The sequence below is a fragment of the Lactuca serriola genome, chromosome 2 (assembly GCF_051521515.1).
Source record: "Lactuca serriola cultivar US96UC23 chromosome 2, Lser_US96UC23_V15, whole genome shotgun sequence".
Taxonomy (NCBI): domain Eukaryota; kingdom Viridiplantae; phylum Streptophyta; class Magnoliopsida; order Asterales; family Asteraceae; genus Lactuca; species Lactuca serriola.
This window is the reverse complement of record NC_136409.1, coordinates 24,420,059-24,492,147: the sequence shown is the minus strand read 5'-3', so window position 1 is coordinate 24,492,147 and position 72,089 is coordinate 24,420,059. Positions and strand designations below refer to the sequence as shown.

The 72,089-nt window shown below is 39.3% G+C and overlaps 1 protein-coding gene across 2 annotated transcripts; it reads left to right on the top strand.

Moving 5' to 3' along the window:
- Positions 1 to 33,304: 33,304 nt before the first annotated feature.
- Positions 33,305 to 41,897, top strand: LOC145086071 (ABC transporter B family member 13-like). Of its 2 annotated transcripts, XM_079023799.1 has the most exons (9): positions 33,305 to 33,843; positions 33,936 to 33,990; positions 34,957 to 35,132; positions 35,832 to 36,032; positions 36,837 to 37,096; positions 37,970 to 38,283; positions 39,117 to 40,112; positions 40,238 to 40,479; positions 40,551 to 41,897. In XM_079023799.1, the coding sequence occupies exons 1-9, from the start codon at positions 33,571 to 33,573 to the stop codon at positions 41,760 to 41,762; spliced, it is 3,729 nt and encodes a 1,242-aa protein (XP_078879925.1). In that variant the 5' UTR covers positions 33,305 to 33,570; the 3' UTR covers positions 41,763 to 41,897. The 2 variants fall into 2 exon arrangements, with proteins under 2 accessions (XP_078879925.1, XP_078879926.1); XM_079023800.1 differs by lacking the exons at positions 33,305 to 33,843; positions 33,936 to 33,990 and having other exon boundaries at positions 34,996 to 35,132; positions 35,941 to 36,032.
- Positions 41,898 to 72,089: the final 30,192 nt, after the last annotated feature.

Below are 72,089 nucleotides of genomic sequence, written 5' to 3'. Positions count from 1 at the left end.
TAGGAGTCTAGTGATTTATTTTGGAGAATATTGCTTTGGGCTAAAAATATTTTTGGACCTTGGTTTAAGGCGCATGAAGGGTTTGGGCCCAATTTGGAAAATTAGGCCATAATGGGCTTTGGGTGATTATCTTAGAATTTGGGCTTTTAAACAGTTTGGATTGGGCTTGGACCTGGGCCAATTATATGGAAGGGTAAAAAGGTCTTTTACTCTATTTTGGACTCTTAGGGTGAGTTCGGATCCAATTATAAATTGGATGATTTTTGTGATTATAGCATGGGGATTTTTAGCAGGCCAGCAGCTAGAGATTTATCCATGAGATTCAGCAGTGCGACGTGAGTTTCCTCACCATGTTTAGCGGGTCGAAGGCACCAATGCCGTCCCATGATTTTGTTATGTTAGAATGCTAGATTTCTGCGTGATTCTTCCTTGTGTTATGTACTCATATGCTTACCGGGCAGGGCCCGATGACCATTTTGTACGTTATGTATCTTCATGATTATTGCATTTGTTATGTGTTTATATGTTTATATGTATGTCGGGCGGGGCCCGATGACTAACAGATCTATATACCGAGCGGGGCTCGATGCCGAGCGGGGCCTATTATGTTTTTATTTATGTATGTATGGTATGTGGTATTTTGGGGAACTCACTAAGCTTTATGTTTACGATTTTCAGTTTATGTTTCACGTACTTTTGGTTCCAAAAGGAAGAGCTCATGATGATTGCAGAGCACACACCACACGATTCTGCATTTTGTGATTTGCTCTGATGATAGATGTTGTATTGATACAATTTGTTGCTTTGGCTTTATGACAACGATATGGTTTACAATTTTCTTAATCTAAAATGAAAATTTTCCGGGTTTTATTTTTGCGATGTTATATATGGTTAGCTCTCCCCTACCTGTGGTACGAATTACCACTAATTGACACTTACAGTCGATCAATGCTCCAAACCAGATCAACCAATCTATACCCGCGATTATACATACATATCTCATCGGAATAGGTATAAGGTCTATCGAAAATTCCACACCAAAAATCTCTAGCACATAGTCACAGTAAACATCCAAGGCTAGAACTGTATGGTCATCGGTGATTGCGACCTCTAGAGGTTGATCCAATGATCCAAAGGGAACACAAAAATTCATTCTAAGTGATGATGACACAAAAGATCGACTTGAACTCAAGTCAAACAACACTAACACTTGTAATGAATTCACTAGGAATATACCTATATAAGCATGGACATAAGTGTATAGGAGATCTAATTTGACATAAATATAAATGAATACATACCAGTAAGGACGCCCGATGCCACCCTGGCCTCCTCTGTTGTCAAATAGAAAGCTCGTCCTTGATCCTTTGTGGGCGCGACATTCCCCTAGTGTCGTAAGTAATGCGCAAAGTCGCATGAGTTGGAGTCTATACTGATCTCAAGGAAAACAATGGGCAATCATCCTTCACATGGCCTGTCTAATTGCAGCAGAAGCAAACATGAAAATCCTTTGTAAAATTCTTGACAAGATTTCCCTCATTATAAAATATATAAAAAACCAACCTCCCCCGACAGGTCCCCTCATGACCCTTACCGCACTTGTCGCAAGTGCGAACTCTCTGACCTCTGGATATTGAATATGCGGGTTTGAACTGCTTAATCTCTGGTTACGACTACACTGGAACATGCCTCTTCTGTCTCCTCTAGGTGTCTGGCTCACCTTCTCTTACCTGCGTCTCCAACTCAATCTCCCTCCTCCTAGCATTGGACTAAAGCTCAGCCAATGTACAATAGTAGTAGTTTGTCACAAACTCTTTGATATCTTTCTTGAGCATACTTAACTACCAGGTCATCCGTATCTTCTCCAAGGAAGCTTACTCCGGGAAATTAAAACAAGGAACTCTCATGGATCTTCCTGGTGATCTAAGTCACTAACTCTGTCATCTTCCTGAGAGATAGGTACTCCTGAGCCTCTCTCTCTCTCTCTCCACATGAGAACATACTCATTCCAGAACATCTCATAAAACTAGTCCCATGTCATTGCAACCCACAATTTAGGAGAGTAACCAGTAATCACAAACTTCCACCGGTACTTCACTCCCAAGTGAAGAAGGTTTACCGCAAATCAAACCTTAAGTTCCTCTAGAAACAGGAAGGTATAGAAACATCCCTCACCATCATAAATCCATATCATCGCAAAAATTAGGTTCTTAATCCCATCAAACTCTAGGGGCTTCGTATTGTTGAATTCCTGGTACTATAACGAATCACCCCTATGTTTCCTCACAGCGGCAACAGCTACAGTGGTTGTGGCTGCAGCAGCCTCAGTGACAGCAGTGTAGTGCTCGTCAAACTGATCAATCAACTTGGTCTAAATAGATCAAAATATCTTTGGGATTGCCTCCCTCATCGATGTGGCCACCTCAACAATAATGATCATATGGATCTCATAATCACTGGTACCCAGTCTCTCCGGATCGATAGAGCATGAACCTTGGGTAGTCACCACCATAATGAAACATGGGAGATAAAAGGTCAACAATCATGCCATAACATATGCATACATGATCCACACCCCTACTAGCTCCCAAGTAGTCTCAACACTCTTCATGCATATCATACGGATCATGTGCTTTCTGTAGTATGGGCCCATAATACCTTCTACACATATCCATATTTTACTTAATATTCCTCCTGAGGCTCCAAGTCACCAAGAAACTCTACACTAAGTGCATTAGCACACACATCTATATGATCCAAAGAGCCACATCTAACTCCTAGGTTCTATCTCAACCACCTTCCTGCAACGATTGAAGTCTCCACTAATCTCAATAATTGCTCTACATATACCAATCATACATAATCTCAATCCACTAGATGATCGAATAAATGATTACACCTCAAGTCCATAGCTAAATAAGGATAAATCGGGCATTCTAAGGCTATAAAATCATAATTATGTATAACTATATTGTATACACATATAAATTAATTGTATAAACTTCAACTCCTAGCATAAAATCACAAGCATTCCCCTAGGATACAAGGCATCACAAAATCTAGAAACTCTACCATGCAAATCCTAATGGTATCCTTAGCCTATCAACTAGCATGCATTTCTAACAACTCTTATAACATCAACTCAATTACATCATATAAGAAAAGTATGAATATTTTGGGAAATCACTTTTCAAGCTCCAACTAACGTTACACATCACATCTTCCCCTTCCTTCTTTAATATTCAATCTTTTTCAAGTTTTTATAGAAATTTCTCAGATCCTTAGTTTGAGTTTGGAATCACATGAGTGTTCATCGAAATCCCCCGAACATGGACTCTGAAACCAACTTGTAACTTCCTAAAAATCACGACCAAAATCTTCATTTTTAAATTAAGTACAAAAATTGTTTCTAGGGAAAACCATGTCAAGAACCATAAGTATCAAAATCCATTTATCCTAAAAAGCAGAGTATCACAAAATACGGAATCAAGAAAACTTTTCAGGAGAGTATACAGTCAAACCTTCATCTTCCCATGATCATCTAAAGTACCTGAAACACATTTAAATCCACAATTATAAGCGCAAACCTTAGTGAGTTCCCCAAAATATCACATATAGCACAACATAATAAACATCTATGGGTTATCAGCAACCCTGTGACTATTAGCAGTTATATGGGCTCACATCAGCCTTATGGGTTATCAGCAACCCTATGGACTATCAATAGTTCTAGAGATATCAAAAACTCAATAACACATATAACAGCAATTACCAAATAAGATTCCGCTAGTCTAGCAGCCACCTACAATGACATAGGTAGTATACTGAAAAGACTCACCTTGCATATAGTAGCTTGACACAATAGCTCTCAAATAGTGAAGATCGGCCCTAAGAATCACCTATCAAACAATATAAAATTTCCCTATTAGTCTACACTCTAAAACACCTAGGTTAACCAAAAGGGGGCATGGTTAAAAAGTCAATAGTCAAAGTCAGCCCCAACCAACCACCAAGTTATGGACACCCTTTGGCCACATCATGGCAGCATTACGAAAAAATAGTCACAAAGGTTGTCCATTACCAAGTCGTGGTGATCAATTTGCCACGTCATGGGAACTTCTCTGGACAGCTTAATACATTAAGTTATTAATCCTTCAAGATATACACTTAAACTTTCTAGAAGACTTTCCTCACCCAAACGCATCATAAAAATCATTGCTTTATAGACGTGCATGTCTAATGCATTTCTTGAGCTTAATTTAGGTCAAAATGAAGAAAAATGAGATAAGATCTCATGCATGAACCCAAAACTCAATGACTCTCTAGATCTCGGAGAATAGACCACAAAGGAACCTCAAGGACCCATAAACTTGCCAACTTTATGGACTCCATACACTCAAACCACTCTAAACATGGTAGAAAATGGATAAAAATCTAGATTTAGCATGCTTAACATAAAAAGGTAGGAGCTTGAGGACTTACTAGAGACCTAAAACAGCACAAGATAATGAGGGGGAGGTTTGCTTGTAATATCCAAAAATTTCAACCAATTTAACTTTTCAAAAACAACCCAATTTCATTAAGTTATTACAAAAAGGTTTTCAATACATCTATTATCAGAGTATTTCCCAGAACCACATCATAAAGACATAAAACATGAGGAGTGGTCTGATCACGCCTTTGCCTTGCCGTGGTCTCCTAAAGTACCTGAAAATTAAACCACAACTATAAGCCTGAAAGCTTAGTGAGATACCCCCAAAAAACCAATCACATATACCATACATATAACATATCATAACATAACAGTACAGAACAACCATGCACTTCGGGTCTACTGTGTGACTGGTCCGTCACATAGGGCCTTCAGTCCACCTGGTCCACCCTTCGAGTCTAGCCATATACATCGAGTTTGTAGTGTGGTTGGTCCGCCCGCACCGGGCCTTCAACCCACCTGTTCCACTCTCTGAGTCTACAGTATCTCTGGTCCGCCCGCACCGGGCCTTCAGTCGACCTGGTCCACTCTCCGAGCCTCGGCATGTCTGGCCCGCCCTCGTGGGCCTACAGCCTATCCAGACCGCTCGATGGGCCTTCGGAATATTCGGTATGCCCTGGGTATGTTGGCTTATAGCACAAAGTAGGACCCGCCTCAACCCAACCCCAGTCAACCATCCATGTGCACATAAACATATAATCATATAACAATTGATCACCAATTAACCGATCTAGCAGATTACATACATAGCATACTCTAACCAGGATACCGACCTAACCGGTCGCTAACATAGCATCATCCTATATTCCAGGATTCCGACCTTAACCAGGTCCCTAACATATACCATCCTAACTACCAGGATGCAAACATATAGCAAAGCAATAACATAACAACTACCCGGATTTCCATCCAATAAAGGGCCGGCCTTGGTGCCTTAGACCCTGTCAATATATTGAGGATAACTCACCTCGCAACTGCTGACTGAAAAGATAAGGTCACACTGCTCGCACCTCCGATACGAACTCCACCACTGATCAATACCAAAATACTGAACTCAATAAATACCAATATTTACCAAAATACCCCTGGAAATCAACTGGTCAACTCTTGGTCAAAGTCAAAGTCCTCAGTCAAATTCAAACTTCTTGACGGACTCTACTCGCCAAGTCAGCCCGCTGACTCATCGAGTCCCTATGCTCTGAAAACTCCCATATCGCGCCCCAACTCGCCGAGTCCCACGAACTCTGAGTCCCTTCATGCTCAACTCACCGAGTCATCCTTCGACTCACCAATTCACGACTTAACCAGAAAAGGTTAGGATTCCTTGACCAGACTCGTCGAGTCCAAGAACAGACTCGCCGAACCCAAGGCAACATTCAACAGACTCACCGAGTTGTTCTTCCAACTCGTCGAGTTCCTGCCTATCTTCATCTAACTCGTCGAGTCAACCCATGCGACTCGTCGAGTATCTCCAGCTCTTAACCCATGCAGTGGCTTATTAAGCCATGCTGGGACTCAAATCCATAGATCTATCCTTCTACAAGCTATCCCTCACGTAAAGTTGCAAACTTTACGTGATATCAAGAAGATATAAACTCAAAACACACTAGGGCTTCGGTTTTAGACAAAAGGGGCTTCACCAATCATCCAAGGACTGAAACTTTATGGACTTAGGACTCAAAAGAGGTTCAGATCTGAAGTTTCAGCTTCAGATCTAGCTTCTATAACAATTCCCTTAACCAAGGAAAACCCTAGCCTCCACATATGAATGATTCTAGAAGAAAAGGTCAAGGTAACAGCTTAATACCTCACAAATGTGTCCCAAATTGGAGTGGGTTCTAGATCCACCCGAAATCCTTGATGTTTGCCTCTTGTTCTTCAAGTCTCCTCCACCAAATTCACTTCTCAAAGCTCCAAACACTCTCCAAGCTCTCACTCACGTCTATTAGGGTTTCTGGGACTCAAAGGGAATGTAAAGAGGCTGAAGAGAGGGTATTTTTTTGTTTATATATAGCACAAACTCCGGATTTGAGTTTTTCTCATTCCAGCACCAACTCGCCAAGTCCAGCCTCCGACTCGCCGAGTTGGTCACTTAACGTGTGACCAGAATCTCGACTCGACTCGCCGAGTCGGCCTTCCTTATTTACACTAAGAACCCTGAACTTGCACTTCTGATCTTGGGGTGTTACAATTCTCCCCCACTAAAATTATGCTTCGTCCTCGAAGCCTGCTGCAGCACATAATTCCCGATGATACTCCCACAATGCACCTCCTGGAATCGACCGACTCAGGTTCCTCCGATTGCTGCTATCGAACCTCTATAAAGTCCAACTCTTCTCTCCCATAGTTATGACAACTGATTCGAGCCGGCCACCGGCTTCTTTCTTTGATAACAACCCTCATTAACCAATGATCACCCGATGATACTTTTATCACCCCAAATCACAACAATCACTTGCCCCTTACAAAGCTAGACATCACCTTGAACCACCGGGTCCTGACCCGGTACCAAGCTGCTACCCCTTTACTCAACTGGCATATCCTTTATCGAATTCACTTCTGGGACTTATCCCGCTTTCCTTTCCGAATCCAACTTGTTTCTTTCCAAGCTGACAGGATGGCACATCCTTCAGCTCCTAAGCAACTCTCATGAGCTCTCCCTTGCAATCACATACGCATGTTGAATCTGCTCTAACATCCTCGGGGTGGAAAACCCGAAACACTGACGATACCTCCAGACATCCCTGGAATGAAATACTACTACATACATCACCTCCTGATCATACCCATATAGAAAATCCAAGATATCAAGAAGGAAACATACCCGCAGCTGTATCCAGCTCTGCCCTGACCTCCTCTGGTATAAGCTGAAAAGCACACCCCTGAGCCCTCGGGAGCTCTGCTCCACCCTGACCTCCACCCGTAATCCTCAAAGTGGCCGGTGCTGGAGCCTGCACCGGTCCTACAGTAAGTTGTGGACAGTTGGCCCTCATGTGACCAACCTGATGGCACTAATAACAAATCCTCATATCCTGAACTGGGGCTGACTGACGGCAATCCCTCGCATAGTGCCCATCTCTCCCGCACTTGCGGCACGCACCACCAGACCTACAAACTCCGGTGTGACCCTTCCTGCACTTCCCACAAGTGCGGATGCTCTGATCTCCCAACCTATAATCAATGGTCTTGGACCGTTTCGGCGCCGGCTGCGACTACACCAGGGCCTGCCTCTGCTCTCGCAACTACAACTCAATCTCCAAATCACGCCGCCGAGCGGCCTCCTGCAATTCCAGCAAGGTCTCGCACTTTTGCGTAGACACAAACTGCCTGATATCCCTCTTGAGCATACTCAGATATCGGGACATCTGAGCCTGCTCCAAAGCAAACTCCGAGCAAAACATCGCCCTCTCAGTGAACATCCTAGTGATCTCCGTCACCGACTCTGAATCCTGCTTCAGCTCCAGGAACTCCTGAGCCCACCTCTCTCTCTCAACATGTGGAACATAACGAGTGCTGAACATCTCCCGAAACTGATCCCAAGAAACCGTAGCCCGTTGCGCATCCGAATATGACCCCATAGTCAACCTCCACCAATCGTTCGCCCCGAGCCTCAACAGGTTCAAAGCACACCTCACCCTCTGATCAGCAGGGCATGAACATGTGAAGAAACATCCCTCCACGTCTGACAACCATCTCATAGCAACAATCGGATCCTGAACTCCATCAAAAGTAGGGGGCTTCGTATTATCGAAGTCCCGATACTGAAAACCTCTACTGGCTCCTCCCCCTGCCGCTGCTACAGCCGATGCAGCTGCCGGGGTAGCCGTCTCTATAAGAGCTGCATAGCGCTCATCAAAATACTCGACCATGGCAGTCTTGATCGACCCAAACAGTTCCGGCAACTCGGCCCGGAACATAGCAGCAACCTCATCATGCAGGATCTCACGAATCCTAGCGTCCAACTCATCCGTACTCATATGACCGATGACCTCGGGTGGCACCGATCTACCCTGATCGCCCTCTCCTGCTCCCGATCCTAACCCGGATCCACTCCCAGCATGCCTCGTAACCACCATACTACAAACACACTCAATGTCTCAGACAAATCATATAATGACGGAAGACCAATTACCCTCAATCCCTAGGGGTTATGACTTCCTTGATACGCATATGGGTCTGGTGCTTTCAGTAATATGGGCCACTACTACCTTCCACACCTACCCATATTTGTCTCAAGTATCACCACAACGCCCTAAACTATATTCAACATAATATGCGCTCAACCCTCACTAACAGGGGACATCGCCTAACTAGCAACTAATCCAGCGGTTCCGCACCACTGACATATCCATGAAACTTCCATCATCCCCTGCAGCGCTAGTGTACACTGCTGCACATATCATTGGACCCAATAGACTTTTGAATATTCGATCCTACACTAAGGGCGAATCGGACATTCCCAGGCTATAAGATCTTGACTACACACAGCCGTGATGCATACACTAAACATCTACAGTTATGATGTCAATCCCATATACAAGAAACCCTAGGCTAATTGGTATCATATAATCAGGCCAATCTACCATGCGATTCCTGAAAATCCCTAGCCTAGCACTAGCATGCTGTTCTAACATATCAGAATATCAAATAATTCTATGGTATTTTGGGGCTTACTTACAGGCTCTGGCTGATCGTACCTCCGCGTGCTCCTTTACTTATTTTGAAAAACATTTTAAATTCTCTTTTGAAAACTCTCCTTGATCTGAGACTTGATTCACACGAATGTCCCTCCAATTCACTCAAACCAAGGCTCTGATACCAACTTGTAATATCCAAAATTTTCAACCAATTTAAACTTTTCAAAAACAACCCAATTTCATTAAGTTATTACCAAAAGGTTTTCAATACGTCTATTATCAGAGTATTTCCCAGAACCACATCATAAGACATAAAACATGAGGAGCTGTACGATCATGTCTTTGCCTTGCCACGGTCTCCTGAAGTACCTGAAACATTAAACCACAACTATAAGCCCGAAAGATTAGTGAGATACCCCCAAAATACCAACCACATATACCATACACATAACATATCATAACATAACAGTACAGATCAACCATGCACTTTGGGTCTACTGTGTGACTGGTCCGCCGCACCGGGCCTTCAGTCTACATGGTCCACCTTCCGAGTCTAGCCATATACATCGAGTCTGCAGTGTGGTTGATCTGCCCGCACCGGTCTTTCAACCCACCTGGTCCACTCTCTATGTCTACAGTATGTCTGGTTCACCCGCACCGGGCCTTCAGTCGGCCTGTTCCACTCTCCGAGCCTCGGCACGTCTGGCTCGCCCTCATGTTCCTATAGCCTATCCGGACCACTCGCTGAGCCTTCGGAATATCCGGTCCACCCTGGGTATGTTGGCCTACAGCACAAAGCAGGACCCGCCTCAACCCAACCCCAGTCAACCATCCATGTGCGCATAAACATATAATCATATAACAATTAATCACCAATCAACCGATCTAGCAGATTACATACATAGCATACGTTAACCAGGATACCGACCTAACCGGTCACTAACATAGCATCATCCTATATTCCAGGATTCCGACCTTAACCAGGTCCCTAACATATACCATCCTAACTACCAGGATGCAAACATATAGCAAAACAATAACATAACAACTACCCGGATTTCCATCCGATAAAGGGTCGGCCTTGGTGCCTTAGACCCTGTTGATATAGTGAGGATAACTCACCTCGCAACTGCTGACTAAAAAGATAAGGTCACGCTGCTCCCACCTCTGATACGAACTCCACCACTGATCAATACAAAAACACTGAACTCAATAAATACCAATAATTACCAAAATACCCCTGGAAGTCAATTGGTCAACTCTTGGTCAAAGTCAAAGTCCTTAGTCAAAGTCAAACTTCCTGACGGGCTCTACTCGCCGAGTCAGACCGCTGACTCGTCGAGTCCCTATGCTCTGAAAACTCCCATATCGCGACCCAACTCGCCGAGTCGCCCCAAGACTCGCCGAGTCCCTTCATGCTCAACTCACCGAGACATCCTTCGACTCACCGATTCACGACTTAACCAGAGAAGGTTAGGATTCCTTGACCAGACTCGCCGAGTCCAAGAACAGACTCGCCGAGCCCAAGGTAACATTTAACAGACTCGCCGAGTTGTTCTTACAACTCATCGAGTTCCTGCCTATCTTCATCCAACTCGCCGAGTCAACCCATGCGACTCGCCGAGTATCTCCAGCTTTTAACCCATGCAGTGGCTTATTAAGCCATGTTGGGACTCAAATCCATAGATCTATCCTTCTACAAGCTATCCCTCATGTAAAGTTGCAAACTTTACGTGATATCAAGAAGATATAAACTCAAAACACACTAGGGCTTGGGTTTTAGAAAAAAGGGGCTTCACCAATCATCCAAGGACTAAAACTTTATGGACTTAGGACTCAAAAGAGGTTTAGATCTGAAGTTTCAGCTTCAGATCTAGCTTTTATAACAATTCCCTTAACCAAGGAAAAACCTAGCCTCCACATATGAATGATTCTAGAAGAAAAGGTCAAGGTAACAGCTTAATACCTCACAAATGTGTCCCAAACTGGAGTGGGTTTTGGATCCACCCGAAATCCTTAATAGTTGCCTCTTGTTCTTCAAGTCTCCTCCACCAAATTCACTTCTCAAGGCTCCAAACACTCTCCAAGCTCTCACTCACGGCTATTCGGGTTTCTGGGACTCAAAGGGAATGTAAAGAGGCTAAAGAGATGGTATTATGTTCTTTATATATAGCACAAACTCCGGATTAGGGTTTTTCTCATTCCAGCACCAACTCGCTGAGTTGGTCACTTAACGTGTGACCAGAATCGCGACTCGACTCGCCGAGTCTATCCATCGACTCGCCGAGTCGGTCTTCCTTATTTACACTAAGAACCTTGAACTTGCACTTCTGATCTCGAGGTGTTACATTGCTTGTTGAAAGAATACACCAAGAACATCTTCTTATCCTTCTTCTTCAAGAGGCTAAAATCATCCCAAAATCTCACAAGGTCAAAAATGGAGGTTATGGTTTCTTCTAGGGTGAAAGGGAAGGTGATGGAAGTTGAGGATGTGAAAACCCTGGCTATCAAATTCCTTAAATAAGGGGAAAACCTGGAAAATTAGGGTTTGCACTCTAGTGACTAACACGTCGTGGCCATACATTTGTCTCTTCGTGGTGCAGAAGAATGATGTGTGTCTCATAAGGCTATCGTCATGTCGTGGTGTATCATCCACCACGTCGTGGTCATCAAAAAACACACATTTGACTTCTTTAATTGCAAAAAACATATATGAATCATTTACCTAGAGTAGGTGTTACAAATAATGTATAGCCTTTCTGCATGCATGGGATATATAAGAAAGTCTTATGCATGAAAGTTACTAGCTTTTTTGTCTTCCATTCTCTAAAGAATATGTAGTTTATTCTCCTTCTCTTACACTCTACCTATCACACCCTAAACCGAATTGGCGGAAACATTTGGGGGTAGAGGACGTCATGTACAATATCATAACAATGCACAATAGTAAATCAAGCAACAACATCATCCTTTTCATTAATAATATAGTTTATACATGTGTGTTCTTTGTAAAGAAATATGACACCAAATATATATATATATATATATATATCAAAAATAAAAGACGAGTCTTGATCCTGCTCCGTCTTCTCAAAACCTGTGCATATGTACCAGTCTACTGGTGACCTGAGAATAAAAGTTATTTTGAAAGAGTAGATCATCGTTTAAGTTGGTGAGTTCATAAGTATTTTAGTGTCAAAAGTTTGCATTTGTTTCATGAAAATTTTTGTAAGTGTTTTGATGTAAATGCTTGTATACTTCCTAGAAAATCCTATATTTTCTACTAAAATGAAAAGTAGTCTTCTACCAAGATGTGACAACCCGAAATTTCTATCTTGTACAAACCATTCACTTCAATCTAAGTCAGACTCGTTTCTGCTAACTTTTAGCACTGTTTAGAGTCTATTTGAGCATTCTGGGCCTAGTGCATCAAAGGAATCAGTGTTTGGATGTATCAGTTAATGTTCCAAACCATCTAGCAAACTGTAAACCTCCTCAAAAGGAGATTATGGTCAGGAAGCTTAGAGCTTACGGTCATGCTGACCGTAAACTCCCTATATATACATAATTCATGATCATTTTGATCATTTCTCTCCTTTACAAGCCTAGTAAACCGAATTCTCTCTCAAGTATCATAAGATCTTCATCTTGATCTTCCAAAAATGTAAGAATTCTTTCCTTTGATTTGTTGTTACATCTCTTTATCTAGTGATTATGCATGATTTCATCCATGAAATCTCTTTATTTTGATAGATCTTCAAGTGTTCTTCATTTCACCAAGAACACACACTAGTGTTCTTGGATCCTAATCACCCTTACAAGCTTCTAATAAGTAATTACACTACCCTTAGCTTGATATATGCTTGAATCACTAGTTAATCACCTTGAAAACATCATTTTTAGCCAAGTACAAGGTGTTTACGGTCTAAGTGAATCTCCTTAGACCGTAAACTCTAATGAAAGGTGCATTAGAGACCTTAAACCCTTCCTAAGGCTAAGCATGGTCCCTAGAATATGATGCCTTTGAATGAAGCCCTTGAAAACCATCATTTGTGCAAGATTTGATGAGTTTACGATTGAATCTCCTTAGACCGTCAACTCCATGACCGTAAGGCCATTGGACCGCAAACCATAGGACCGTGAACATATAGGACCGTGAACCATCTTGACCGTAAACACTTATGGTCATGCCATTTGGACCGTAAACTCTATAGGGTGGCCATATACCCTAGTTATGCAATCATATGTTATTGTATCCCTTCAATCTAAGAGTTTTCTACTCTATTAGGGTGTTATCCCTTATAATTAGTTGTTTATACACTAATCGAATACATATACATGTCAATATATGTTTATTAGGATCTTTGTTTGCTCAAGGTTTCACCTAACACTCTACATACTATTTCCAAACATACTTCCGTATCACTCACTACAGGTGAGTTCATACCCCTTAATCTATCTTTTAAATGATTTTAAATGCTTTTATGGGGGGATACAATTTGAAACATTTTAGTTATTATATCAATCACATGTGATTAATAACTATCAAACAAATGGATTTACTATACTTTTAGCTATTTATCAAAGAAACTACTTCAAATGTTTATCAAACTCTTTTTCGTGCTAAACTTCTTATCAAACCTGTTCTTATATGCCAAACTGCTCTTAAATCATGTTATAAATTGACATCAAGTCATCATTATTTATTATTAAACACTTCAAATGTTTTACAAAACTTCTTTTTAAACTTATATATTATCAAATGCATGTCTATATATGTATAGTTATATAAGTAATGTTTAAAGGACTTAGGACTGATAACTCGCTTTATTTCCTTTTCCTTGTTTGGATGTGGCCTTAGGGTACCAGTTATTTGTCTGAATGTCGTCTAAATATTAGTTATATATTATCTATACATATGTAGATATGAAAGTACTATCAATCAGTTCAGTACCTTTGGGTTGCAAAGGCATACCTTCATTCATTCAAACTATAGAAATTACTAGTAAACTATAATAGGTATAGTTTAGGAGAATACTATCATATACAATTACTATAACGAGAAACAATACTTACTATAAAGAGAAACAGATAGAGAATACTATAAGAGAAACAAAACGAACATACTATATGAGAAACAGAACGAACATACTAGTAAACTATAATGTGAACTGTTGTTTCGGGGCATGGCATCACCTTCCATGGCTCGTTTTATATCCAGAGTCTCCTGGAGGGAGAGCGTGAATTTGTGTATAGATCTATACTGGATTGACTATCCTACACCGTGTTGTTCGCTACAGTGGGACTTGCAAGTCTACGGGTGTCAAATGTCATTTCTTTCGACGTCTATCATCATCGTGTTTTTAGTCGATAGTATGGTATAATCATATCACATTATACCTTAAATAACAATTGGTTTAAGGTAGTTAGTACAAAAGTAGTTACTATAATACAACACTACAATACTTTATTATTTCCCCGTTGCATTCACGCTGTAATCTTCTCACATAAACAGTAATGTAAACTATATTTTGGTTAATGATAGTCACACTTGGGAAAATACACACTCTTACAAGAAACAAACATACAGAACATTTGATGCCTTGGTAGAAGGCTATGTTTAGTAGAAAATACAGGATTTTCTAGGAGATACAAACATTTACTACAAACATTTGCAAACATTTACATCAAACACTTACAAACATTTTCATACAAACAATGACACTAAAATGCTTATGAACTCACAAGCTTTAATGTTGATAAACTCTTTCAAAATAACTTGTATTCTCAGGTCACCAATAGACAGGTACAGTCGACCAGGTTTTTGAGAAGACAGAGCATGTTCAAGTCTCGTATTTTATTTTGATTACTTCTTTTGATGTCTTTTTACTATGAAAGAACACTTGTATTAAATTATACTATTAATGCAATGGATGTTGTTGTTGCTTGTTTACTATGTTGCATTGTTATGATACTGTACATGACGTCCTCCACCCCCGAACGTTTCCGCCATTCCGGTTTTGGGGTGTGACACAAGACCTGACTGTTTTGTATGCTTGTTCTCTTGTAAAAATGTATGTTTTTCCAAGTTTATGACCATCTTTACTAGAAAATAGTTTTCATTTCTCAATATGGGAATATCATTGTATGAATGTAATGGAAAAAGAAGATGTATATTGGTGTTGAATAAAATAACTACTGAAGCACTAAGTACCTTAAAACCAATTATTAATTAAGTTAAAAATGTGATTAGGTTATAACCATGCTTGATTGACTAGTATAAAACACGACGTTCTTCAGCCATCGAAAATGGTATGACATTTGTCACCCGTAGACCTGCAGGTCCCATTGTAGCTAGCAGCAAGGTGTAGGATGCTCAATCCCGTATTTATCTATACACAAACTCACTCTCTCCATCCAGGAGACTCTGGTTACAAAACGTGACACAATAGTATATCGGTATGCCATTAAATAGTTTTTCACATTTTAGTTTTTCTGTTCTTGTTATAGTATGTATGTTCCTTTCTATTCTTGTTATAGTATGTTTTATAATGTATAGTAATGATATGAATGTACTGACTCATGAATGTTTCTCTGTTCTAGAAATAGTATGCAGTGATCCTCTAAACTATACCTATTATAGTTTACTAGTATGTTTGTTTGAATTGTTACTGATTTGTAGAAAAGACTCAATTACTCACCATAAGCAACTAAGTTAAGTATGTTCCTTAAAAATGGGTTTAATATTCATATATGTATTTAATAAGTATAACTATGATTTAGCCGACAGTTGGACTAGTGATCCTTCCCTAAGCCCATAATCAAACAAGGAACATGAGTCAAGGTATCTAGCAATAGTCCTAAGTCCGTTAAAGCATACTTATACGTAAATAAATAGACGAATATGATTTGATATAAAAGAAGTTTAAAATAGTTTAACAAGTTTTTGAGCATGAGAAAACCTTTTTATTTGTTGTTTTAACATGTAAATGGTTAAACATTTGTATTGTGTTCTACTTGTATTATCCCACTAAAAGAATTTAAAAACATTTAAAAGTGTAATTGTAGGGGTATGAACTCACCTGCAGTGAGTGATTCGAATGAAAGATCAATATAGGATGCTTGGTATGCCAAGTTAAGTCTCGAACACAAATGGATCATATTTAGCATATAATAACATATATATATATATATATGTGTGTGTGTGTGTGTGTGTGTATGAAATTAGGCCCTATAACATCTAATATGTAAAGGAAACAACCTTAGGAACTAGGAAACACTTATAATGAAGTGTTAGAACCGAAAATGGGAGGCTGAAAGATGATCATGGCCACACAAGAGGAGTTCACGGCCTTTGGAGGGTTCACGGTCCAAGAACACTTGAAATGTTCACGACCATTGTAACATCCTGAATTCAGGTGTGTTTCTTAAACCCTTCTCCTTTTCCCAAGTTGTCAAGTTAAGCCCTTAAACTAATTGTTAAGCTTGTGAGTACGTTGGGCGTACAGAAGAGTACGCTGCGCATACTCGCATGCTTATTTTGGACGCGAACTCGTCGGGGTACGCTGGTCATACCCAGGGTTACGCTGGGCGTAACGAGTCCAGGTGAAAACCCTAATTTGGGGATTGTGCACTATAAAAGGAATGTTATGGCCTGGACCTCAGCCCCAATTCCAGAGAGTGAAACCCTAATAAAGAGTCCTCCATCGTTTCTAGCTAGTGTGTTGGTGTTCTAGCTTCTAACTGTCATTTCAAGGTGGTGGAAGAGAAATAGAGGCCATTTTGGAGACTAGAAGTTGTGAGCAAGAGTATATCTGAGCTTTTCAAAGGTTGGAGCTTCTTCCTGAGGTAAAAAGCTCAAATCTTGGCTTGTCATTTGTGTTGTGTGCTTCTTGGACCAATAATTAGGGTTTTTGGTCCAAGATGGAGACTTTATTAGCAAATAGTCTCAATTGGCCTAGATCTATCATATTTCAGGACTTTAGGGGTTGTATGATCATAAAAATTCAATCTTGGACGTGGATATTGAGCCATGCATGAGATCTAGACCTTTTGAGGAGAAAGGAAAAGTATTAGAGGGTGTAAGGACCTTTACAGCCATGCAAAGGCTTAAAGGTTCTGACTTTATGGGATAAGAGGTCTAGAATGAGTCAAATCTGAAAGTTGAATGAGTGTCTTAACCGTTTAAGACCAAAAATCAAGGAAAGGCTGAAACTGAGACTTACGTTGGACGTAACTCTCAATACGCGTAGCGTAAGGGGTTGAGGCCCCGTTTGTGACTCGTTGGCGTACGCCCCGCGTACAAAGAGGGTACACGCCGCGTACTGCCTTCTGTTGACTTCTGTTGACTTTTAGGGTTTCGGTCAACCTTTGGACTTTCAGGGTCAGGGAAGGGTAAAATGGTCTTTTGCCCTTCTGTGGAATTGTAGAGTGGAACTAATCTAGCCTTTGAGAGCCATTACTTATTTGAGAATGTTGTTATGTGTTTAGGCGGGGGCTTGACTAGTGTGTTCAAGTGCGAGATTATCTGAGATACCTGAGGTGAGTCTTCTCACTATACATTACCTAGAGTGGTACATTTGTGTAGACCGGGGGATCTTGTGTACTATGTGTATGCATGAAAGCTATGACCAGACCAGAGGGTCCCACTGAGACACATCGACCGGAGGGTCGAACTGTAGCCTCGAGAGGCATATGTGTTGTATGTGGTATTTTGGGGAACTCACTAAGCCTTGTGCTTATAGTGTTTTTGTGATGTGTTTCAAGTACCAGTGAGGATCGCGGGAAGGCGCCGGCATGACCAGTACACACTATTGGAGTTTTATATGTTTGATCTTGGGATATGGTTTTATGAAAAATTTATGCGACACTTTGAGAATTGGAATCTTTTTATGAATGAAATTGTGTTATTAAAAAGTGAAAAATTGTTTTGGAATTTCACGTTGTTACAACCCTAGCTTGAATCTATGAAGGGTTCACAACCAATGATGAAGGGTTCATGGCCAGAACCTTTGAAGATCTTGAAGATGATGATGAAAAGTGTTTAATCAATGATAGAATCAAAGGGGTTTCCAAGTATGAACAAGTAAAGGGATAAGGTACTCATGTTTTGGGGTGAAAGAAGACCCTTTTGTAGATGATACTTGAGAGCAAACTTGGATGATCACGACTGGAGGATGAGAAATGAAGAGAAAAATGGATAACACTCATATATATAGGAGGAAAGGTAGTTCACGGCCCAAGGATGGGTTCATATCCGTGAACCACTTTTGAAGGTGTTCCTGGATCGATTGCAACTCACTGATCTCAAGCTAACACTTCCTAACACTCAACCCTTGAGTGTACTAGGCTTAGAAACTCTCAAACAGACTCTTAACACAGTAAAAAAGGTAACAAAAACAATTCTGACTTTTGATTGATTAGATTGACTTACAAGATAAATATTTCGGGTTGTCACACTACCTTCTGATGTTAGTTGTCTAGATTTGGTTCTTCCTTTTATTTCTCCTTTAGCGCTTATTTTGTTAAGCACTTAAAGGATTAAGAAACTCAAGAATACAAGAAGGAACTAGCATTTCAAAATTCCTTATTCTTGGTTGTGGATACTTATAGAGAAGATCATACTCTTTGATCTTGCCATTTACTTCAACACCCTAAAACCAAGTAGGTTCAAAGGCTCCAAAGGTTGTCATTATTAAACATCTTATGATTGTTTTATATAGTATCATTCTAACCTTTATAAAAGGATCCTTGACATTTTTTCTAAATGCTCTTAAATAAACAAGTTATTTTATAAATGTTTCCCTTGCGGTTTTTGTGAAAAACACTCTATTTTATGTATCAAAACCCATCAGCGGTATCAAAGTTATCTTTTATATGTTAGAATGAGTTTTTATGTTTGATGATCTTTGGTGTTTTCTAAAACATGGATAGATTTCTTTTTTTGCTAAAGAAATGTCCATATTTGTTTTCTTTAGCAAATTATAGTTTAAAAGTGTTTATTTTTTATATAACCATTTTCCATGCTTTTTGATTATATAAAAGTTGCCTTAGAAAAAACAAATTGTAGCTTGTTAATATGTTTTATTTTGTGTATAAACAAGCCATTAAGACATTTGTGGTTGTTATTTATTTATTCATATGATGATGTAATAGATAAATATGTATTATTTCATTTGTTCATTTTTATGTGTAATCAATTAATTTAGTCTAGTTTGTTTACTTTTTAAAAAAATATAGCAAGATGAAGCAATGAAGACTTTATTAGGACATTAAGCTTTTAAAGATCTTGAAGTGTCCTAATAAGTCCTTTAGAAAATGACTTAATAAATGTTGTGATGGCTCACAATAATTATTTCTAAAAAATAGCTTTGTTTATACACTTTATAATGCATCCTTGTGGATTTGGGTGACCTTATCTATTTGGATTATAAAATAATGGTCAAGATGTTTTAGATATACTTATAGGAAAGAGTTCACCTAACCATTTGTGAAATGTAGCTCACAATTTTTTTAAATGGATGATTTAATCAAGTATCTTATGTGGTAAAAGTCACTTAAGCATTAGAGAGTAGAGGTATAGATGGGATTAACATGCCATTAAAACAAATAAATATTTTTTGGACCCCACCATTACTAAGAATTACATAAGAGTTGTAATTGGTTATCACACCCTACCGATCAACAAAATCACTTGTGTTGTGGGTCACCGCCTCAAGTTATTTTGGGTGATGTGGCTCTTAGCTTTTCAATCTTAATTTAAAGGGTAACTAATTTTAATAGAAACTATATCAAAGATATTAAAACGAAACTTATTATTTTGTAGATGACTATCCCAACTATAATCACCTCATCACTCACCATCCGATCCATCCTCGTAAAGGAAAAACTAAGCGGATCCAACTTTCTTAATTGGTTCAGAAAACTTAGGATTGTCCTCAAACATGAGAAAAGTATTATATCCTTGATGAACCTATTCTAGAATAGCTCCCAAAAAATGCCACCAAGGCATTGAAAGATGCTCATGAGAAACATGTACAAGATTCAACCGAAGTACCATGCATCATGTTTGCCACAATTAGGGATGTCAACGGGGGCAAACGGGAGGGCGAGTACATTCCCTGCACCCGCCCCCAAATTTTCCCTGCTCCCCTGCCCCCAAAATGTACAACGTTCTTACCCCTACCCCCGCCCCTGAATCCCCCTTATTACCCCCGCCCCCGCCCCCGTTCCCCTGCCCTCGATTGACTTTGGGCTGCGGTTTTTTCGGCTCAAAGAAGTTGTTTTTTGGGCTAGTAGAATCTATTTTTTAGGTAACAAATGTTTATTTGTAGCAAAATTTTACATGTTTCAAAAAAAAACGTTGTAGCAGCTTAAAAACATTATATTAACAACTTAAGAACATGTTTTTTGTTGAATTTTGGAAGCTTAAAATCATGTTATTGTTTATTATTATTATTATTATTATTATTATTATTATTATTATTATTATTATTATTATTGTTATTATTATTATTATTATATATATACATATATATATATACATATATATATATATATATATATATATATATATATATATATATGCATGTAGAATTTATTAACAGGCCCCATGGGGTTTCGGGACGAGACTACCCACACTCGCCCCCACCCCGAAATTAAAAGGGGGTTAATTTTACCCCCGCCCCTGCCCCTACCCCCCCCCCCCGATTTTTCCTAATAAATACCCCAAAACAGGACAGGGACCCCCACGAAAACGGGGTCCCATGGAAGTTTTTGACATCCCTAGCCACAATGAGCCCTGAGCTTCAGAAAACTTTTGAGTTACATGAAGCATTTGACATGATTAAACAATTGAGAATCATGTTTCAAGTTCAAGAACCTCGTTCCATCTCGGATATGGAACTATCTCAATATCATCTTCATCTCGGTTGAAGTGATCTCAGAATCACTTCTTCATCTCTGAATCTCACTTCTAACATTTCATTTCTGAATTAGGCTATCTTTGAATTGCTATGTCATATCTGACTCTCTTTACATCATGGATTGCCTGAGGGGCATTTTCATGTACTAACATGATTCAATTAACTTAAAACTAAATAAACAAAGGTTTAACTACTTTTATTAACTTCAAATTGAACAAAACGAATCTAAAAAACAATTAAAATTAAAATTATTGATTTACCTAGTTCGTTAACTTAAAATCTAACCAACCAGAGGCTAAAACACGAACATTCAAACATGATTATGAGAATCTATAAAACATTTTCAAAGTGTAAGAATCGATTGATACTTGGATGATGATTGACAATGGAGAATGAAGGTTTTCACGAAACGCGATAATTATTGAACGAAATTGAAGACCGATAACCAAAAATTCGAAGATTGAAGTCGAATTTTATAGTTTACAGCAAGATTTGGCGTCAATTACAACATCTTATAAATTTTTTACAGAAAGATGGAAGGAATAAAAAGGAAGAAGTAAGAGGAAAAGAGGAGAATCTCGATGTAAATTAAGTCGGTGTTTAGATGTGAAATTTGACCATAGTACCCTCAAATCCTTTGCCCTTAGGAAGAAAAAGATAAAAAGTTCCAATAAATTGCAAACATATCACCGCCTATGTAACACCGCGGATTCCCAAGTATTATTTTATTCTTTTATATTTGGGTGAGTGTGAGGAGACTCGGCGAGTTGGAGTCCAAACTCGCCGAGTAGGATCGCGGTTTTGTGCGCGGGTTCGCGTCTGGACTCGGCGAGTCCACGCTGTTTAATGAAACCCTAATTTCCAAGGTTTGAGACCTATTTAAAGGGGCTTATGGCCGTCATTTGCGGCCACCAACCCCAGAGAGAAACCCTATTGAGATTTTGAGCGTTTTGGGAGAGAGAAGAGGCCATTGTTGACCTTTGAAGCTTTGTTTGGCAAGGCAAAGGAGATTCTAGCTAAGAGGAGGCAAGGGAGGTGGACATCCTTCGATTTTGGAGCTCAGAGCATGATTTTGGAGGTAATTTTGGCTTCCTTTTCTGTTGTCATGATAAACATGGGGTTAGGGTTTCTTGACCCCTTTGTTGGTTAGATTTGATGTCCATTTCGTCCCTATTTGTGATGAGGCTTGGGATGAGATCCATAGAGGTCCAGAGAAGCTTTATTCCTTAAGCTTTATGAGGATTCATGGGAGTTTTGACCTAGAGTTATGAGATATGGGGCTAAAACATCATCTAGGAGCAAATAGTTGTTGTTTGAGCACCAAGGTTTGGACTTTACGTGATTATCATGCCTGGGGAGGCCAGATCTATGATTGTATGGAACAGATCTGACTTTAGAAGTGAGTTTGAGTTATGCATGGCATGGACTCGCCGAGTCTGAAGAACAGACTCGGCGAGTAGCATGAAGTTTGCCCGTAACCACTCAGCGAGTGGTCTTGTCGAGTTGAGGGGTCGACTCAGTGAGTCAGGGAGAGTCAGGGGGACTGAGTCAAGCCGGAACTCGCCGAGTTGTTCTTGAGACTCGACGAGTTGAGTCGTGGTGGCCCCGCGATTTATGCCAGGTGAAACTCGTCGAGTCAAAGAAACACTCGACGTGTCAAGAGAGGATTCAAGGGAGTCAGTGGATATGTATAGACTCGCCGAGTCGCCCTAGTGCACTCGCCGAGTCCGGTCAAAGTTGACCGTTGACTTTTGTTGACTTTTAGGGTTTGGTCAGCGATGTGGCCTTTGGGCCAAGAGAGGGGTAAAATGGTCTTTTACTCTTAAGAGGGTGCCAAGAGAGGATTGATTCTAGTCTCGAGAGTTATATTCATGAGAGTATCTGCCTTATGTGTTAGGCGGTGGCGAGTTCGAGATTCAAGTGTGGGGATATCTGCTTTCTGCTTGCTAGGTGAGTCTTCTCACTATACTTTACCTTGATTTATGATGTGCATGTTTACAGAGTTAGAACCGGAAGGTTCCCAGAGTTAGAACCGGAAGGTTCACAGAGCTAGAACCAGAGGGTTCATAGAGTAGGGTCCACGGACCCACAGAGTTATAGCCTCGAGTGGCTAATATATGTTATGTGTGGTATTTTGGGGAACTCACTAAGCTTCATGCTTATAGTGTTTTGTGTTATGTGTTTCAGGTTTCTCTCAGGATCACGGGACGGCACCGGCTTGATTTTAACACACCAGAGAAAGAGTCATGTTTCGAGGATCCTGGTTTATTAAGAAAGAGAAAATGGATTTATGTTTTTGTAATTCGATTATGAATGGAATTTTAAGAAAAGTGTTTTTAAGAATTAACGATTATTTTTAAATGAACAATTGTTTTGAAATTTACGGTGTTACAAGTTGGTATCAGAGCCTTGGTTTGAGGGATTCGGATGCACCTTCGGGTAAATCTGGACTCAAACTGAGGATTTAAGAAAAATTTTCAAAAAGAAATGTGAATAAGAGTTTCAAAGAGAAAGCAAAAAGAGTAGTGTGTACAATCAGCCAGAGCCCGAACGGTGATTTCCCAAGACACCCTTATTTTGTGTTATGAGATATTTGTAATATATTTTATGAGATAGTGTGCATGCTAGAGGCAGGCTAGGCAATTCATATTTTAGGACTAGAGTGGCTTGATTTGTGATGCCTTAGCCTAGGGTTGCTGATATATGTGATGTGCTTTAGAGTATGTGCTGAGCGAGAGTGTCCAGCAGGAAATTTTTAGGGGATTTGAGCAGGGAAGTAATATGGAAGAGGTATCTATATGAGCATATGAGGAGCTTGCCGAGAGGGTAGCCAGATGCCCACGTGGGGCGGAGTTGTTAGAGTTCAGTGATATCCATCACGAATGAGGAAGGCAAGTGGATAATAACCTAAGGAGGTGTTTCGTGCTGAAGGGGACGCTTCAATGCCCGAATGCAGCTTGCTTCATGCTTTGTGGAGCTCTCGATGATGGGAGTCAGCTACTAAGTGAATATGACGATATTCAGGAGGTAGATGGCTGGCATCATTAGGAGCTCTTCAGCAGCTGATGACAGGGAAGTGTGGGAATCTAGGAAGAGCCTAGGGAGTAACCTTAGCCAGATGAGTGCGCTGGCAGAGTAGAGAATTCCGCTGGGGAGCGAGCACGCGCAATGGGATTGGTGAAAGAGCAGGTCGAGCAGCTACTTAGGAGCTCCGGGATAGTCCGTGTGGAAAGTATGGGTAGATGTGGCAGGTAGTATGGGCCCGTACTACTGAAAGCAGAGGACCCATACTTGATACAGGGAGTATTCTGGAGGTTCTAAGGAGCGGATTGAGGAGTGATGTTATGGTTCGAGTACCATACATCGGAGCGGATTGAGGAGTGATGTTATGGTTCGAGTACCATACATCGGAGCGGATTGAGGAGTGATGTTATGGTTCAGGTACCATACATCGGAGCGGATTGCGGAGTGATGTTATGGTTCGAGTACCATACATCGGAGCGGATTGAGGAGTGATGTTATGGTTCGGGTACCATACATCGGAGCGGATTGAGGAGTGATGTTATGGTTCGAGTACCATACATCGGAGCGAATTGAGGAGTGATGTTATGGTTCGGGTACCATACATCAAAGCGGATTGCATAGTGATGTTATGGTTCAAGTACCATACATCGGAGCGGATTGAGGAGTGATGTTATGGTTCGGGTACCATACATCGGAGCGGATTGATGAGTGATGTTATGGTTCGAGTACCATACATCGGAGCGGATTGAGGAGTGATGTTATGGTTCGGGTACCATACACCGGAGCATATTGAGAAGAGATGTCATGGAATGAGTACCATGGTTCGTAGTGAATGATGCTTGTGGTTCTCCGGTTATCTGGTCATGATTGAGTTCGAAGAGGCGTCCCTTGAGAGGGAGATCGAGAGCCTCTCAGAGTATTTTAGTAAGGAGTCAGAGAGAGGGGAGAATTTCGGTCTGAGTCGAGCAATCAGTCGATAGAGGAGATGTCACCTTCTATGATCTGGGTGGTACTAATTATGTTCGTGTGCAAAACATGAGAAGCATGATGTTTAAGTTTTGGGTTTGGGGGTAAACCCTGCAGGTTGTCATTGATGATGATTTTCCACTAGAGTATCAGGTAGCATGTGTGCTGCGAGGCAGTGATTTATCATGAACAGATAGTCAGTTGGGACTGAGATAGTCGAGGACCACATTACACCTATTTGAGTATAGTAGGGTCTATTGTAGTGGTATCAGTGGGGAGTTCAGTCGAGTTTAGCAGTGCAGTGGGTTTTCTATCTATGTTGGGTATTGAATATGGGAGTGGGTCCCTGTTCTTGGGATGATCCATGTGTTGGAACGTTGGTTGATGAGTTAAGGTGGGGGAGTATGATGATTTTGTGGTTCAGTCTATGAGCCAGTGATGTTATTGGACAGTTGAGTTGTTTGGTATTGGATTGGTACGAGACTTGGAGCGACTAGAGGCAGTCGTGACGAGAAGTTCTTGAGGATTTCATCTGAGGTTCAGAGTATATGAGGTCGATTGATTTCCTTAAAGGGGATTATCGGGCGTTGTGTAGCACTTTCCAGGGGCAGGTGCGATTTTGCTGGTGAAAATAGTTTGTGGGATGATTGTGTGCCAATTGGTGATGGTTCGAACCCTGAGTGGGGGAGAACCGGGTACCGTATGGAAGAAAGCAAAGATTTGTCAAGAGCGGTTATAAGTAGAGTATAGAGATTTGCGGTAAGAATTCATGAGACCAGAGATATTGGTGATCGAGGAAAGGGGTCAGAGTGAGTTAATGCAGGAAGTACTTGTTTGAGAAGGATGAATGTCTCCACGGCAGGTGGTTAATGGTCAGGAACCTGGTAGTGGTCAGTGTTGTTGCAAGTAGGTAGAGAATGATTGGGCAGCCAACTCCCGGGTCGGTATGCGTATTCTTGCTTGGATTTTGAGCGGTAGGAAAAAGGGTTTCGGAGAATTATCAGCGTATTCCGCAGCGTTAGCGTTTTCTCGTATTCCAATTGAGTAATTGGATACACCGAAGTTGCACTTTGGGAAAAATGAAGATCTAATTATGGGGTTCAGAGGAAATGTATTATTATATCTATATGATGCTTGGGGCAGGAGATCAGTGGTTGTGGCAGGATATTGTGATGTTCTGTTGGGGTGTTCCGAGGTATCCGGGTATGTTATCTTGATTTCAGAGTTATTCGTGAATCTTGAGTTGAGACGACTTATGGTGTATCAAGTATCTATGGTTCTAGTGGGAGCCCTTCGAGTATTGGCATCCAGAGGGATTATTTAAGAGAGTGGATCTCCGCAAGGGTAGGCATTTTGTTATGTCGATTGCCTCCAGAGTCTGTGATGCATATTCGGGTCGAGTATGGGTAGCTACCTATGTTAGTTTGCGGAGCATGAGTTAGTGGAGGTAGAGAGTGTTGTGATACTGCGGGGAGCCATAGTACTTACTAGTCAGAGGGTGTTGTGATACTGCGGGGAGCCGTAGTACTCACGAGTCAGAGGGTGTTGTGATACTGCAGGGAGCCGTAGTACTCACTAGTCAGAAGGTGTTGTGATATTGCGGGGAGCCTTAGTACTCACTAGTCAGAGGATGTTGTGATACTACAGGGAGCCGTAGTACCCACTAGTCAGAGAGTGTTGTGATACTGCGGGGAGCCGTAGTACTCGCTAGTCATTGAGAGGTCATCATGATGTTGCGGGGAGCCATAGTATTGAGTTTTTGGAACCTGGGTGTTGAACCGGGGGCGAGACTGGGGTCTCCGTCTCTGTCGGGAGATTCGGCGAGATGCGCAAGGGATATGCGCAGCAGACACCAGAGATCAGAGTTGAGACGATCCTCGGTTGGATTGTATTTTTCTCGCATAAGGAAAAGAGAATTCCGTGACTTGCGTGTCACTGGGCCGGGATAGTGGTCACGGGGAGGAAGTTAGTGGGATATTTGGATCATGATATAGGTGACCTTTGGAGGCTGATCTGTGGAGTCAAAAGCTGACCTGGTGCTCAGTCTCGAAGAGGGATATGAGAAATGAGCTAGAGCTTATCATGGTGATGTCTGAGGACACTTCAGAGCGAGCGAACGATTCAGACGCTCGAAGACATGCTTCGGGCATGTGTATTAGATTTCGGAGGGAGTTGTGGCACGTATTTACCCTTGGTTGAGTTTTCCCATATCGACAGCCATCATTCGAGCATTGGTATGCCACCCTTTGAGCTGTTGTATGGGAGGAGGTGTCGGACCCCCATTTGCTGGGGAGAGGTCGGGCAGCGTGTTATGGGTAGTACGGAGATTGGGTTGCAGACGACTGCGCAGATTCAACAGGTCAGGCGGAGGTTATTGACCGCTCAGATTCGTCAAAAGAGTTATGCGGATAGGCGCCGGTCCGAGCTCGAGTTCCAGATCGGCGACCTTGTGCTCCTGAAGGTCTCTCCTTGGAAAGGAGTTATTCGATTCAGGAAGACGGGCAAGTTGGGGCCCCGATATATTGGTCCATTCAGGGTGGTCGCGAGGGTAGGCATGGTAGCTTATCATTTGGAGTTGCCAGCAGCGTTGGGTCAGATTCTCGACACTTTCCACGTGTCGCGGTTGCGAAAGTGCGTAGCCGACGAGTCAGCAGTAGTGCCACTAGAGGATATTCAGGTGGATGCGAGCCTGAATTATGCTGAGAGACCTGCGGCGGTCAGAGATCGAAGGACTAAGGTTCTGAGGAATAAAGAGGCGCCACTGGTGCAGATCTAGTGGCAGCATCGGAAAGGGTCAGAGTTAACTTGGGAGTCGGAGCGTGAGATGCGTGAGCAGCATCCGGAGTTATTTTCAGAGCGAGACTTCGAGGGCGAAGTCTAATTCTAGTGGGGGAGGATTGTAACACCCCGAATTCCCAAGGATTATTTTATTCTTTTATTTTTGGGTGAGTATGAGGAGACTCGGCGAGTTGGAGTCCAAACTCGCCGAGTAGGATCGCGGTTTTGTGCGCGGGTTCGCGTCTGGACTCGGCGAGTCCACGCTGTTTAATGAAATCCTAATTTCCAGGGTTTGAGACCTATTTAAAGGGGCTTATGGCCGTCATTTGTGGCCACCAACCCCAGAGAGAAACCCTAAAGAGATTTTGAGCTTTTTTGGGAGAGAGAAGAGGCCATTGTTGACCTTTGAAGCTTTGTTTGGCAAGGCAAAGGAGATTCTAGCTAAGAGGAGGCAAGGGAGGTGGACATCCTTCGATTTTGGAGCTCAGAGCATGATTTTGGAGGTATATTTTGGCTTCCTTTTCTGTTGTCATGATAAACATGGGGTTAGGGTTTCTTGACCCCTTTGTTGGTTAGATTTGATGTCCATTTCGTCCCTATTTGTGATGAGGCTTGGGATGAAATCCATAGAGGTCCAGAGAAGCTTTATTCCTTAAGCTTTATGAGGATTCATGGGAGTTTTGACCTAGAGTTATGAGATATGGGGCTAAAACATCATCTAGGAGCAAATAGTTGTTGTTTGAGCACCAAGGTTTGGACTTTACGTGATTATCATGCCTGGGGAGGCCAGATCTATGATTGTATGGAACAGATCTGACCTCAGAAGTGAGTTTGAGTTATGCATGGCATGGACTCGCCGAGTCTGAAGAAGACTCGGCGAGTAGCATGAAGTTTGCCCATAACCACTCAGCGAGTGGTCTTGTCGAGTTGAGGGGTCGACTCAGTGAGTCAGGGAGAGTCAGGGGGAACTGAGTCAAGCCAGAACTTGCCGAGTTGTTCTTGAGACTCGGCGAGTTGAGTCGTGGTGGCCCCGCGATTTATGCCAGGTGAAACTCGTCGAGTCAGAGAAATACTCGACGTGTCAAGAGAGGATCCAAGGGAGTCAGTGGACACGTATAGACTCACCGAGTCGCCCTAGTGCACTCGCCGAGTCCGGTCAAAGTTGACCGTTGACTTTTGTTGACTTTTAGGGTTTGGTCAGCGATGTGGCCTTTGGGCCAAGAGAGGGGTAAAATGGTCTTTTACCCTTAAGAGGGTGCCAAGAGAGGGTTGATTCTAGTCTCGAGAGTTATATTCATGAGAGTATCTGCCTTATGTGTTAGGCGGTGGCGAGTTCGAGATTCAAGTGTGGGGATATCTGCTTTCTGCTTGCTAGGTGAGTCTTCTCACTATACTTTACCTTGAGTAGGTAACCAGAGTTATGTGACAGAGTATTTGTATGCTATGTATGTTATGTGTTGTACTGCATTATTTTTATGTGATTTATGCTGTGCATGTTTACAGAGTTAGAACCGGAAGGTTCCCAGAGTTAGAACCGGAAGGTTCACAGAGCTAGAACCAAAGGGTATAGAGTAGGGTCCACGGACCCACAGAGTTATAGCCTCGAGTGGCTAATATATGTTATGTGTGGTATTTTGGGGAACTCACTAAGCTTCATGCTTATAGTGTTTTGTGTTATGTGTTTCAGGTTTCTCTCAGGATCACGGGACGGCACCGGCTCGATTGTACACACCAGAGAAAGAGTCATGTTTCGAGGATCCTGGTTTATTAAGCAAGAGAAAATGGAGTTATGTTTTTGTAATTCGATTATGACTGGAATTTTAAGAAAAGTGTTTTTAAGAATTAACGATTATTTTTAAATGAACAATTGTTTTGAAATTTACGGTGTTACAGCCTATTTAATTAAAAAAACAAAAATCCAAAATAATCACAACCACACAATTTTTAAGATTAAAAGTTTGGATTTGTCATTGCAGTCCTCATCGATTCCACCCGTTCCTAATTCTCTATTACAAGATAAAATCTTTGGATTTTTCTAGGGCTTTTTGGTAGAGATAATGTCATAAAAAGACTTAAGTTTGACAGAAAATGTCGGTTTTACCCTCTGACAAATTTTTGGTTTGTTTATGCCGCAAACTTGTCACTGTTTTGTTGGTTATGCCATTTTTTCCTGTAATAGCAGGTTTTCAGGTTACCATAAAATATTATTTGTGAAAAAACCCTTAAGTTTATAAATATTTTGCAAAAAAACCCTTTAGATTATAAACATATAAAATATAATTATATATTCACAATCTGATAAAACTAAATAGTTTAAAAAATTTAAATATCAAAAGTTCATGTCAAACCAATATACTTTTTGATGTACTTATATTACGAAACCAAAACCGAAATATATATTTACCTTTAAATATGATAAATTTTATATTGATTCGATTTAAACTTTTGATATTTAAATTTTAAGAAATTATTTAGTTTTATCCAAGTCTAAATATCTTTGTTAATTAATACTCAAACTTTTCAAAAAAAAAAAAAAAAATTGTTGTTATTTTTAAACATATAAAATATTTATGTTTGTGTTTCAGAAATAATAACTTATACAACTATATTTATTTTTATAAAAAAAAATATGATATATTATTATTTCTGAAATACAAACTTTTTAAACATATAAAATAATTTTTTCCTTTAAAAAATAATTGCATGGAAATAATCTCACTACATAGTGATTATGATCACTTCTAAAACTCTTTTACGAGCCATGAGTATATACTATGAATCCAAAAAACCAAGTAAATCATGGATAGTAATAAGATTAGACAAACATATATTACACCAATGACTTATCTTGAGAAGAATTTGAGATGTTAATTAACACTTGATGATCACATGTCAAATATTTTTTTTGTAGAGTTGATACAAATCGGCTATAAGGAAGAAGAAATGTCAATACCATAAGTAGACAAGTTTGTTTTGGTAGCAAAACTGTCCAAGAGAGCTCCCTATCGAAATATATTAACCTTACTAAGAAGAATTTTATTACATTCGGTCTTTATATTAAGCGATGTCACTTTGAGGTTCCTTAATAACACATTCCATACAATTATTAAAATTTATAATCTTAAGGGTTTCTTTGCCAAATATATGTAAAGGGTTTTCGTAAATAATATCTCATAGTAAGCTGGAAACCTTCTATTACAAGTAAAAATGTCAAAACCGACAAAAAAAAATAGTAAGCTTGCAGCATAAACAAACAAAAAATCCGTAAGAGGGTAAAACCGATATTTTCGGTCAAACTTAAAACTTTTTATAGCATTATCTCTTTTCGGGTAAACTCTTATGCAATAGATAAATAAAAATATTAGAGGGCGCGTACTTGTCTTTGGTCGGTTGGAACACTCTCCATCACGGGTTTGAAGTTACTGAACATATTCGAAAACCCCACCAAAAACCATTTTGAATCAAAGACTTTGGGGGTTCATCAGTGAACAGGTAATTAAGTACTCTCAAATCTCAACACCGTTATATTGAAAAATCAATACTGCTCGTAGTTAATTCCAACTAATTTTACCTACTGATTGACACTATTTTGCTGATTCATTATTACAGTTGTCAAAAATAAATGCCATTGAATGCTCACATGTTCTCCGGTACTAGTTTCAAATCTAATACTTTTCTTCATCTTCTTTGTTCTAATGCTGATAATGAAAATGTAGATTTCATATATTTTTATATTACTTTGTTAGATTTTGAGGGGGGGAGTATTGCTATGTAATTTGATTATTTTGACTTGTAGTTACTCATATTAATTGGAAAACCATTGAAGCAGCTGTCATTCAGTAATTGAAAGTTATGATCCGTACATGCTTTTTCTAACATACATGTAAGGTGATGTAGGTGAGAGTTTATGACACTTTATTTAAAGCTACTTGGATGTGTATATCTTTGGCAGAGTTGATTTTTCTTTTTTTGCACCCAAAACCTTCATTTCTGATTTTGGAAATAAGTTCAAGTTTGTACATTCAAGAAAAGGAAATATCATTGTATTTTAGATAAAAGTGAGTGTTAATTACATCATATATATACTACTTAGATGCAAAGGGAAATTTTGTAGAAAATGAAAGTACGTAATTCCATGAAAGCATGATATATACTACATACCCGAAATGTGGAATCCTTCGTATTGATAAGAAGAATACGTTTCTTCTGCTAGAATCCAAATGATACAAAACATATGTACCTATTTATTACAAAGAAATACTACACCATCGAAGCTGTTTAGTTAAAAAAAGGTATTGTACGATTTGTATGGTAGAGTTTTTGAGTGTCTTGTATTTTACCATGCATGAAAGTTTTTAAATTGATTACCAAATTAGGGTTAGAGCTTAATTATAAGAAGTAGTACTACACTAAAGTATGTTGTTAGCTTCAATATGTTGAAAATTTTCTCTTATAATTGCGTCTTTCTACCTTGTCCTGATCAGAAACTATTTCTTTTATTATGATTGTCATGTGCAAAGCTATTAAAGTCTACCAACAATATATTAAGAGTACTACTAAAGTAGCTATCACATGATCTGGCAACTTACCCCACATAAAGTTTGCATATACTTATACAGGTTACTGAATAGTACTTTCTTGCAAAAGGGTAATCACTAAACACCCCTACAAACCGGTATAAATGCAAAAAAAAAATGCAAAATACTTCATGTTATTTGTGTATTATAGCATCATACTTGTGTTTCTTTCTATTACAACATTATAGTTTTCAAATCTTTTTGTTGTTAAGGCATTGTATTTTGAAAAAAATTCGTTACTATACTTTGAATAATCCACTCAATTGTAGCAGTGAAAATTGTTTTGTATTTAGATGAAATTGCTATTATTCGGTAGAATGTTGAAAATAAAATTGTGTAACTAAAAAAAATGAAAGCGGATTTCTAAAATAAACAAATCAAGGAATGTAAGTTGCAATTTCTTGCATGTAGGTACATTCTTTAGCAACAAAGTTACTCAAAATCCCAATTTATGCCAATTTTCATTTCTTTATAGGTCCAGTAATTTTCCTATGGTAAAAAAAAACATCCTTGCTTTTACGCTGATTGTGACTGATGATCATTTCCTTTTTTACAAGACCCTTCATATGTTCTTTTATGGAATATACTCCATGCATTAATATTTTAGTGGATGTTAACAGTATTACCCCCAAAGCATTGTTGTTATAATTTACAAAACTGGAAAATCAAGAGTTATTAATCCTAATTTGTGTTGGTTATTTGTGCATTCGCTTTCATCAGGTTAAACAGCCGACAAATTTGGTGCATTGGGTTTGTATTATTTTGTGGCCCATGGTTCTATGTGTAGCTATAGTCATAGTAGTTATTAGCTTTAATTAGAAGACGAAATCATAGCTATTGAAGATTCCAGAAAAATGAGGCTATTTGCATAATCTTGATCTTTTTCCTTTATTAAAAGTTATAGTAAAAAAAAGCCGAATTGTTAGTTGCTCAACTATTAACTGCTTCATTTATTGGCGGGAAATTGACATCATCTTGTGCATAATGAAATGATACTTACCACATTTCATTTTTCATTTCTAACACACACACACACTCTCTCTCTCTCTCTCTCTCTCTCTCTCTCTCTCTCTCTCTCTCTCTCTCTCTCTCTCTCTCTCTCTCTCTCTCTCTCTCATACACACACACACACACAAACATTCTCTTTGCAAACTGTCAAAATAGCTTAAAAAATGGGGGAGGTTGAAATTTTGTCAAATCAAGATTATGGTGAAAACCCAACTCCAAAGGTGGAGTTAAAAACGGATTCAAGTTCAAAAGCTTCATTTTCGGGATTATTTTATGCAGCTGATAAATGGGATTTGCTTTTAATGTTGTTTGGGAGCATTGGAGCTTGTGTTCATGGTGCTGCTCTTCCAATTTTCTTTGTTTTGTTTGGTCGAATGATTGATTCTTTGGGCCATTTATCTTCACATCCTCATAGAATGTCTTCAGAGGTTTGTAAGGTAAAAAAATGTGATCATTTTTTAAACTCTATTCATTCATCCACTTAGTTAAATACTCAAAATTTGCATTTTGTGTGTGTGTGTGTGTGCAGAATTCTCTATACTTGGTTTATCTTGGACTCGTTGTTTTTGTGTCATCATGGATAGGTACATTTCTTTTGCTCTTACTCCCTTCATTCCATTATTACTTTTTCTTTAAAAAATTCTTGAAAGTTAAATAACTAGCTTTGACTTGAGGATAATTTAACAGGCATTGCATAAGATTATTTCAAAATTTTGTTTTTGCTTTTTTTTTCTGAAATGTAGCTGTTTTTTCTCCCTTTTTTTCAAACTTATGTAGTTCCCTTTTTCTTGTTTATAAGTTTTCATTTTGCAAACTTATAAAAAATGATAAAGTTCACCATGTGAGTGGATAAACCCGCCCTAGGGCCCATCACATGGAGGTTAATAGTGTTTATAATTCTAATATAAAGTATATAGGTATATAACATGCATTTTTTGTAATCTTTAAATATCAAAAATTTCCGCTTCTTTTGTTCAATATTTCTATCTATAAATTTTAGGAGTAATAATTATAAGTACTCAATTAATAATGTATATTTTATAAAAGGAAAAATAGGACCTAAATTCGGTAGGTCGGGGACTAAGATAACAGGTCAAAACGACTTGAGGTCAAAACATGTAAATATTTATTTTGGGTGAAATTGTAGAGGTTGTGTTGACCCCACCACCTTACTAACTTTTTGTTTTTCTTTTTTAAATTAAATCTTCAATCAATTGTGATATTCTTACAATCCATATAACTCTATTATTTTTTCCATGTATTAAACTCTACAAAATTCAATAGAATATTACAAAAGTTATTTATATTATATATTTAAGATTTAAAAACTTTTTTTTTCCATTGAAGAGTTCAATGGCCTTTGAACACCAAATTCATTGAATGTCAATATGGTATCTCATAATGATAAAGTTTCATCCATTGACACCTAGACTTACCACTTCATTCAAGTCTCTTATTAAATTCACGATTGTTGATGTTCTTATATTTGACGGATAAATAAAATATTTAATATGATTACTAATACTTATATTTAAAATGGTGATTTACAGGTGTTGCATGTTGGATGCAAACAGGAGAAAGACAAACAGGTCGTCTACGTTTCAAATATCTCCAATCTGTTTTGAGAAAAGATATTAAGTTTTTTGACACAATAGCCAAGGATAAAAACATACTTTTCCACATTTCTAGTGACGCGACACTTGTGCAAGATGCAATAGGTGACAAGGTACAAAAAATAATAAATTCATACCTATAAAGAAATCGTTTAACATATGTTTAGATGTAGATTTTTAAAGTGAGTATGCATTAATCTATTTTGGTAAATTGTAGGAAATAGCAACCCATGTACAACCTACTTATGTTTTTTTCCGATAATTACAATATGTAACTCATAAAGCAGCATACTTACATTTTTCTACACATAATAGCAACCTAATTACAATTCATTACTCATGCATAATAGCAATATATGTATACTTTTTTTACCCATAGGAGCAATATGCAACAAGTACAATAAATTGCTCATATATATTGTTATTCACACGTAAGTACATTACTAATGTGTGTGAAAAATAAAATACAAGTACGATGATATTATGGGAAAAATGGAAATTAACTATATATAGCTATTATTGGTAAAAGAAATGTAATTATATATACTGTTGTTGTGGCTATGATAGAATGTGTACATAGCTATTATGTGTAACAAAATTATGTATATTTCCTATAATCGTTAAATAAAAAAAAGTAGAGTATGTTATTCTCCTCAGTTTTCCCTAATATATTCTAGTGTTTGGTGCTATCTTCAACAAAATTGATTAGTAAATGGTGGAGTAAAATTACTGAAGTACCCTTAGTCACTTAGAAGAAAAGCTTAAAATTATTTGAACAATTTTGTTAAGTTTTTTATTGGATGAAAATGCAGATAGGCCATGGTTTAAGATATCTTGCACAATTCTTTGTTGGATTCACAGTGGGATTTACTTCGGTATGGCAACTCACACTTCTGACATTGGCCATTGTCCCACTTATAGCTTTTGCTGGAGGAGCGTATACAGTGATCATGTCTACATTATCTGAAAAAAGTGAGGCTGCTTATGCTGAAGCTGGAAAGGTCGCTGAGGAGGTAAAAAAACACTTGCAAAAAATTTAATTATCATCACTTTATATCAACTTGAAAAAATTATAAAGAAATTAGTTCTTAGGGTGTAGCATAGTTGCTATAAAGAAATTAGTTCTTTGTGAATATGGAATGAATATTTTGCCCCTCGTAGGTTTCTTCACAAAAGTGTTATATGTTTTGCACTCTCTTTTTGGCGTATAGGTACAGAAAAGGTTTTTTTTTTTTTTTGCAATTTTGATCTGCTTTTCAAGATTGCAGAATTTGAAGTGCACAATGAATTACGTGTCCACAATTTTTTTTTTGTGAAAGCCCTTTCATTACATAGCTAGGAAGAATCATAACATAATGTTAATAGTAAGTTGTTAATACAGTAGAATGAATTGTTTTTAGTGTCATTTTTCAAATCAAAGTATGCAAGACAAATTTTAAATGAGAGGGTACAATGAATTTCATCTTTGTCCCATATAAAATGAGTACATTTCCATGTTATGTGTTTGCACTTTTTTTTAGTTCATGACCAAAAAATAATTGTTTTTTTTTCAATTTTGGTACCTACTTGAATGTTTCATAAGTTTTTTTTTTATCTCTGTCCCAAGTAAATGACTATTTTTTCCCTTATCTTATTTTCTCTTACAAAAGTGTTATGGAAACCTGAAAAAAAGTTGTTTTTTGAACCTAAATAAAATAAAAGGTGCAAACTACATAGACCAATTTTGTAATTCAGCCTCTTATTTTAATTATTTCACAACACAAATTTTTTTTTCATGCCTAAGGGAGAATTTTGTTTTGTGTATATGGATTTGTCAGAATATATCACAAGTTCGTACTGTATATTCGTTTGTGGGGGAGAAAAGGGCAATTGAAATGTACTCAATGTCACTTCAAAATGCATTAAAATTTGGGAAAAAAAGTGGGCTTGCAAAGGGAGTTGGAATTGGGTTCACATACGCACTTTTGTTTTGTGCTTGGGCTTTACTTTTATGGTATGCGGGTATACTCGTGCAACACCATCGCACAAATGGTGGTAAAGCATTCACAACAATCATCAATGTCATCTTCAGTGGATTGTAAGTTCGCGTTATTAAATTAAATTTCAGCATAGTTTTTTGAGCAATATATAGATTAGTAGTTGTAATTTCTTTGTTTTTTTATAGATTTTGCCCTTTAACTGTCTTCTATAGTATTTACACCATTGTACCTTTTTTTACTGTTTAAAAAGGTACTTTTCATGTTTATCCGATTTTAAAAAGGGAAAAATACTGAGAAACGCAACTTGTTTTCGTCATATTATTCATTTATCCGCTTAACTGTTTTTTGTAGTAGGTAAACCATTATATTTGTTTAGTATATTCCATTTTTCGACCATGTGCTTATAGAAAAATCATGAATTGAGTCCTCCAAATGAAGTTTTTGGTGATTTAATCCATATGATTTCAATATCTTTCAAATTTCAATAAGATCTCTTGGTTTCATTTTTTGGGGAGTTAGTCTAACAAGACTATTTTAATTTTTACCGGTCAATTATCTTTTTCTATTAATTTCTATTACGTCTCTATAACATTATTATTAACTGAAGTTGGTTTTTGCCAGAGATGGAACTCCATTGAGGAGAGGAAGGGTGGTGTTGCCAACTTCAATTTAATAATAATATAATAATACATAATTTGTTATGTGAATAGAACACGATAAAATGGTGAAATTGGTAACCTGTAAAAATGTTTATAAATGGTTTAATAACTACAGAGAAGGCAAAATTGCAAAAATAGTCGATGTTTTTAACTCAAAATTGCCACTTTTTGGACTAGTGTTGTTATTCTAAAACTTTTTGGACCAAAGTGGTAATTTTGAGTTAAACATAGGGACAATTTTTGCAATTTTGTCTACAGATCTTAATCGGGTTTTCTAATATTTAACGAAAATCAGAACACCCGATTTTGTAGTGCTCTTGGTCAGGCTGCACCAAACCTAGCAGCCATTGCTAAAGGTAAAGCTGCTGCTGCAAACATTGTAAGCATGTTTGAAGAAGACATTGACAGTACAAGAAAGTTGAATTCCGGAATGGCATTCTCAAAAGTGGACGGGAATATCGAATTTCGTGAGGTCTGTTTCGCATACCCGTCTCGACAAAATACGGTTTTTGAAAATTTGAGTTTTTCGATTGGTGTCGGGAAAAAGATTGCAATTGTTGGTCCAAGTGGTTCGGGAAAAAGCACAATCATTTCTATGATCCAACGATTTTATGATCCTGTGTCAGGTATAATTTGTTATTATGATCACGAAACTATACTAGATAAACTATAGTGATGGGTTAAATGCGTATTTGTGGGACAACATTTTTCCTTTTTTTTTAATCAACTTAGGCAACCAAAGGGTTTTTTATATGAAATATGTAAAGATGTCTCGGTCTAGAACCCAAAAGATGAAATATCTTTTACATGTAATTAGATAGGTTATATGATTTGGGCCAGTTGCATAAATTGGTAAAAGAAAAAATATGAAATTTGAAAATAAATTGGTAGAATTGTGAAATACTTTTAATTGGCCGCAGGTCAAAAGATAATGATTTTCGGTTAACAATGTTTCATATATTGGTTATAAAATGAAAAATGGACTCATATTCCTAAGCTGCTTTGTTGTAGATATAATATAAGTTATAATAAAAGGCCAAAAATTGTTGCATAAACGCGCATTTAACTCTTATAGTGACCTAGTTTGTTCTAGTTTGTTTAAAATGATTAAATGCAAGAAATAATAACATAATTTCATTTAATTGTGTATTATATCTATAACATTATATTTTCATTCCTTCATTCACAACATTTTACTTTTAAAATTTTTGCATTTCATCATAAAAATCTACCAATGTATAACATTGTACTTTCAACCTTTGTTTCATTAAAACCTTATATCTTGAAATTTTACCTAGTTATAGAAATGAAAATTGTTTTGTATTTAGATTTACATTATACTTTTTCAAAATACAATGCTTTAATAAGAATAAAAAAAGTAAAATAGTATAATAAATAAATCAATGAAACTATATTGTTATTTCTTATCTCAAACCCTTGTTCCAATTTGAATTTTCAGGAGAGGTATTGTTAGATGGCCATGATATAAAGACTCTCCAGTTAACATGGTTAAGAGGGCTCATGGGGTTAGTCAGTCAAGAACCAGCCTTATTTGCCACAACAATAGCCGAAAACATTCTGTATGGAAAACCCAATGCCGATATGGCCCACATAATCGAAGCCTCCATAGCCGCAAACGCCCATTCTTTCATTCAAAAACTACCGGAAAGTTACCAAACTCACGTCGGCGAAGGCGGAACCCAGCTTTCCGGTGGCCAGAAACAAAGAATCGCAATCGCAAGAGCCACAATTCGAAACCCTAAAATTTTACTTCTCGATGAAGCAACAAGCGCCCTCGATTCCGAATCAGAACACATCGTTCAACAATCGTTAAACACCGTCATGTCAAATCGAACCACCGTTATCGTCGCTCATCGATTATCCACAGTTCGAGATGTCGACACCATTATCGTTCTGAAAAACGGTCAAATCATCGAAAAAGGTAATCATTTGGAGTTGATCTCTAAAGGCGGAGAGTATTCCGGTCTTGTAAGTCTCCAAACCAATTCGGGTCAAACCGGGTCGAACTCAAACCCCCAAAACTCTCCAGATACTAACCGGACCAATTTCGAAGAGTTTGACCCGATAACCACAAATTTAAATACACTCCACCCAAATGAGAAAAACCAATCGGCGTCCAGATCTTCGAGGAATACGCCGTCGATTTGGGACCTTGTGAAGCTAAATCAGCCGGAGTGGCCGTATGCGGTGGCGGGATCGGTGGGTGCGATTTTGGCGGGAATGCAAGCTCCATTATTTGCTCTTGGGATTACTTATATCTTGACGTCGTTTTATTCTCGTGATAATTCGAAAATCAAAGATGACGTGGCTCATGCATCGCTTATATTTGTGGCGGCGGGTGTTGTAACGATTCCTATTTATATGTTGCAGCATTATTTCTATACGTTGATGGGAGAACGCCTCACCACTAGGGTCCGTTTATCCATGTTTTCAGGTTCGTTAACTTTCTTAAAATAGAATAAAAATGTATATTTATTGTTATTGAAAAATTAAATTTGCAATATTTGCATAGAAATACCATTAAAAATGGTAACTGGTTTATTTTTTTATTTTTTTCAGCTATATTAAGCAATGAGATTGGTTGGTTTGATTTTGATGAAAATTCTACGGGATCGCTTTTATCAAAGTTGGCAGCAGATGCAACACTAGTACGAAGTGCATTAGCAGATCGTCTATCAACAATCGTACAAAATATAGCACTCACATTGACTGCGTTTGTGATATCATTTATATTAAGTTGGAGAATTGCATTAGTTGTCATTTCTACGTTTCCCCTTTTAATTGCAGCTTCCTTAACAGAGGTTAGACTTTATATTAATCATTAAGTAAAAAGAAACAACACATGACAATTTGTCTTTTGTTATGTTTGTAGCAACTCTTTCTTAAGGGATTCGGTGGAGACTACACAACCGCGTATTCCCGAGCCACATCCGTGGCTCGTGAAGCGATGACCAACATCCGAACCGTAGCCGCATTCGGAGCCGAAGACCGAGTCTCCACTCAGTTCGCCGCCGAACTCAACCGCCCCGGGAAACAAGCCCGTCTCCGCGGTCACATATCGGGAATCGGATACGGTTTTTCCCAACTCCTCGCATTTTGCTCATACGCGCTTGGCCTTTGGTACGCATCGGTATTAATCCAACACAAAAATTCCAATTTCGGCGACATTATTAAATCCTTCATGGTCCTAATAATCACCGCGTTATCAATAGCTGAAACCCTTGCACTCGCCCCCGACATTGTGAAGGGGACACAAGCACTCGGTTCAGTATTCGAAATACTGAACCGAGTGTCAAGTATAAATCCCGACCATCGGGATTTATTAGTAGTAGATAACATTAAAGGAGATATTGAATTTAGAAACGTGAGCTTCGCGTACCCGACTAGACCGGAAATTAAAGTTTTGAATGGTTTAAATTTGAAATTAATGGCGGGAAATAGTTTGGCGGTAGTTGGACCGAGTGGGTCCGGGAAAAGCACCGTGATCGGTCTCGTAACGAGATTTTACGATCCCGATCTCGGTGTAGTTTTCATTGACAGTTTCGATATCAAGAAATTGAATTTAAAATCGTTAAGGAAACGGATTGGATTGGTTCAACAAGAACCATCGTTATTTTCAACGAATATATACGAAAATATAAAATATGGTAATGAAAACGCGTCCGAAATTGAAGTCATAAACGCCGCAAAACTTGCGAATGCTCATGAATTCATTAGCCGGATGCCGGAGGGTTACAAAACAGACGTGGGGAGCAAAGGGGTGCAGTTGTCCGGAGGACAAAAACAACGGGTGGCGATTGCGAGAGCAGTATTGAAAGATCCATCGATTCTTTTGTTAGATGAAGCAACAAGCGCTCTTGATATAGCCTCTGAGAGACTGGTTCAAGAAGCACTTGATAAGTTGATGGAGGGAAGAACCACCGTTCTGGTGGCCCACCGCCTGTCGACAGTACGTAATGCCGACAGTATCGCGGTGCTCCAGAATGGAACGGTGGTTGAGAGTGGGACACATGACATGCTTGTTGGCATGCCAGGGAGTGTGTATGCACATTTAGTTAGTCTTCAACAAGAGAAAAGCATGTAGTGTAGGGTATATATTTTTGGTAAATACTTAATTGTTGTTAACGTTAGAAGAATGATAAATTAATGGTATATTTGTGTTGCCATATATACCATACTGCAATGAATTTGTACCGTACAAATAGCAACTTTTCATGAATTTCTATCTTGTCACAACATTAGATGTAGTTTTTATCATATTTGATCGTTGCTTTCTAATCTTTGGGGTGATATTCTTACCAAAAACATTAAAAAGTTTCTGTGCGAAATTGAAAAGGTTAAAATGTGAAAGAAAACGCTTGTAACTTATGGTTTTACTTCTTGTTCCACACCGGCCACATGTTATTTTATTCGATTAGAATAAGGTAAATTGACGTATTTAACTGGATATTTTTATATAATCAAACATAGCCCATATTTTTATTTAAAGACAGCATGATCCAATATAAAATATGATAATATCAACAAGTAATATGAAAATCCCCGTGATTAATTGATTTAATTGTTGATGAAATTTGGTGCATTTTCGACGTCAGCGGTATTTACACGTTTAACAAGTATTCGCAACGGCACTAGTGTATGCGCATATTATTTAATGTTTATGTATATTCGGTATAAGTAACAAAAATAATTACATTTAGATATGGTGGTTTGATCAATAATTCAATCATTTAGAGCGGTTAAAACATCCACAATGGTGAGTTTAATGAGATGGTTGAATGATGTAACAAGTCTAGTTGTCATTTAATGGATAAAACTCTATCATAGTGAGATGTCACCTTGGCATTCAATAGATTTGGAGTTCAATGGTCGTTGAACTCTTCAATGGGAAAAAGAAAAGTTTTCTAATCTTAAAAAAAAAAAAACATCATAAATGGTCCTGTGGTTTTCCAAAATCTGAAGTTTAGTCCCTGTGGTTTAGAAACGTCATAACTAGTCCCTGTGCTTTCAAAACTTTTAACGATTAGTCGTTATTGCTAACTCCGTTAAGTTTTGTCCGTTAACTAAAGGGCATTTTCGTTATTTCACTACCACAGGGACCATTTATAATGTTTTCTCTTATTATTATTATTTTTAAAATTAAATATTATTATTTAATTTAATATATAAAAGGTCTCTCTCTCTCTCTCTCTCTCTCTCTCTCTCTCTCTCTCTCTCTCTCTCTCTCTTGAACAATAAAGACACACCTTTGTCTTCCTCCCTTACCTCCAAAAACATTGAACCCCATCTCTATTACAACCGAAAGCTACCATCACAACCTTCCGCCATCACCACCATCGGATGCCACCGACCAGGGTAAGTGATTTCATGCCCCTACCCCGATCAAAACCCACAGATCTACCGACATCCCTTCCTATCAGCAACCCTAAATCAGATTTGTGGAAATGAACCCCTACACTTCCATCTTTTTTTTCCAGCAACACCATAACAACCACTGGTGTAACGACCCAAAATTTACGTCCAAAAATTTCGTTTTTAAAACAATACTTTATAAAATATTACTAGTTAAAAAAACTGTTTGATCAAGCCATAACAAACATAAACCGAGTCTAAAAGTCAATCATACAATCATCAATATATCAGAGTACGAATCCCAGAAAATCTCGTAAATGCGGAAACCAGTGTGTGTGTGTGTGATGTGCCGCTACCGCGCCAGCTCCTTCCCCTTCGAAGAAGAGGTACCTGAAACAACAACTGAAAAACATAAGCACAAAGCTTGGTGAGTTCCCCCCCCCCCCCATCGTACCACGTACCATACAAACAAATAACGCACATACTGCCAGGCTATTCTGGGGTGCCTAACTACCCGGTACGGCCATTCTGGGGTGCCGACAACCCCGTGTCAAGCCATTCTGGGGTGCTGACTACCCATGTCAACCATTCTGGGGTGCTGACTACCCATCGGTCCTAACAACCGATCCTCGGGGACTGGTCCCCCTCCTACTACCTCTATCGCATAACATAACAGGCCAGCATACAAACATATCATCACATACTATCAGACATTTATGGGGCGTCTGACCACCCTTCGGTCCTAACAACCGAACTCTACTACTATCACATATAACGTATCATACTAGCATACAACATAACAGGTAGTAGTAACCATGATGATATCACAAAGACAATCATCTATCATACGACTCCTACTGGTGGGCCGGCATTGTGGCCGTAGACCCACCGCTACTGGAAGGTAACTCACCTCAAAGTAGCTGCTGAACTGATCGGGAACTGACTGACTGTTGCTGCTGCTGCTGCTCCGGAAATCCTCCGGCTACAATTCCCACAACATACTCAATCAAATACTGCTAACTGTCCTTTGGGTAAAATGACCATTTTACCCCTGGTCCAGTCCTGAGTCCAGGTCAGAGTCAACTTTCAGTTGACCAGACTCGCCGAGTTGGCTTTCCAACTCGCCGAGTCCCTACTCAAACGTTGCCCTGAAACCCGTTCCTACTCGTCGAGTTAGGCGACGACTCGACGAGTTCTCCTTCTTAACAGATACTCAAGTCCTTCATCCTACTCGCCGAGTTGTATGAACAACTCGTCGAGTTCATCTTCATCCGATGAACACTCATGCTTAGACTCGCCGAGTTGTATGAACACTCGTCGAGTCTGTTCTTGATCTATGAAGATTGCCTTGGACTCGCCGAGTCAGGGCATTGACTCGCCGAGTACCTCCATAGATGAGTTCGGCTTCCGACTCGCTGAGTCACACCCCGTGACTCACTGCTCACTTGACACTATGAAAAGGGGACAAACTCGAAGACTCGCAAGCAGACTCGCCGAGTCACATGAACGACTCGCCGAGTCGTTGCCATGCACCTACTAAATACACGGATTTGCTCGATTCCAGTCCATGCCATTCATAGATCTGGACTTCTAGGACACGAATCACACGTAAAGTTTCCAACTTTACGTGTGGATATTCACCAATATGGATTTTAGGGCTCAAAATGTCTCAAAAGGTTAGATCTAGGGCTAACAAGCAACATGGGGCCATAAAACTAACAGATCTGAGCTCCTGGAGCTCAATCTTGCCTAGATCCAGAGGCCAAACATCTTATTACGACATATAATGCACATACAAGCTTGGGGATTTGACCAAGAAAGACCCAAATGAAGTACTAAGCATAGAATCATGGGGAAAACGGGTTATACCTCAAAGGAACTGCTGGAAGAACACAATAATTGCCTGGATGGCTTCCCTTCTTCTGGATCTACTTCCTTCCTCCTTCAAAGCCTTCAAAAGCACACAACAAAGCCTCAAATCTTCAAAGAACAAGCATAAACGAGGGTTGGGAGAACTGGGGAGAGAATGGGGGCTGGCCTGGGGCGGAATAGTCGTTTAAATAGGGTGCAAACCCCTGAAACTTAGGGTTTCATCCAACAGCTGTGACTCGCCGAGTCCAGGATATGGACTCGCCGAGTCGCCAACTTAAACGTGTCCCGGGTCCCGCATCCACTCGGCGAGTCGGACCTATGACTCGCCGAGTCCAAGGCTAAAAGAAAGGAAATACTTCAAATAAGATTTACGTACCAGGAACTGGGTGCTACAAATCTCCCCCACTTATTTTAGACTTCGTCCTCGAAGTCTGCTGCTCGATCCTGAAATAGCTCGGGGTAATGCTCCATCATCTCGTCTACCGGCTCCCAAGTCCACTCTGAACCCTTGCAGTGCTGCCATTGCACCTTCACTAGCTCCACCCTCTTGTTCCTCAAATCCTTCGACTTCCTGTCGAGGATTGCGACTGGGCGCTCAATGTAGTTTAGGCAGTCATCAACCTGAATATCCTCTAACGGCACTACCGCTGAATCATCCACTAAGCACTTCTGTAGCTGAGAAACATGGAAAGTGCTGTGGATCTGGCTGAGCTCGGCTGGCAGGTCCAGCCTATACGCCACCTTGCCCACCCGGGCTACGACCCTGAACGGTCCGATGAATCTCGGGCCCAACTTTCCCCGCTTCCTGAATCGGATGACGCCTTTCCAAGGCGACACATTCAGGAGAACCATATCCCCGACATGAAACTCCAAGTCGGATCGACACTTGTCGGTGTAACTTTTCTGCCGACTCTGAGCAGTCTGAAGCCTGCTCCGGACCTGCTGGATCCTCTCGGTCGTCTTGAGCACCACTTCGGTGCTCCCCATGACTCTCTGGCCAACTTCACCCCAGCATATCGGGGTCCTGCACCTTCGTCCGTACAACATCTCAAATGGAGGACGATCAATACTCGCGTGGTAGTTGTTGTTGTATGAGAACTCGGCCAGGGGAAGATAGGTATCCCAACTACCACCGAAGTCTAGCACGCACGCTCGCAGCATATCCTCCATAGTCTGGATGGTCCGCTCGCTCTGACCATCCGTCTGCGGGTGAAAGGCGGTGCTAAAATGCAGACGAGTGCCCCACTCGTCATGGAATCTCTTCCAAAATCTGGAAGTAAAACGCACATCCCTGTCCGAGATCACCGATACCGGCACCCCGTGCCGCGCCACGATCTCTCTGATATAGATGTCGGCCAATTTCTCGGCCGATATGCTCTCCTGAATCGGGATAAAGTGAGCACTCTTGGTTAATCGATCCACGATGACCCAAATCGAGTCCACTCCACGCGCGGTCCTGGGAAGCTTTGTGATAAAATTCATCGTGATATCTTCCCATTTCCACAGTGGGATATCCAACGGCTGCATCTTGCCATGCGGTCTCTGATGTTCGGCCTTGACCTTCCTGCAGGTCAAACACCGCTCGACGTACCATGCCACATCCCGCTTCATGCAGGGCCACCAATAATCCAGACGAAGATCCCTATACATCTTCGTCGCCCCGGGATGCATAGAGAATCGGGACTTGTGCGCCTCCTCCAGCAAAGTCTGGCGCACACCTCCGTGATACGGCACCCACACCCTACGGTGTAATGTCAATAATCCTCGGCTATCATAATCGAAGGAGGAAACCTGACCCACTACACGCTCGCTCTTCCGATGTTCCTCCTTGATAGCCTCCTGTTGAGCCTCTCGAATTTGCTCCAACAGGGGAGTCACCACGGTCATCCTCAAGCAGACATCCTTGATCGGCGCCGCCTTGCGGCTAAGCGCATCGGCCACCACGTTGGCCTTCCCCGGGTGGTAAAGGATCTCGCAATCATAGTCCTTCACCACATCCAACCACCGACGCTGCCTCATGTTCAGGTTTGGCTGATCCATGAGGTACCTCAAACTCTTGTGGTCCGTGTAGATGGTACATCGAACCCCGTAGAGGTAATGTCGCCAAATCTTGAGGGCAAAAACCACCGCCCCCAACTCCAAATCATGCGTCGGGTAGTTCGCCTCGTGAGGCTTGAGCTGCCTCGAAGCGTAGGCAATAACATGCCCCCTCTGCATCAGTACCGCGCCCAACCCAGAAATGGACGCATCACAATAAACCACAAAATCCTCCACGCCCTCAGGCAGGGCTAAGATCGGCGCCTCGCACAATCTCTGTCTCAGTGTCTCAAATGCAGCCTGCTGCTCGGGCCCCCACCGAAAGACCACGACTTTCTTCTTCAGTCGCGTCAGGGGCACGGCTATCTTGGAGAAATCCTGAATAAACCTCCGATAGTAGCCTGCCAATCCCAGGAAACTCCGAATCTCAGATGGAGACTTCGGAACCTCCCATCTCATCACGGCCTCGACCTTGGCCGGATCGACCAGAATCTCGTTCTGGTTGACGAGGTGTCCAAGAAATTGCACCTCGCGCAACCAGAACTCACACTTGGAGAACTTGGCATACAAGCTCTCCCTCCTCAGGGTCTCCAACACCTCTCTCAGATGCTCCTCATGCTCCTCCTGGGTCTTCGAATAAACCAAGATGTCATCGATAAAGACTATCACAGACCGATCTAGCATCGGTCTGCACACGCGGTTCATGAGGTCCATGAACGCGGCAGGAGCATTGGTGAGCCCAAACGGCATCACCACAAACTCATAGTGGCCATAGCGCGTCCGAAACGCGGTCTTTTGCGCATCCTCCTCCCTAACCCTCATCTGATGATAACCCGAACGCAAGTCAATCTTGGAGAACCAAGATGCTCCCTGAAGCTGATCAAAGAGGTCATCAATCCTCGGGAGTGGGTAACGGTTCTTCACCGTTACCTTGTTCAACTCCCGGTAATCTATACACATCCGATGCGACCCATCCTTCTTCTTCACAAATAGAATCGGGGCTCCCCAAGGCGAACTGCTCGGACGAATGAATCCCTTGTCCAGCAGCTCCTGCAGCTGCGTAGACAACTCCTGCATCTCGGGAGGAGCCAACCGATACGGTGCTTTGGCTATCGGAGCCGCACCGGGGATAAGGTTAATCCTGAACTCCACCTGTCGCTCCGGAGGTATCCCAGGTAGCTCCTCCGGGAAAACATCTGCTAAATCCCGAACCACCGGAACCTCGCTCACTGTTGCCTTACCCGCCTCCCGGGTATCCATCACATACGCGACATAACCTGCGTATCCCTGCTGGAGATAGCGCCTAGCCCTCGCTGCTGAACATACAGCGGGTCCATATTGCGGCCTCTCGCCATGAATCACTAGCTCTCCCCCACTTGGGGTCCTGACCCGCACTAGCTGCTGCGTGCAATCTATCACCGCCCCATTAGGGCTCAACCAATCCATGCCAATAATCACCTTGTTCCCACGCAACGGAATGGGAACCAAGTCTACCAGGTAACGCTCCTCAAACAGTCGCAAAACGCAATCTCGAAACACCATCGATGCTCGCACCGATCGATCATCAGCAATCTCTACCTCTAAAGGACAATCTAACTCGCCTAAACTCTCATGAAACCTCTTGCTAAGCGTAAGAGAAACAAACGATCGGGATGCACCCGAGTCGAACAATACCTGAACTGGGATGCCGTTCACATGGAACGATCCCGTCACCACATCAGGTGCAGCGCGTGCCTCCTCGGTAGTCAACTGGAATGCTCGGCTCCTTACCATCGGAGCCTCTGCCTTGCCCTGCCGGCCATCCGTGATCCGCAGGGTCGTTGGTGCTGGCGCCTTCACCGGCGCTGAAACTGTCAACTGGGGGCAGTTGGCCTTCTTGTGGCCCCTCTGGTTGCAGTGGAAACACAGCAACTCTGATGTCTGAATAACTGCTGCCGGAGCAGTGCAATCCCTGCTGATGTGCCCAGGCTTGCCGCACTTGTAGCAGCCTGATGATCCCATCCTGCACGCTCCCTCGTGCGGCCTGCCGCATTTCCTGCAGCGGCTCGGTCCTGACTGGCCTTTCGGCCTACCATCTAATCCCTTGGGCTTCTTCCCCGAAGCCCCTCCTGCCTGTCCCTCCTCTAATTTCCGTTTCCGGATGTGCTCCAAATCCAACTCCCTCTCCCTCGCCCTGGCAACCATAGAGTCCAAGGTGGGGCAAGCTGAAAAACTAACATGCTTCCGGATGTCGGCCCGTAGCATATCGTGATAACGAGTCCTCCTCATATCCTCGTCACCAGCGTACTGGGGCACCAACAAAGCCCTCTCCCGGAACTTGGCGGTGATCTCCGCCACAGTCTCCGTCGTCTGTCTCATATCCAGAAACTCCCTGGCCAGCTGCTGAAGCTCGACAGCCGGCGCAAACTCTGCCCTGAACCTGGTCACAAAGTCCGACCAGGTCATAGCCTCGATAGTTGAGGCTCCCAACGAGTCACCCACTGACTCCCACCAATCCCGGGCTCGGTCCCGCAAGCACCCTGCCGCATACCTCACCTTCGACCCCTCGGGGCAAAAGCTGATCAACTGTGCAGACTCTATGTCTGCGATCCATCGCCTGGCTGCAATGGGGTCTTTCACCCCCATGAAAATCCGGCGCACCACTGCCCCTGAAGTCCTTGAAGGACAGTGTGCGAGATCCCGACTGGCTGGATGCCATGTCACTCCTGAATGCCCGAAGGCGATCCTCCATCATCTCCATAATCCCTTCCTTGATCGACCCAAAGAGAATGGGAGTCGACTCAAGGATACCCCTGGTGATCTCTGACGCGATGAACTCGTGTAATCCCTCATCTATCGGCTCAGAACCTGATCCCGAGCCTGACCCCTCTCCTGAACCGCCATCCACTGGACTCAAACGAAGTACCACCATTCTGCAATACATAAATAACATTCATTAGTGATACTGATGCTCCTTGAGGAATCATATCTACCACAAGTTCCCTGGCTCATCTTGGCCTCCCTTGGTTCGGGTACGGATCCTCGCTTTCAGTAGTACGGGCCCATACTACCTTCCACATCTATCCGTACCTTCTTCAAGGTATGCCTTGACTCCACCAGATCCCTTTCACTAAGGCTGATCATTACTATACTCATCCCCGGCTCGCCCTAGGGAAATCTCCGACTCTACTCGAACCAGTCCTCAGCTGCTGTGGGCCTCCTTGTAATGCCAATCAGCCATCACCCGAATACCATCACATGTGACGAGACTCGGATAATCCTTCGAGTACCTGACTCGTCCCTACAACGGTTGGACTCAAACAAGAGCTGCGCAGTAGGATCAATTCCGGTACTCTAAGATTATTCAACTCTGATCACATGTGACGTGACGTATTCGCCTAATAGCTAACTCCCATTATTCGGAGTCCCACATAGCACGAAGCAAGCAGCATTCAGACAAGGGAAACAACCTCAAGCAATTCCGCTCTCATAGAGAAAAACTGAACTAGCACATCGTGCTGACTCATACTATCAGGCACACCCTAACAGGCTACCCTACTGCTGTCTACTCTATAATAGCATGCAATTCTCATACAGTTGGAACACATAAAGCAGGCACATAAGGCATCAGTCCTAGATCCTTAGTCCTATTCTAGGATGCTGTTCTAAAAAAGCTGATAAACATAACATAACTTGTATGGGTACTTTGGGGAATACTTACTTGAGCTCGGCCGGTCGCGCACATCACACACTTCGTTCTTTCTTGAACTCTTTTATCAATTTAGAAAACATTTTCCTTTTTTTTTAAAATCTTTTAATCCCTCAATTTGAGTTCAGACACCCCCGAAGGTGAGTCCGAATCCCTCAAACCAGGGCTCTGATACCAACTTGTAACGACCCAAAATTTACGTCCAAAAATTTCGTTTTTAAAACAATACTTTATAAAATATTACTAGTTAAAAAAACTGTTTGATCAAGCCATAACAAACATAAACCGAGTCTAAAAGTCAATCATACAATCATCAATATATCAGAGTACGAATCCCAGAAAATCTCGTAAATGCGGAAACCAGTGTGTGTGTGATGTGCCGCTACCGCGCCAGCTCCTTCCCCTTCGAAGAAGAGGTACCTGAAACAACAACTGAAAAACATAAGCACAAAGCTTGGTGAGTCCCCCCCCCCCATCGTACCACGTACCATACAAACAAATAACGCACATACTGCCAGGCTATTCTGGGGTGCCTAACTACCCGGTACGGCCATTTTGGGGTGCCGACCAACCCATGTCAAGCCATTCTGGGGTGCTGACTACCCATGTCAACCATTCTGGGGTGCTGACTACCCATCGGTCCTAACAACCGATCCTCGGGGACTGGTCCCCCTCCTACTACCTCTATCGCATAACATAACAGGCCAGCATACAAACATATCATCACATACTATCAGACATTTCTGGGGCGTCTGACCACCCTTCGGTCCTAACAACCGAACTCTACTACTATCACATATAACGTATCATACTAGCATACAACATAACAGGTAGTAGTAACCATGATGATATCACAAAGACAATCATCTATCATACGACTCCTACTGGTGGGCCGGCATTGTGGCCGTAGACCCACCGCTACTGGAAGGTAACTCACCTCAAAGTAGCTGCTGAACTGATCGGGAACTGACTGACTGTTGCTGCTGCTGCTGCTCCGGAAATCCTCCGGCTACAATTCCCACAACATACTCAATCAAATACTGCTAACTGTCCTTTGGGTAAAATGACCATTTTACCCCTGGTCCAGTCCTGAGTCCAGGTCAGAGTCAACTTTCAGTTGACCAGACTCGCCGAGTTGGCTTTCCAACTCGCCGAGTCCCTACTCAAATGTTGCCCTGAAACCCATTCCTACTCGTCGAGTTAGGCGACGACTCGACGAGTTCTCCTTCTTAACAGATACTCAAGTCCTTCATCCTACTCGCCGAGTTGTATGAACAACTCGTCGAGTTCATCTTCATCTGATGAACACTCATGCTTAGACTCGCCGAATTGTATGAACAACTCGTCGAGTCTGTTCTTGATCTATGAAGATTGCCTTGGACTCGCCGAGTCAGGGCATTGACTCGCCGAGTACCTCCATAGATGAGTTCGGCTTCCGACTCGCTGAGTCACACCCCGTGACTCACTGCTCACTTGACACTATGAAAAGGGGACAAACTCGGAGACTCGCGAGCAGACTCGACGAGTCACATGAACGACTCGCCGAGTCGTTTCCATGCACCTACTAAATACATGGATTTGCTCGATTCCAGTCCATGCCATTCATAGATCTGGACTTCTAGGACACGAATCACACGTAAAGTTTCCAACTTTACATGTGGATATTCACCAATATGGATTTTAGGGCTCAAAATGTCTCAAAAGGGTAGATCTAGGGCTAACAAGCAACATGGGGCCATAAAGCTAACAGATCTGAGCTCCTGGAGCTCAATCTTGCCTAGATCCAGAGGCCAAACATCTTATTACGACATATAATGCACATACAAGCTTGGGGATTTGACCAAGAAAGACCCAAATGAAGTACTAAGCATAGAATCATGGGGAAAACGGGTTATACCTCAAAGGAACTGCTGGAAGAACACAATAATTGCCTGGATGGCTTCCCTTCTTCTGGATCTACTTCCTTCCTCCTTCAAAGCCTTCAAAAGCACACAACAAATCCTCAAATCTTCAAAGAACAAGCATAAACGAGGGTTGGGAGAACTGGGGAGAGAATGGGGGCTGGCCTGGGGCGGAATAGTCGTTTAAATAGGGTGCAAACCCCTGAAACTTAGGGTTTCATCCAACAGCTGTGACTCGCCGAGTCCAGGATATGGACTCGTCGAGTCGCCAACTTAAACGTTTCCCGGGTCCCGCATCCACTCGGCGAGTCGGACCTATGACTCACCGAGTCCAAGGCTAAAAGAAAGGAAATACTTCAAATAAGATTTACGTACCAGGAACCGGGTGCTACAACTGGTTATCACCTCTCGTCTATTTCCTCCATATTCAGCCTCTCTCGTGTTCTCCATCTCATCCCCAACCATATGTAATTTCTCCAATGGTTGTTTCTTTCCCACAACCGATGGTTGTTGAACCTCCGCAAGGATCATCATCATCGGACCTTGAAATCCACCACTTCTCACTGAATATGAAATCCATCCTCACCTCCCACCTACCCATCTCTCTTTCATCCCATACGAACATACGAACATACATATCTTCTTCCTTCTTCCTATATAAAATCAAACATATGAACATACACACTCTCTCAAAGTTAAACCCTCTGTAAATCTATGATATTTGATATAACATATACAGGAATAAGAAGAAACTAGGGTTCTTGAACCTATTGGAAATCCCTAAAAAAGACCCAAAACACCATTCCCTTATTGAAAATCCCCACACCTTCTTCTTTGATTACGATTTCAACTTTCCTCCCTTTTTTGAAACGACTATGATACCCAATTACAGTAAAATCATTACTCACTCGATCAATCATCCAGGTGTGCGTGAGGATCTTTATGCTAAAGGATTTGGGCCAGTTTCTCATTTTTTTCACTCTGAATCGATCACATGTGTTGATTGGTGTAAAAAAGTCATGAAGAACAATGGATTTTAGGTGTAAGCCATTGAACTGGGTATTCTGATGTAAGCTTCAAAATCATCATAAGCTCTAGCAGAAACAAGACGAGATGGAGTGCAAGCTTTAACTTCAGCTTGAGTTTTGATTTATGTAGTGTTTATGTGTGTTAGATTAACATAAAGATGGTTCTAGTTTAAAGTGGTTCATTCAAAATGAGTATAAGAGAGAGACCTTTTATATATTAAATTAAATAATTAAATTTAATTCAAAAAAAGAGAAAATATCATAAATAGTCCCTGTGGTAGTGAAATGACAAAAATGCCCTTTAGTTAATGGACAAAACTTAACAGAATTAGCAATAATGACCAATCGTCAAAAGTTTTGAAAGCACAGGGACCAACTATGATGTTTCTAAACCACGGGGACTAAACTTCAGATTTTGGGAAACCACAGGGACCATTTATGATGTTTTTTCAATCTTAAATATAAACTATAAATTAGCTTTTGTAACTTTATGTTGAATTTTGTAGAGTTCAAATCAATTTTAGAAAAAAAATTAATTGAATTGTATAAAATTTAGAAGAATGATGTGGCAATCTATTCTATCGAGTTCAATGCAGTGTGGATGTCCTTACTATGTGTGGAAGCTTACAAATGTCGTCATGCCACCCCTTCTTGGGCGCAAAACAAGTCCTTCAAATAATTTCAATAATGGTCTTGCTCATATAAGTTAGTTATATTTTGAGCCTACATGTTAGGTCCGAATGCAATAAATTAAGTTATAAAAAGGGCTTGACTACAATATAGCGTTTTTCAAAACCTTTTAAAAATAAAAAGATAAATAAAAAAATTTATGTTTACTAAAAGCAAAAATTTAATGAATTTACTGAAGCGGAAAGTAACTCTCACACTTGTTTATCATCTTGACAAATACAATGATTGTTGTGCATTTGTACAAACATTAACCCAATAATTAGAAAGAAAATGTAAATAAAATCAACAAAGAAGTAAAGAACCATCCAAAAGAAGAAAATAACCAAAAATGAACCGGATGAAAGAAACTTAGGTGTTTTTTGTTTTTCCGAAGCAAAAATTCAAAAAGTTTGCAGACCACCTCTGTCACACACCCAAACTAGAACGGCGGAATCGTTCGAAGGCGGTTGACTTCATGTAGTATCATAACATTTGAATACATAGTAAAGAAAGTAAAACAACCATCATATATATAATTTAAAAGTTACATTGTTGAATGATACTTGTTCAAAACAAATTACAAAATGATGAAAAAATGAGTTTTAAACTAACGCCTTAGCGTCACTTCTCCAAAAGCTGAGGTTTACCTGTATTACTGAATCCCTGAGAAATACAAGTAGTTTTGAAAGAGTGTCAACAATTAAGTTGGTGAGTTCATAAGCGTTTATGTATAAAATTTGTAAGTTTGGTATAAAATCACTGAGTTTGCTTCTAGAAAATCCAATATTTTTCCATGAGTGTGTGGTAGTTTAAAAGTTCCAAAACTGTAATGCATTAGTATTTTTCATGCCTAGAATAATAGATTTATGTATGTATAAAATCACTGAGGTTTTTGGTAACCCCGTAAATCAACGTGTTTTTAATACTTCATTTGAGTTTTATAACCATGCTATTGACCTAAATTGTCTGTAACAACGTTCTTCGGGCGTTGGAATGTTATGACGTTTGTCACCCCAGATCTGCCGATCTAACTGTAGCTAACAGTTTAGGTGCGGGATTATCACTCTCGTATAGATCTATACACAAGTATCACGCTCTTCCTACAAGAGATTATGGTATATAATACAGGACTTTAACTGCATACTTGAAAGTACATGAAGTTGAATGGCTCACAAAACTTAGTATCAAATTGATTTACGTATGAAGATTTCATTTGTTCTTGTATATGAATGTATTTCCTTGATATAGTACTTATAGTATATAAAATCTCATGATTTCTTTGTAAACTATACCTATTATAGTTTTTCCAAAAGTGTTTCGTTTGTATGGTAAACCCTAGTGTAGTGTCGACTTTGTATGTAAAGTATAACATTATTGAACATTTATACTCATAATATAAATAAAGTGTTTGATATTTATATAACAACATGTTTTATTCCAAAAGGACATGGTGTTATCGTGATATGATGCATGAGAACATTTTCGTATGATAGTTATAAATCACATATGATTGATTATATAATAAAACGTATAGCAAAAGATTGATGTTTTTCACACGAGGATAACTATGTGTTTACTTGTATTCCCCCCCCCCCCCCCCCCCCTCTTAAAAGTGTATGAACGTATTTACAAAGCATTTGAAAACGTAGTTGTATGGGTATGAACTCACCTGATAGATTGAAGAAGGTGAGACGAAAACCGAGCAGAACTTCGACTGGAGAAAGTTGATTTCTCGGGAGTGTAAGACCTTCCTTTGGAACTTGGATGTGAAGACCGGGGCTTCGGGATGGCTTCGGGGGTTAAAACGCAGAGTTTCGGCACGAGAAATAAGAGAATTGAGCAATGAGACCTGGCACCCTTTGAGCTCTATTTATAGCCCAATTTTTGGGTCCCACGTCGTGGAAAAAGGGTTGCCCACGTTGTGGAGTCGATCCTATCCTCTTCCATGGACGAGACATTTGTTGTCAAGCCTGAAAACCCATCAATCATGGTCCCACGTCGTGGCCATCTGTGCCATGTCGTGGCCAGCCTGACAGCCTCGAATTTTGTGTCTCGAACTTGTAAAATCTATAACTTCCGCGTACGAGCTCCGTTTTCAACGTTCTATATATGCACGCGTAGGTGAGAATATGCTCTAAAACTCTCGTTTAGATTTTATTGGCTAATTTTGACTTTATTTTTAATTATTTATTTTTAATAGGCCGGGACACGAAAAGTCCGTTAAAAATCCACAACTTCTTTATCCGATGTCCGCTTTCGTCAGACTTTTTACCGTTGTGCTACTATTGACGATATCTTCGATTCTCGTTTAGATTGTTTCGGCCAAAAATCTCTCGATCTCTATTTCGAGTTTTTAGCTGTCTACCGCTATCCCGAAACTTAGAAAAATCATAACTTCCTCATACGAAATCGGATTTCGACGTTCTTTTTATGCACGTTCACGGTTTAGTATAATCTACGACTTTCATTCAGATACCTAAGGCTAAAAAGTATTTTATTGCAATTTCACTTTTTACGTTTTTCGGTATTTTACCGGTTTTGACACGATTTTTCGATTGGTCATAACTTCTTCGTTATAACTCAGATTTTAATATTCTTTATATTTCCGAAAACCTTGACACGATAACTATCATTTTAGGCAACCCAATAGAGACTTTTGAACATTTTATTTTTGATGCTAATTTCATTATATCAAAAGAGATTACAATGACTTTTTAGGTCATTGCATTGATTCGAAATATCGGGTTGTCACAACCTTTGCAAACCTCTGCAGCAGAAGAGGTGGATCAAACGGCTGCAGACTGTAATAAGAAACGTGTTTGTTTTTGTTAACATTTGCAGATTGTTGTAGCCACTAAAAATTTAAAATAAACTAATTTAATAAACCGAAAATGGTTTTGAACCACAGAAAAGTTAATAATTGCAGACATTTATTTAAAAAGAAAATGAAAAATGAAATTATAGACACTTATTTAAAAAACAACATTAAAATAAATTAACTTATGTAAATCAAATTGAAGAAACCAGTTAAAAGGATATAAAGTTAATGTATTAAATGTTAAAAGGATGAAAACAGAATATAGTATATAAGTAAATGACCATAAAGGTAATATTAAATATACTTGGGGGTGTTTAACAACACCCGTCGTTGTTCAATTTTTGGGGAAAAAAAGCAGTTGATTGTTTTTTTGGGTTGGATTTTGTTAGGTTTAGGTTTGAAGGGGTGAGAAGAGGTACAACAAGTGCTTCCCCAAGAAGCACATGTGCAGAGGTTTTAAGCCCCGAAGACTTCCAAAAAACAAACTGTTGCGGGACAAAAAATGATGCGTGTGTGCTACGCCGCACAACAATAAGAGTTTTGAAGATGTTTTTAAGGAAAAACAAACACCACCTTAAGCTTTTTCTCACTTGACTAATTTCTCAGTATATACTAATAGCCCCTATATTATAGCTTTGTTGACACATTAGACCCTAAACTTAGTTTTAAGCCATTTTACCCATAACTTCCACCATAGCTTACAAGCTAAATTTAATCATCCAAAACTGAAACACATATTTTTATACCAAACTCTAAACACCTTTGAATAGTCGACCTATATCCAACCAAATTTCTCTAATCACCAAAAGAAAATATTTCCTTTATATGCATGCATCATGGGTCCTACACTTCAATGCATTAAAGTGCATAATTCAATACCTTCAAGGTATTGCGGACCACAACCTGACATTGTACTCTTCGTCTTCTACACATCTCATTTCTTACACTAATGCAAACCGAGGAGGCTTCCCAAATACTAGACGATCAACATCCGACTACTGCATTTTTTTTTAAAGATCAACTTATATTCCTGGTCCGCCAAAATACAAGCCATGCAATCTCAATCGAGTGCTAAATTCAAATATCGAGGCGTTGGCAAATGTCGTTGTCAAAGCATGCCGGTTGCACAACCTTCTACTTAAAATTCATACTCCTCTCCATTGAGCCACTCTACATATTATTGCGATAACGTCTTAACAATATTGATAATCATGTGTAACATCAACGTACCAAACATATAGAAATAATATACACTTTGTTAAAAAAAACAGTCACTATCAGTCAAATCTGGGTTCTTCACATCCCCTCAGCTGACCAATACGCTGGGATCTTCACCAAAGTGCTCCGACATCAACTTTTAGTTGACTCCAAAAACATGTTGAATATTCGCCCTACTCCTACTCAAATTGCGAGGGTATCTTAGACTATATAATTTATTCCGGCTCGGTACAAAACCTTCTTTAAATTAGTGAAAGGAAGCAAACCGAAGTCAATTTCAAGTTGGGTCGAATTAATAAATGGATAGGGCCCCGCAACTTCAATTAATTTCATTTTGATTATAGGGAAAGAAAAAGCAACGAGCTTCCGTTCTTAATTTGAATGATTACCCAATCTAATTAGACGTTAAAAAAATATTAGTGCCCAATACGGGAAGGCTTTCTCCCAGGAATGTATTCTTGATTTTTTAATGAATCCTATATATATATATATATATATATATATATATATATATATATATATATATATATATATATATATATAATAATAATAAGAAAGCCAAGCAATTATAGAAACCTTTAAAAACCTCTAGAAAAACTGCAATGCTTAAAAATATAAACAATATTCATCCTTCAAACAAGTTACAGTTAGTAAAATCAAGAGGCAAAACATCAAATTCTTAACTAAATTTTAAGCATAACCAATATGTATAAAAAAAAAAGAGGTTTAGGTCATTTTTGTCACTTAATTTTTGGTTTTTTGCTCATTTGGTCACTTAACTCTATCTAAGTTTTAAAAGATCATCAAACTTTTGACTTTATGCTCATTTAGTCACCTAACTTTTGGTTTGGTCACTTAACTTTTAGATTTGTGTTTATTTAGTCACCTAACCTTTAAAATTATGCTCATTTAGTCACTAAACTTTTGAAAAAATTTAAAAGTTTAGTGACTAAATGAGCGCAATTTTAAAAATTAGGTGATTAAATGTGACCAAACCAAAAGTTATGTGACTAAATGAGTATAAAGCCAAAAGTTTGATGACCTTTTAAAACTTAAAAAAAAAAATTAAATAACCAAATGAGCACAAAACCAAAAGTTAAGTTACTAAAAATGACATAAAACCTAAAAAAAGGAACTGGAAATTTTCAAAATCATCACCTCATCGGCAAAACGTACACAATGTATGGGAACGGGAAATCCTCAACAATGTATTGAGAACAACATTGTATTGAGAACAAGTGTGCAAGATAAGAAAATTAAAGAATTCAAAACGGAATTGGATAAACTATTTCCTCTTCAATTAAGGGTATATTAATAAGGACAAGTTAGGTTTCAAAATTATGTCAATGATTCAAATTTCGCTTTTGTATAAGTATTTTCTACTTTTTGTTTGTACTTTAAATACTATCTCCCTAGAAATTCATATTACCCACCCAAAATCAAAATGTCAGATCATGTTCGGTTCACCTGCTTCCCCCCAAATATTTTGTTTTAAAATCATTATCAAACACAAAATCAAAAACCTAGAAATTTATATTCCAGGAAACAATCGAAATCAACATGATCCATATACCTTTCGATTGTTGGTTCAACCCCTTCTGCAACCTATGAACAAATAACAAAAGAAGCAAACTTTGCTACTATACACGACAAGAGAAAAAAGAAAAGAAGAATATATGGAAACTTTTGTTTGTATTCAAAAGGCTGTTGCACTTCCTAACAACAAAAGGCTTTAAATAGCCTACAAAACATCCAACCAAAATAAACAAATGGCAAAAATGCACAAATGGTCCTTGTGGTTAACTCCTTGGTTCAAAAAAGTTTGGATTTGCACCAAAGGTCCAAACTTTTCATTTTGTTGCAAATTTAATCCAATTTGCTTTGAATTTTTTTATAATGACAATTTTACTCTTATCTTTTACTTTTTCAATTTTATTTATTTATTTAAATATTTAAATATTTGACTGGTTACAAAAATAAAAAAAATTTAAAAGAAAAGACAAAACTCTCTCTCTCTCTCTCTATCTATCTATCTTTCTCTTCTTCTTCTTCTTCTTCCCCATAAACAACCACTTCCTTTTCTCTCTCTTATTTTCTTTTCTTCCCCTCGTTGTTGCTTCATTCCCTGACCACCGGTGACACTAAGAAATACCCCAACACCATTAAGGAACACCTTGCTCCACTACGTCACCACCGTAGATGCCCATCACCCTGTACTCCCCCACTTCCTTTACCGATCAAACCCAACCCAACTCCCTTCCCTTCTCTCCGTTCTCTCCGGAAGGAAAGAAAAACATGAAGCAACAAGGTTAGCAACGAGGACATACCGAGAAATGGGGGTGGCGCTGAATAGATCTAAAAAATCGATCAACCTCCAACCAATGATCTGAATAGATCTAAAAAACTGATATGAATAGATCTGTAAATCGAGCCACAGATCTATTGTAATCGACAGTGGGGCTCGATGCAAGAATATAAAGAGATAGAGAGAGAGAGAGAGAGAGTGTGTGTGTGTGTGTGTGTGTGTGTGTGGTAGTGGCTTACTAATGGCAGAAAACGGTGGTGGTGTCAAGAGGTTGATGGTGTCCGACAGGATTCCACAGCAGCGACGACAGAGGGCGGCGATGGCAGCCCTGCTGCTTTTACTTTCCTGTTCCGATGGGTTTGGCGAGAGGGAAGGAGAAGGAATGGGTTGTCGGTGGTGGGATGATCAGTGATGGAAGAAGGGTAGATAGGTGGTGGCTGCGGTGATGTTCCGGTGGTCCCTGGTGGTTTTTCGGTGGCCTCACTATTGGTGGTTGGTTGTCGGAACTCCTTAGCAGCAGTTCGATGGTGGCTATGGGTGGTCCTTGGTGGCTGCTAGTCACGATCCAAGGTGAAAGGTGGAGGTTGGTGATGTTTGTTCTAACAATGGTGGAAGTGTGTGGATTTAAGGTGATCGTGGGTCTTAGTCCAAGAACAACAAACAAGAATCTATTATCTTTCACTCTATAATTTATGCAATTTCTTATCATACCAAAAGCAATCCTCTACACTAACTCAATGAGAGAGAGAGAGAGAGATTTATTTTTATTTTTTTGTTTTAAAGAGAGAGAGAGAGAGAGAGAGATTTATTTTTATTTTTATTTTCTTGTTTTTTTTAAATCAAAAAATCATAAAAGAAATAAGAAAAAAGAGAAAATCATATTAACATGGGCAAATCTGTCATTTTGAAAATAACCCGAACAGAATGGACCAAAGACACAACAAAATGAAAGTTTTGGATCATTGGTGCTAGTCCAAACCTTTTTGGACCAAAGTGGCATTTTTCGACATAGCACATGGACCATTTGTGCAGTTTAGTCTAAAAAAATCAATATAAAACCTAGCCACCAACCCTAGGAAATAGGACACTTCTATAACTAAGTACACTAATGTTCACGTGGACTTGATCAAACATCTTTTATTCAACCATTAAATAAAACAAGACTCATATACCCATTCTTGACTAAAGTCAGAATTAAACCCACTAATCACCCCCTAATTCTGACTTGTCCATAATCCTAGGATTCTTAACCAACTGCCGCCTACAGAACCGAAAAATCAAGCCACAATAAATCGCAGCAACCTATTGCATCATTATAACATCCCGTTTATTAAATAAATAAATAGATTAAATTTTTGAATGAATAGTAGCCCTAAAATCCATAATATTTAGTATGGTGTTGGTTTTGGGAAGCCAAATGTTATAATTTGGCTTATTCAGGGGTTAAAGTGTAATTTCAAGATTTGTTTTGTAAAGATTTTTAGAAGACATGGGATGTTTGGCAAGTATCGGACTTATTGTGAAAGGATTTTGAAAACTGAGGGCTGTTGGGTAAATTGCAGACTTGATTTGAAAGGGATTTCAGAAGGCAGGGTATAAATGGTAAATTGTGGACTTTGTTTGAAAAGATTCTTATGGCGAGGTACCAATGTTGTCATTATGGAGTGAAGTTTATGGGGTATCGGGGTATATATCCTGTCACTCCGGTAACCCTAACCCTAAAGATACTCAACTGCCACCACCTTATGTTGGGTTTTGAGCATTCTAACACTCCTATGGTGTACATTCAACCCTATAAACCTTGGATCTATGATTTCTCTATTATACATGCAAATATGAACTTTCCAAGGTATTACCTATAACTAGCATACAATTATCATATATAACACAAGAATCTAGTTAGGATTACATACCTTATTGTAGAGCTTGAAGACTTGATGTATCTAGCCTTAAGCGCTTAGCCCCAATAGTGTGGAAGCCTCAAGTGGAATCACAACACATCATGAACAAAGGATGAACTTGAGAGAGAATCTCCATGTACCCAAAAGCCACCATGAACTCCAAGAATCACTAGTAGCGATTTTGGGCAATGAAGTATGTATTTATATGTGGGATTTCTAGGGTCATGGATATAACCCAAATCCATACCCATGGGTTTAATGATCCATGGTTCATGTGGCCCTTCTCTTTATGTATCCATACATAAACTTGGTCCAACATGGATCATAAGCCCAACACATATAAATATAACTAATTAACATAATTAGTCCCCATAGATTTAATTAGTCTCTTTTGATCACTAAATTAATTCCAAATTAATTCTTGATCAATACTAATTAAAACATATGATTTCATATTATTATATTATAACTTATAATATATTAATAAATCATATACAACATCTTCTCTCAAAAGTCAATCCTAACAAATTGCCCTGATGATATGCAACCCAAATGAACCATGCTACTCTCGGGTCAAGTACATACCAATAATAGTTATGGGCTTAGATATCTAATCCAACAGTCTCCCACTTGGATAAGTCTAAACTATTATTGCAAATACGACTTCATAACCTGACTAGCAATCGTAGCTCTTAAAGCAACTGTCGAACTCTGAACAAATCAAATGACACGTCCATTAGATAAGTGATCATATATTCCTCCATTCTAGATATCATATGGATTGAGAAATGGATTATAATCATTCTCTCTGTCTATTTGTTGTTTCCCGATTTCCAATTTATAACGACTGACTGATTGAACAAATCAAATTAGTCCTGGCTTGGCCAAGCACTCACATGTGTCATCATTAAATCATCGAGGGGCCCACAAATATCGCTTTTATCCCGAAGGTAAAAGGAATGGATAAACTTCGACACATATGGCTTGTTCTACTACTTGCTGAATCATACACAAAGGCACTTTTTATAACATCGAGTTACCGAATTCGTTTTCATGCAATCAATGTATAACCAACTCATAGTAACAACTCATATCTCTAGGTTTGAAGAATATAAGATATTATCGTCTCATGATTCACTCGTGATAAAATCCATGAAGTGATTCAAATGAGCGTGGGATTAATCCAATACTCGAATCTTATTCCATGAGCACTCATGAATGTTGCAGCAACCATTGCTATGTCTAATGCACCTTAGACAAATCGTACAAGCCAAATTCATGACAGTCTTGATTCATACCTACTTCCAATATATAACTGACTGTGGATGGTTTGAATAACTCAGTCATTCGGGAAGAATGACCCAATTATTCTGGAAGTCAAAACATGCAAAGTGAAACACAAGAATAATACTAATCTTATATGGCCCCAACACTTTGAGTGTAAATAAAACACCTTTTATCTAAGTACCATATGGATTACTCATTATTTATGTTTCGATTTATCAACTTTATACTTGAATTGAAAACAATAGTCATGCCATGCTCCAAACATGACCACTATGTTTGTCCAGACAATAGTCATGCCATACACCAAGTATGTATACTATGTTTGTCTATGATCTTTACTTTATGAAATAGATCAATTAAACATAATTCCAATGATTCTATTTCACAATCCCAAATCCTTATAGTAAATGTAAGAATGTCAAACTCTTGCCATTTACTATAATCTGTTAGATTCTAAACTTATATGTCATGATCCCTTTGCAATGACTATGCACAAAAGTCACAAAGACTTGGCAACAGTCATTTACAAAGTATTCCAATGGAGAGCAATTCCATGGAAACGAAGTCTTAAATTCAAAGTACATTCCTTTGAAGATCCTTCTTTGCATTAAGTACTCTAATCTTACACAGATTCAAAGAATAACTTCCACCTATGGAAACATTTACATATTCCCATTTTGACTATCACTTCTGAACAAGAGTTGCCTCTTTTCAGAATATGTCAATATGGTCCCAGCTCTATACTTCCAATTGTCCCTTAGCAATCAATCTTTGGTAAACCGTAGATTGTCCTCGACAATTGCTTAATCATTTTAGTCATATCCAATACTAGACCTTTTCCCCTCTCAATGCCCCAGGCATTTGGAAAATTTAGAATGGATAAATATGATAACATATGTAATCGATCCTATACCCGAAGCATATGGGATACGATTCATGCTATAAAATTTTAATTTGCCATGTTCTCAAAATTCGAACTATGAAGAGGGATGTCGTAGTCATAAACGAATTCTGAGAATGCAACATATATAGAATTTTCTTATGTTGAACCATTCATATATATCCTTGACTAAAGTTGATTAAAATCTCAATCTAAACTTGTAGAATTGGAATGAAGTATAAAATCCTCTCCCTTAATTATAGTTTAACAACTTTTCAAAGCGAATTGAACCTTTTGTTTTCTATAATTAACATTGCTAACTTGCAATTCTTAACATAATAATCATGCTCCCACTAGCATAATGATTATTATCTTACTAGCATAACACTTATGTTCCCACTAGCTTTGACAGGTACCCAGAAATCAACTGGACTTTTAGAAATCAATACTTTATTGACTTTCTTACCAAAGTTCAAATTTCTGATATGAGATGCTTTGATAAGACTTTATCAAAACCATACACCTTTCCTCAGATAGCTCACATGTGCGTCTAAACAATTATGAAGAGGGATGTCGTAATCATAATGTTTAGACCTTTTGTCATTCTCAAAATTGCTATCTACTCAAAATCTACTTAGTGAAAGAGTTTCCTTACCATCATTTTCATGAATCGAAGAGAAACCTTAGGACACTTAGATTTTATGGTGTAAGCGTTCCTATCCATGTGAATTTGTCATAACCTTAATCACAAGACAAGATTAGTGACAAATCTAAACTCATATGGACTGAACTTGTTCAATCTTAATTTCTTGTCATCTGGCAGCACAAGGGCCTACCATTGCTTCCAGGTTGTTATGCAAATAACTAAGAACTCTTAGAACTCACATGCATGGACAACTTTAACTGGAATGGTCACAGAAATAAGAATGTGTCAACACGATAGGTTACAAACCCCAAGTCGTGGGCTAGTGATTAACTATACTCTTGATTAGTTCCTAAAACTATATCAAGTTCTTTTAAGACTCCTACTGTCCTCTTGACATATAAGATTCTCTTTGTCAAGAACCATTCATTGACAGACAAATATTCAAGAGTTGGTGAGAATTCTTATCAAGATTAACACTTCACACAATTGATCTTAGTTGGTCTTTATCTTATCCATAACATCACAACCTACCAATCCCAAATGTACAAGAGTAAGAAATATGTTACTCTACATTTGATAAGTGTTAGAAACCTTTCTTAAAATTATATCACTCAAGTTACAATCTTAGAGTATGACTCTAAGACTTGATTTTGGAACGAAGTATGGTTTATCTTTTGATTTAACCATTTTAACAATTCACGATTCCTCTCCTTAGCTAAACAAATGCACTAAGGAGTCCTTAGGTGATCAATTAGGATATGGTTTTTTTAATGACTAAGATAATCATAAAACATGATACTAAATTACTTTCCCATCTTTTCAGATTTGAGAAACTTTTATCCTTCTGCCAAATTTGATTCTTCTTATTCGTTCTGCCTATCATTGTAACTCTTCCAATGATCCAGAATTATACTTAAACTTGTAAGCATAACCATATTTACTAAACTTTAGTAAATCATGATGAATAGTCTTATCATTCTTTGTGGTGGACTTGACCAGCACACAACTAAGTGTACCCAATCCTTCATTTGACTCACACATACATGTGAATAAAGAATTTGTCTTAATTTCCCAAAAATGAAAATTCTCATTCATCCTACAATACAACTTGCACGATTCCAAGTTTCTATCCAATTGAAACTTGGGTGATGAGAATTTTTTCCTTATTTGGTAAATTATAACACTACTACAAATGAAAGAATCAAATCCATCTTCCAATATTGCTTATCAATGGAAACATAAATAACAATTTTCACAAATGCCATTATAAGGATATTTAAAATAAACAAAATCAAAAAAAATTTCTTTTATTTTAAAACACTTGTGGAAAAAATCTTATCCTTACAATGCAAATACATATGAAAACCATGTTGTTATCTATTCTTAAGCAATATATCATAACTCTTAAGCAGCAGTTCAAAATTCTGATCATCGAACCATGCGATTGAAATCCATCATCGCGATCAGAATCAACATACTCTTTACTTTAAGCATCATTTGACACCAAAATGTAATTAGATTACATTATGTCTTAAGAATCTCCAAAAAGGAACTTAAGAGAGTTAGATAATGGACTTCTATCTGAAGCAAAGTCAACATTTTTTACTTTTACCATCCTTATGAACTTTCAGGTATATTTGGCAGCTTCGTAACCAATGCCCCTTCTTTTGGCAAAAGAAACATATCGACTCTTTGGAAATGGTACACGAGACAATCTCAGACTTAGACATTCTCTTTACCATTAGGTCAAGTGACTTGACCATGGCCGGTCCCATTCCATTAGGAAGAGAAATCTTTTCTGGACTTCCAATGTCACCATTGTCAATGTCCAACTGAGTTCGAGAAGTAGATCTTCCAATCTAATTTACTTTATTAATGCCCCAAATCATTGCTGACTTATCATTATCAAGCAAATAAGTAAGATCACTAAGGGTCATGTCGTGATCTATCATCAGGGAGTGACTAAAGAACCAAGTCAACAGTCAGCTGCCTTGAGACTCTGACACTTGACTCTCTCGGCTTGCCAATAGGGATTGAGTGACTTAGAATTTTTTTAAGTATTTGAACTTGTGGGATAGGGAGAATAGAAGGAAGAGGTGAAGGAAGTGAAGCATCACTTCAATTCCCATTAATTCACAACAAAGGGATTGATCCTTCACCTTGATTGCCATTTGGGATATCATCTTCATTAGGAAAGCTTGTTCCTAAGGATTTGGGAAGACCATAGATGTATTAACGAGACATCTATAATGGGAGAAATTCAAGTTTAGTTGATTTAAAGTCCTTAATATAACACCCAATATAAAATATTAAGGCTAGGACCCAACAAACTATTTTATAACTTGGAAGAGGGATGCCGTAATCCAAGGTATAAAATATTTGAAGGTAGGTAAATGACGATTTACCAAATTCCACCATGAAAAATGAAATATAATTAAGTTTTAATTGGATTTGAAACTCCTAGATTTGTTGAGATACATTGAACTTTCAATGGCATGTTTAAATCTCGATTGTGCCCTCTCAAGTTTGTGACTGGGATGCCAAGGATCACAAACAAGGTGTGAATAACCATGCAAATTGACTTGGTACCCTTAATTTTATCACCTAATCGATGTGCCGGTTAACCACACACGCTCCACCGATCTATGATAAAACTTAAGTCACCCTTTGCCACTCTTACTAGTCCTTATTAGTGTCCACTAACGACTTGGTAAGCTACAAAGTGTAATTTCATGGGTTAGCACCATTTTCACATTTTCCTAAAGTAACTAAGATTGGGAATTATTAAGTATAGTTACTTTATAATTTCATTATACTTTTAATGAGGACTAAGGTCCTATCCTACCTTTTCGGCTAACGACCCTCCACCAGTCAAGGAAGCGGTGGGTGAGAGTGGACACCCATTAAACTGCCATTTTATAGGCAGTAACCTTATACCCCCCTTATAGACCGGCTTCATGAATGAGGCCTACTAATGGTAAGACTGACTTTATTTTATACATATCTATATAATTAAAATTATAATAATAGGATAAAAGTTGAATTTTAAACTTTTAAAATTCTAAGGTTCAATTTGGAATTAAAGTATACATGAGGAGTAACTTTACAAATTCTAAAACTTGAGGGCAAGTTTTGAAACTATTTCAAGAATCTTCAATTCATAACTTATGAGTTTAATGGTTCATTAAAATGAAGACTCTTCATTTTTATGTAACCACTTATTCTTTAATCACACTTTTAAAGAAGTGACTCTTGAACATCCATAACTTGAGGACAACTTATGGAGTTCATAAAAACTATTTATGACTAAAGATTCTTCATTTTTGTAACCTATGGCATTTTTATGAGTTTTAAGATTCATAAATATGACTTTTCACATAACTTGAGGACAAGTTACAAAAACATATTTTATGAACTTCTTTTAGATTAATTTGGATTGAGAACAATTAACACATAAGTTTTTTTTCATTAACCTATATAAACTCATAAAAAAAGGTAACACAAAAAAAACTTTTATAATCCATAACTTGAGGACAAGTTATGGAGTTCATAAAATTTCTTTAAGATCAAGAACTACACTAACAAACAATTTGCATATAATTCCTATGATCTACTAAAACTCTTAAGCATGAATATTCATAATCAACAATTTTGAAGAATTATATAAACATATATAAAACTTGAAACTTTGATTATAGCTTTAAAATTGGTTTAGCGTAGTCATTACCACATCAAAAGCAGGTTTTATAAGCCCAAAACAGTTAAAGGTAATGATTCTAGACCAATTCCAGCACCAAAACTCAAAATTCTGCACTCAGGGCTGCCAACTCGTCGAATGCATGAACTGACTCGGTGAGTTGGTTGAAGATAGGCATGGACTCGTCGAGTCCTATGAGGAACTCGGCGAGTCAACTGGGCAGTGTGCAGAAAATCAACTTTTTTCAGCAATTTGCATCAAGTATAAAGAAAACAAGTCTAGGCTCTGATACCACGGTTGGTTTTTGAGCATTCTAACACTCCTATGGTGTACATGCAACCATATAAACCTTGGATCTATGTTTTCTCTATTATGCATGCAAATATGAACTTTCCAAGGTATTACCTATAACTAGCATACAATTATCATATATAACACAAGAATCTAGTTAGGATAACATACCTTATTGTAGAGCTTGAAGTCTTGATGTATCTAGCCTTAAGAGCTTAGCCCCAATAGTATGGAAGCCTCAAGTGGAATCACAACACATCATGAACAAAGAATGAACTTGATAGAGAATCTCCATGTACCCAAAAGCCACCATGAACTCCAAGAATCACTAGTAGCGACTTTGGGCAATGAAGTATGTATTTATATGTGGGATTTCTATGGTCATGGATATAACCCAAATCCATACCCATGGGTTTAATGATCCATGGTTCATGTGGCCCCAATCTTTATATAACCATACATAAACTTGGTCCAACATGGATCATAAACCCAACACATATAAATATAACTAATTAACATAATTAGTCCCCATAGATTTAATTAGTCTCTTTTGATCACTAAATTAATTCCAAATTAATTCTTGATCGATACTAATTAAAACATATGATTTCATATTAATATATTATAACTTATAATATATTAATAAATCATATACAACATCTTCTCTCAAAAGTCAATCCTAACAAATTTCCCTAATGATATGAGACCCAAATTGACCATGCTACTCTCAGGTCAAGTATATACCAATAATAGTTATGGGCTTAGACATCTAATCCAACACCTTATACCTCTCTTCGCCTCCGGTGTCGCTGCCAGCCGACTCCAACTCATTTCTGATATGTGAAGCTCGGGGTAGTTGCCATTCTCAACCGACGACATTACCTTCGTGTGGGCCGCCATCCAGCGTTATCGCTGCCCCTCTTTGCTGGTGATGACGAGGACCACCAACGAGTTTTCATTCCTTTGTTTCAGCTGCTGTCATTTGCGGTCACCACGTCCTTTCCCCGTTTCACCGGTGATACGCCTCAGCCACGTCCGTCGCCACCGCCGCTCCAAGAAACTACTTCCTACGCTCCGGTCGTCGTCTGCCACACCCATTCCACTGTTACATTGCCGTCGCCGATGTGTCCGAACAGTTGAAAGGCGAAGTCGCCACTAGCACCAACGGTCATCGTTGCTTTGGTTCGCGGTGGTCGCCGCTCATTCCTCCTCCCCTGTCTGCCACCACAAGGGTGGTTGTAGGTATGTGTATCTTATTGTGTGTGTTTATTATATTGCGTTGTATAATTGTAATTAGTGACTAGAATAATCAAGGAAATTCATAACCACCACCGTAGGGTGATGGCTACCACCATCAGCCGCCACCAGTCGTTGTGTTGGGTAACGGTATGCTTTGCATGTGTTTAGATTGCTTTTGGGATGCTTAGACATGATTGGAACAAAACCATAACTACCACCGTGAGGTGGTCGCTGTCGTCGTCGACCACCACTGCTCGAGGTGGCAGTAGGTGGCGCTCGACCTAATGAAACCCTAATTAACCAAAGAAAACCCTAGTTGACAAGACGAGCCATTAATTAACCTAACAATCTAACCGTTGGACTAATTGGGTTGTGATTAGGTTAGAAACCCTAATTAGGGTTTAGAAAACCCTAATTTTGGATTTGTTGGTTTGGACTTATCAGGACCCGCGTTTTCAGCTATTGGAATTGAATCATGAATGACACCCGAACATAATGTATGATTTACCTAGTAGAATGATGGACTTAATGGATTAATACCTTAATGAGTTAAGTAAGAAAAACTTAACCCTAATCGTCATTTTATGTGAAAACCCTAATTTTGCTTGGGCCTTGGGTTGGGCCTTTCTATTGGGCTTTTGTGATTGGGATATCGATGGGCCATCCAAGAACAAGCATATGGACTAGAATATTTGGATGGGCTTTAGGGTGAGGCCCATGTGAGGGGTTTGGGCCCAATTTGGAAAATTAGGCCATAAATGGGCGATAATTGGGCCTTGATGATATGAGATGTTGGACCATTGGAATACCAAATGTTTGGACTAGAATAAATGGTTGGGCTTTTGGGTAAGACCATGTAAAGCTTTGGGCCCAATTTGGAAAATTGGGCCATATGTTAGGTTTGGTTCATTGTTTAACATTTGGGCCTTTGGATTGGGCCTTGGGCTCAAATAAATCTAAGTTAGGGGTAAAGTAGTCTTTTACCCCAACCATGGACTTATGGTTACGTGTTGGAACTCAATTATTAATTGGGTGTTATTTTGATGTTGACAGTTCAGGAATCTGTCATCCAGCAGCTTGAGTTTTGTCCACGGGACATCAGCGGTGTGAGGTGAGTTACTTTCCAGTAGAAGTGGGTAAATTATAATTCATAACTTCAAAATTTTTATTAGTTTCTTTTATAAATTTGGCTAATATTCAAGTTATATATTTTTCAAAGTGTCTTGCCTTTTTAAAAACCGAATTATAAAAACCGATCAAATCGAACTGTAATTTGATTGGATCGGATTGGACGTTTTTGAACGAAAACATTTGAAAACTGGTGTGTTGTCAGTCGTTACCATAACCATGAAACACCACTTAATACAAAGTTGGGACGGTGTTCGAGGCGTTATAACATTGTTGAGGCAATGCCTTATCGGTAACAATGGCCCTCAACAGAGTGGTCTTGATCAAACATCTTTTATTCAACCATTAAATAAAACAAGACTCATATACCTATTCTTGACTAAAGTCATAATTAAACCCAACAATCACCCCCTAATTCTGACTTGTCCATAATCCTAGGATTCTTGACCAACTG

Bases quoted from the DNA above. Each gene is read 5' to 3' on its own strand.
- LOC145086071 (XM_079023799.1), top strand. From the start codon at position 33,571: ATGGGGGAGGTTGAAATTTTGTCAAATCAAGATTATGGTGAAAACCCA. The intron at 35,133-35,831 runs GTACAAAAAATA...ATGAAAATGCAG, and splicing joins AAGATGCAATAGGTGACAAG to ATAGGCCATGGTTTAAGATA. The intron at 36,033-36,836 runs GTAAAAAAACAC...TGGATTTGTCAG, and splicing joins CTGGAAAGGTCGCTGAGGAG to AATATATCACAAGTTCGTAC.